The sequence below is a fragment of the Carassius auratus genome, chromosome 45 (genome assembly GCF_003368295.1).
Source record: "Carassius auratus strain Wakin chromosome 45, ASM336829v1, whole genome shotgun sequence".
In the NCBI taxonomy this organism is placed as follows: Eukaryota; Metazoa; Chordata; class Actinopteri; order Cypriniformes; family Cyprinidae; genus Carassius; species Carassius auratus.
The window spans coordinates 912,588-984,676 of record NC_039287.1 but is presented as its reverse complement, the minus strand read 5'-3'; the positions used below and the strand labels follow the sequence as shown (position 1 = coordinate 984,676).

Here is a 72,089-nt window from a genome sequence, read left to right as displayed (position 1 = left end):
GAGAGATGTTTGCCAAGAAGACCATTAGACAGTGTGCAATCATCTGTTCAAGTGGAAAGAGAACCTGCCAACACCATGTCTTGCATACTTATTGATGATAATGAGGGCTGGTTCACTGACTCCAAGCTGCAACAGACTACAGATCTTGATCTTTTAATGCCGACTCAAATTCAGGCCTTAGGATACAACCCTTAACATAACCCAACAAATCAATGTCAAAATATCTCTCCTCCTTTTTTCTTTTTTCTTTTTTCTTTTTCACAAAACATTTAGTTCGCCTATATCTACTTAACGCAATGATCAATGGCAGATACTGACAATAAATCACTAAATGACCATTTTTTACATCTGTTCTGTCAAACATGCTTTAATATAAAAAAAAATGTATATCAGAGATGCATTGACCGTGCTTTCTTCATGTGTTCTGTGATGAGCCCTGCAAGGTCGAGAACTCCTGGCATGTGGTAGTGAAATTAATCATTAAGCCGGTTGAAAATGGCCATGAAAGCATCTAACGGCACAACACACGGGTTCATACCCGAGACATTCTCCCCCCTGCAGTGATGTGCAAGAGCCTCTCACCTGCACTCCTCCATCTGCACTCTGTTTAGATGCTTAAATGACTTCAGATGTTTTTACACTTTAAGAATAGTAGGTAATATTTATTTATTTATCTACTAGGGGCAATTAACAAGGTCACATGGAGTAACAAACAATATACAAGAACATCACATTGCAATGTACATATTGAATATAATCTGCTTTAGGCAGGGAAAAAAAATCCATGTAAACTACTCTCATACTGTAATGTTTTGTTTTGCTTGCTGCAACGGGCATAATTTGCATATAACACAAGGAGTCAGACATCAACACAACAGAGCTAAACATAAACAGCTTACTGGGAAAATGTTACCTCAACAGCTTCAGCCACATACCGGCAGCTGGTAGCAGTATTGCAGGTTTATGCAAAAAGGCATGCAATGTGACTTCCTATACTTCCTGAAGCACCAAAACATTTAAAGATTAAAGCAAAGAAGCCTGAAGGCATGGCTACACTCGCTCATTAAAACCACTGAAACCTCAAAGCAGACTTGTCCACACTGGCAGTGATGTGATGATGATGATGATGACTAATGTATTCACATGGTTCTTTCTGACATGGCAAGTTATCCAATCACTGAGCAGAAACATTGACCTGTGTGATGTACCAGGGCACCAGTGAGTTTCTCTGCCTGATTTAAAGCCAAGTGAGAGCTGGTGGTCCTTCAAGGCCTGACTTATTGCTTAATTCTGGTGGACTCCACTAATTCAAAAAGGAAATAGTTGAAAGGCACAGATAAAATGCTCACGGTTAGGGGTCAGTGGTTCAAGTATTTGATGAGAAATTAACATTTAAAAGCAATGCAAGTCCAAGTTCAATGGGTTTCAATGGGTGAACAGTAGCCTTTTGATCTCCCTGGTTCCCCTTTGTTTTAATCCAGGATGGTGGTAAGCTAAAACATTTTGTTAAGAATATTGCTTTTCATACAGTTAATTCTAACTTTTATGCTGTCCTTGGTTATTTTCCTGATTATTTCTAACCTGATTATTATTTATTTGTAAATTTATTTTTATATGAAGACTCTGAAACAAGCATAACTGACATATTGACAGCATCAAAACTGTAAGCAAGGTTTACAAAAAACAGAAGTCATGGAATTTGATGACTATTTAATCAATTTGGTAACTAAATATGTTCAGTGCAATGAACGCTTTTTACCTAATTTTACATTATCACTGCTCTGTATGATTTCTGGTGTTAAAATAATTTATTTTTAGCACCAAATCAGCTTATTAGAACGATTTATGAAGGATCATGTGACCCTGAAGACTGGAGTGATACAGTAGTTTTCTGAAAATTCAGCTTTGTGATCACAAGAATAGATTACATTTTAAAATATATTACAAGAGAAAACTGTTATTTTATATTGTAATAATTTTGCCACAACAAAACAGTTTTCCCTGTGTTATTTTAATCAGCTTCAAGAGTTCTTTCAAAAAACACAGAAATTTTACTGGCATTAAACCTTTGAACAATAGTGTAAATCTATTGTACATGCCTCAGTGTACAAAAATGTAGGCGTTAAATACAAATACCATAGTATACTATTAAGATCAGCCTGATTTTTCTTTATCATTTTAACAGAACCGTGAAAACTGTCACATGTGCAGTATTAACAAAAAAGCCTTGGAATACTGGAGGCATGTGGTCAGTAGTACGCATGGTATCCAGATGAGAGCATTTCTGGTTTCATAGGTTTCATAACCATCACCCCACTCCACCTGACTTGTAATGTTCCCTTTCACTGATATTTCCAGCACACTCCCTGACCTCGGTCCAGAGCAGCTGGAAGTTGACTCACCTGCAGATACTGGGAAGACAGGTGGGAGGGAGGGGATTCCCAGCAACCTTACAGCGATACAAAACACTGATGACAAACAAAAGCCATTGTCTAGCTCACATTGTAAAAATCAGTTTTAGACAAGGACGAACGCAGACGGCAGACATTCCTGACATTCCTAGCCATGCCAGTAGATACTCTTTCAGTGTCCAAACCCCATATTATATTGCTTGTCTTGGCCTTTTCCCTCTAAACACTCTCATGTATCTTCTGGGATATCTATTTTGTGTTTGTTCACACAGCTGACTTTCATCTGCCCATTTGTATGCAAAGTGCACATAACAATAGAAGCTCTCATTTGCAAAGACACATGTGGACCACATGTGCAGCTTGTGCATCTCAGCCACTCTCCAGTCTCTAATCACTTCCTAAACAAGCTGTAACATAAATCTGGCTGTTAATGTTATCTAAATATTAGTCTTCTCCTAAACCGACTGTGCTCTCCAAAAAGAAGTTCACATCCGCTGTAAAATATGAAGCTTACTGTAATCACTGCTGAATTGGTTTTCGTAAAGGAGGCTAGAAAGTCAAGAATAGTTCACTCAGAAAAAAAGCATCATTACTCCCTGTTATGTTGTTCCAAACCTATATGCTCTGACTTTTGCCAGCCATTTTCTATTTATTTATTTATTGAAATATACAGACGAATGTATGCAACTCTTTTTTCCAGACAAAATAAATAAATAAAATAAAGAATAAAAAGTGCAAATTCACAGAAATACCTCTATTACCAGACAAAGTGCAGTGCAGTCGACTTTTCTTAAAACATTAGGATGGAAAAGAGATTAGAGCACTTCTTTGTAATAAAATCTGTAGCACTGACAACGTGTTTGTGAACTGCTTGTTCATTTGAATGTTTGTGAACTGCTTGTTCATTCAAATTAAAACGTTTTTCACATAAAATTTCACACCATGCTTTTGTCTTGTAAACAGGCATTCACCAAGAAGTGACACTGTATCTACATTCAACAAAAGACTGTACTGTCCATTCTATAAAATTTATCCTTTTGTGTTCCACGAGAAAAAAAAAACAGGATCATTACTTTGGAATTATGTGTGTTTAAATTTTTGGGTGAACTGTTCCTTTAAACATCACAGAAAATGTGTTAAGACGATAATATTTCCTGTGAGATTTCTGAAATCAGCTTTGAATGTCTTGACTGTGTAACATTTCCCACATAGCCAGTGTACTTATCTACTTTGGGTGTGAGTAGCAGGTTCAATGGTATTATGTGTACATGCCTGCCAAACAAACAATACTTAGTCACCAGGGCTTCTAAACTTCACAGCAGTTAGCACAATAGTAAAGCATGACATTTTCTAGGCTTAGTCCCTCAGTGAGCAAACCCAAGACATTAGTCTCAGATAACAGGTCTGAACTAACTCCTGTTACTCGTCTCTCTGTTGTCATGATACAATGATGAAGCTCTGTTTACATATTGATTTTGAACTTTATTAAAATGTGCAAAAACTTTTAAGATACACGCACATTTAATATTTTTGATTTGCTTAATGGCTTTCTTTCATCAAAGACCATGTGATTATGTTACGACTACCATGTCAAAACTACAGAGATATATAGTCTAAAATTACCTGATGGGTGCTTGAAATCAATTTGTGGAAATTAGTCGGACTTCCTATCTCACTTGCAAACCTGGGGTGTGCATTGACGATGTCATATCAGAAAAAAAATACAAATCAATAGAAAACACTCCTAAACATCTTCTTAATAAACTAATTAAATATACACCAGGGAAACTGAAGAAATTTAACTGAAAAGAAATGCATTTTATCCATGTAAAGTACTAAAGAGATTTGCATTATATCGTCTGACCAAGTTCTCACTAACAGAAAAAATAGGTTTCAGCCAAGGCCTTTCCTCTTTTTGCCTTCTTTAATTGAGAATTTAGGATATTTTACCACTAATAAGTACCAGAGCTGTTCTTCTGCAAAAAGTAGAGAGGCTAAAATAGGAAACTGTAGGTGATTTAGTGGATCTGTTTGACTGATCAATGAGATGACAAAGTGAGCAGATCTTGAAGGATGACCATGTTAAGTCAGCAGTGTTCAGGAAAATAACCAGGAACAAGACGGCTATTCCTCCCATTATATGCCCAGATGGTGCACATATGCATGTGTTGCGCTTCTTGATAAAGTGTCCAACCAACATAAGGCTCTGGAACTGTCCAGAGTATTTTATCGACAAAATCTCAGTGAAAATTACTGATGTCAGGTGCTTGCATAGAACAGGATACTCTGCAGGCTGCTTGAATTAAGTATAAATGATCACCTCTAGTGTTATTAAACAAATGCATTTTATAAGCCAGTGATTGCCACAGCAAATTTCCTAATAATCATATAAATTGAAAACATCCATTATGGTTACATCATAGTACTTCAAGTGCATTGTTATTTGTTTTTAGCTCTTAGTTGATACTGAAGAGAGTATTTTTCAAGGAACAGTTCCCTTGTTATGCTATACCACAGGCTTTTCAGAGAATTTATCCTATTTTATTGTTACACAGAAATAGATGTAAAATAAAAACAAATTTAGCATTTAAATAAGGTTGTTACGTAGTTTTTACGGAGCCCAGCACATGACATGCAATGAAAAATGCCGGTGCATCTCAATAAATTCGAATGCCGTGGAAAAGTTCATTTATTTCAGTAATTCAACTCAAATTGTGAAACTCGTTTATTAAAAAAATTAAATGCACACAGACTGAAGTAGTTAAATTTTTTGGTTCTTTTAATTGTGATGATTTTGGCTCATATTTAACAAAAACAATTCACTATCAATGAACTTTTCCATGACATTCTAATTTATTGAGATGCACCTGTATATAAATTGTGTGCACAATTTACTAATTCGTGCCCCTGAATTACTAAAACACGAACACGATTACTATTTTGTTCACTCGATTTGCTAAATTGTGTGCACAATTTACTTATTCGTTTCATGATTTATAAATCGTGTGCACGATTTAGCAAATGGATTATACAAATTAGTAAATCGCGTGCACAATTTATAAATCGAGGGAGCGAATTAGTAAATCATGCACACGATTTAGCCTACTATTTTTTTTCCTGTCCGTTTATTAATCCAGTAAGAGTCTTGGAGAATGTCCAGATATACATTTAAAGTGACAATTTGGCATTTTTCCCTTCGCCCTTTGCGCAAGAAAATTTAACTTATTTGTGGCTAAAAAGAAGTTTAATGGAATGGTCTCAATTTGTTAAAGCAGTGGCAATTCTGCAATTATAGCCCGGGTAGACAATGGGATTATGAAAACTAAAAATCCTGTGACCAATCAGGCTGACTGTTTCAAGGTTCTGGCTCAAGAAAATAAAAGATGAGAAGTACAAAAGCTTTCAAACAAGCATTAAATTTTAAGGGTTTTATAACAGACATCTTAAAGTAGTAAATATCCACAAAAACTTCATGTATAATGAACAACATGTCCAATGTGTCAGCTGTCTCCTGTGTTCTCCTTATATCAGGACAGCCTTTTTTAAATTTCCTGTTTGTTTTCCTTGGGAAGTGAGTCAGGAGAAGTCTTAGAGACAAGTCAGACAAAAAAGATCATATGCTGTTTTTTTATCGCTTGGCAACAAAACATTTACAATAGTTTGGCCACTACTAACAGCTGTTGAAAAAAAGGACCATATCTGGACCTCTCTCCTCCTTACGCAGTTTTCACAGCTAAACTAGGCTCTGTGAGGTTTTATCATGATGTTCTGTATTATGTCAAATCATGTTTACATAATAATCACTTAGCAATTTTGTAATATTTGCTTGCTGTATCTCAATGCACAGTGGGAGTTTCATATTTATACTTGCACCCACTACCGTTCTAATAGCAAAGCATCGGTATAAAGCATTTTTCATTGTACCAAAAATATCTAGACGGCTACATTACAAAATCCATAAATGAATCAATTTTAATCTCATAAATGAAGTGATAAAATGTGGTCTACATGTAATACTACAAATGCCCAAAAGTCACTGATGCACAACTGAAAATTAGATGAAATACAGCAAAGTGTATACAGACGTTTTATTTGCGATGAGCGTGATAATGGTTCCTTGGGTACACAGTATGACTGGAGGCATGAGGATTTGAAAAAAAAAATCCAAGATTATGTGCTTGGTAGGGTCAGATTACAGGCAACAGAAATAAAAGCCTCAGTCAAGAATGACTAAAGTCGTAAAAAAGACTAATTTATTACAGCTTTGTGTTTTAAACAAGATGCATTCCTCGGATGGGTATCCTAGCAAGGTCAAAGAAATGCTAAAGATGAACACTTCTGGGATGAGGGCCCACTTGATACAGACTAGTCTGGGCCACAGCATATTCACTAGAATAGGGTCGGTCAGTCTGTCTGTCTGTCTGTCTGTCTATCTATTGATATTTATGCAATTTATTGTTCATGTATTTACAGTCCTCATACACTGTATACACGTATTTGCATTGTTTTGATCATTCTCTGTAGATCCCACCTTCTCACATGCCACGACTGGTCAATTATGTATGATGCCTGCACGCTATTCGTCAAACTATTTTTCTTAGTCATTACCTTCAGCAATGAAAACTATAGGAAAACAAAGCCAACACCTGAACATTTTAGGCAATTTAGAAATGCTGGCTAGGACATGTCTGGGAATAAGAGGAAGTATGGTCACCCTACCACAAAATTCATGACTGGTTAGTTGTCTATGCTCAATAGAGAACATTGTGATACACATTGAACCTGCTTTTTTTCTTTTCTTTTTTTTTTTTTTTTGCTCATTATGCTCTGTACCGTGACTTGAAACAATAGGTTAAGAGTTATTTTCTGCAATTTCTGAGATATGTGGATGGTCATCTGCTTTATCCAAAGCATTTTGAAGTTTGTTTTCTTCACAATACACCAATTAAGTGAATGAAAACAAGATCCAGCTGAGTGCACCACTGATGAGAGACTAAACAAAGCCTGCCAATGACATCCACTGGGAATGGACTATTAGACCCAAAATGCGTGAATGCATTTCTGAGCCACAGTGTGATGTATTAGAAAAGGCTGCAAAAAGCTAGTTTAACTATGACACCAAAGCAAGTGGATTTTTGCATAATTCCTAGCACATTTAGTCTCTCCAAGGATGTCTTTGAAAATTCTGCACACAATTCTAAATTCTGTGGCGTATGGGTAATTTAGCATTTATGAGACAAACAACTTTCAAAATAACCACAAGAATTCAATTAAACACATACCAAAATCAGGTTTTTAATTGCTGAAAAGATCAGTCAAGAATCAAATGATTCATCTCTCTTATCATATTTTTAAAAAGTGCAATGTGGTGATAACCCATCTGTCGTTATAATATAAAAAGAACAACAACAACAAATCTGTATTAAAATAATAAAATGCACAAACACACACACAAAACATGGTTAAAAATCCCACATGGAGTCACCTTCCATCAAATGATATCCTAATTTAATTCAGAAAAAAAAATATTTAATTTCTTTGATGCCTATTAATATGACCTTGTTGGCACCACAGTCAACTAATGCAGTGAGGTGTGACTTGACCTGAAAATCAAGGAATGTGTGAATGGATGTATGGCTTCCTAAAAAATTCCAGTAGAGTAAATGATCTCAAGAGTCATAGGAGCGACATGACTTGCTGTCAGTGAAAACTTTTTGGTGGCACTCATTGAGAAATAGACTTTTCTAATGAACTTTAGTATTCTTACTTTTGCTGCAGACCAAACAATTGCATCCTTGTTTGCAACTGTATATACAAAAAAAAAAAAATACTTAAACATGCTGTCTTTCATATAATACAGATGGTAAGCACGAGAAGACAGTGTGTTGAGTTTATTCACTGAGACGAAGACCTAGGATTAAATCTACAGGAAGACCCCTCATGGACAGGCACAATGCTCCAGCTGTGCTCTCGCTCTCAAAGGGTGGAACCACTTTTTTCATCAAAATGTCTTTAATAAAGCTGATGAAAGCTTGGCTGCCCCAAGAATCAACATGTTGAAGGATGCATGCCTTTGGGGGAAAAAATGCTATATCCTTGGTGAAGACCTGAATATATTCACCGCAACTGTTGTTTTGTCTGTTGTTGTGTAGACAACGCTCATCGTCCAAAAAAAACAACAGTCTGATCTAAACCTGTCATGACAGCGCATTTGCTTTAAAAATGCTTTCTCACGCATTATTCATTACACCCCTTCCCAAAGCTCATCAGTTCCTCACAGACACAGCAGGAAGGATAAAAGAAAAAGATAGTTTGACAGGGGAATACCGCAAATGAGACAACACTACTCAGCTTGGGAGTGTTATTCTTCAGAATCTTTTATCTTATATAAGCTGGGCAGAAGTTCAAAAAGTTAGTTTTTGGGGTGAGTCACATTTATATGCTCATATTTAATGTTTAAGAACATTTCTGCTGAAGACTGCAGAAACATTCTGCTGGATTCACTGCATAAATTGTGTTGTTTACATATGATCATATTTCATTCATATTGCAATGGCAATTACTGTGACCAAACTGGGATAACAAAGGTATATCAAACTCCCAGCATATCTTTCCTTAGGGCATAGAAAAATAATTGATGTTATTTTTTTATTATAAAGTTATAAATGATCATATTATTTGCAAGAAAACAAAATATCTTTTTTTTTTTCTACATCAAATGTCCAATATCTATTAAAAGCTATATACCATTTCACTTAATTTTCCGAGTTGCCAGTGTTCTTTTTTCTCATGACCTTGCCATGGTCTCCAGGATGTCTCTGTAATGTCAGGAACCTTACAATATTAGATCTTAAAGTCACAGTAACGCTTAGCAATAGCATAAATACTCCCACGATTTGCCAAATGACTTAGGTCAACAAAGTCAGATAAATAAAACAAATTTCTTCCATTACATATAGTGTGCAGCCAGAAAACAATGGAAGTATTGACAGTGCAAGGATGTCACCAAACAAGGGTCATCCTAATCAAAAGCTGCAGTCTAAAAATGCTGTTGATATTATGATGGAGAGTAATGGCATATATATATATATATATATATATATATATATATATATACAGTATTGTTCAAAATAATAGCAGTACAATGTGACTAACCAGAATAATCAAGGTTTTTCGTATATTTTTTTATTGCTACGTGGCAAACAAGTTACCAGTAGGTTCAGTAGATTCTCAGAAAACAAATGAGACCCAGCATTCATGATATGCACGCTCTTAAGGCTGTGCAATTGGGCAATTAGTTGAATTAGTTGAAAAAGGGTGTGTTCAAAAAAATAGCAGTGTGGCATTCAATCACTGAGGTCATCAATTTTGTGAAGAAACAGGTGTGAATCAGGTGGCCCCTATTTAAGGATGAAGCCAACACTTGTTGAACATGCATTTGAAATCTGAGGAAAATGGGTCGTTCAAGACATTGTTCAGAAGAACAGCGTACTTTGATTAAAAAGTTGATTAGAGGGGGAAAACCTATAAAGAGGTGCAAAAAATGATAGGCTGTTCAGCTAAAATGATCTCCAATGCCTTAAAATGGAGAGCAAAACCAGAGAGACGTGGAAGAAAACGGAAGACAACCATCAAAATGGATAGAAGAATAACCAGAATGGCAAAGGCTCAGCCAATGATCACCTCCAGGATGATCAAAGACAGTCTGGAGTTACCTGTAAGTACTGTGACAGTTAGAAGACGTCTGTGTGAAGCTAATCTATTTTCAAGAATCCCCCGCAAAGTCCCTCTGTTAAAAAAAAGGCATGTGCAGAAGAGGTTACAATTTGCCAAAGAACACATCAACTGGCCTAAAGAGAAATGGAGGAACATTTTGTGGACTGATGAGAGTAAAATTGTTCTTTTTGGGTCCAAGGGCCACAGGCAGTTTGTGAGACGACCCCCAAACTCTGAATTCAAGCCACAGTACACAGTGAAGCATGGAGGTGCAAGCATCATGATATGGGCATGTTTCTCCTACTATGGTGTTGGGCCTATTTATCGCATACCAGGGATCATGGATCAGTTTGCCTATGTGAAAATACTTGAAGATGTCATGTTGCCCTATGCTGAAGAGGACATGCCCTTGAAATGGTTGTTTCAACAAGACAATGACCCAAAACACACTAGTAAACGGGCAAAGTCTTGGTTCCAAACCAACAAAATTAATGTTATGGAGTGGCCAGCCCAATCTCCAGACCTTAATCCAATTGAGAACTTGTGGGGTGATATCAAAAATGCTGTTTCTGAAGCAAAACCAAGAAATGTGAATGAATTGTGGAATGTTGTTAAAGAATCATGGAGTGGAATAACAGCTGAGAGGTGCCACAAGTTGGCTGACTCCATGCCACACAGATGTCAAGCAGTTTTAAAAACTGTGGTCATACAACTAAATATTAGTTTAGTGATTCACAGGATTGCTAAATCCCAGAAAAAAAAAATGTTTGTACAAAATAGTTTTGAGTTTGTACAGTCAAAGGTAGACACTGCTATTTTTTTGAACACACCCCTTTCAACTAATTGCCCAATTGCACAGCCTTAAGAGCGTGCATATCATGAATGCTGGGTCTTGTTTGTTTTCTGACAATCTACTGAACCTACTGGTAACTTGTTTGCCACGTAGCAATAAAAAATATACTAAAAACCTTGATTATTCTGGTTAGTCACATTGTACTGCTATTATTTTGAACAAAACTGTATATATATATATATACACTGTAAAAAATTCTTGTTGTTTTTACAAAAACTTTTTGGCAGCTGTGGTTGCCAGAATAATTTTGTAAAAATACAGAAAACTGTAAACACATTTACGTCAAAAACTGTTAATTTTACAATATAAAGCTGTAATTTACAAACAAGAAAATGTGAATATAAACCAGTCAATTCAACAACACACAAAATTAAATCTGTTTTGTACCTTGAAAATACTGACAACCACCATAATAATAAAGATGGTACTGTATAAGAGAAAGCCACATGAAGTATCAAAGCTCATCACAAGTAGCTTCACCACAAGCAGAAGTATATATTAACATATAGAAGGTGCACATTTATGGAAACACAAAACACCATCATGGTAACACACGTGATACTTAAATAATGCAAAAAACTTTCATTAAGCAACAGAAGATGTAACATAAAGCTCAAATGTACATAACTGATAACAAGAACTATTTAAAAACATGATTATTTAAACAAAATACTTTCAAACGTGGAGTGTCACGCAGGGAATTCTGGGAATATCAGTTTACAGTTTTAGACTGTAAATTATACATTGATTTGTTCTTTTTTTACTTCTAAAAGCTGTATAATTAACAGAATTTTACTGTAAATTTACATTAAATGCTTTGTTAGATCTTTTACAGTTTTTCCCTGTATATAGTACGGGAACTTACTGTTAACCTATTATCAGTTTTTTTCCGTAGCGTTTTTACAAAATTGTACAGTTAAAATACACAGTGTATATATATATATATATATATAGCAGCTCTTACTTAGCATATCTTGAAAACAGAAGAATAAAGTACAAGTGTGTACCTGAGTGAATTATATCCATGAGTAGTATTACTTAGAAGAAGGTTGACACCCCTTTACTTAGTCTGTGCAAGAAGTTTTCTGGCTAATTGCATGTTTGTTGATGCCCGACGGCTGAGCTTTGGGGTGTCAAGCACGTCTGGGCCAGTTATTTCAGAAAACACTTAGCAGGATAGTACAGTTCTGAGTAAGTATGAAGTCCAGGGAAATTACAAGAATGATGCTAAAGTACCATCCCATTGACACAACTAGCTTCCCATCCCATCTACCAATTTTGAAACATCCCATTGGCTAAGTGAATGTGAATGTGAACGTGTAGGTGGAATGTTTATTGGTATATAGAGAGGAAATTTCTTAATATTCGTTTTGATTCATGTCAAGAAATCATCATCACAAATGTAAATAACTCATTTTCACAAAAGTATGGTTAAAATAATAGACACTGGAGAGAACTAATAGTTAAGAATACCATAGTATATAGTAATTTATAAATATACTATATAAATAAATAATAAAAGGAAACACATGAGAGTTTATGATATTTATTTAAATAATAATAATAATAATAATAAACACACACACACACACACACACACACACACACACACATAATATATATATATATATATATATATATATATATATATATATATATATATATATATATATAGTTTGTGTGTGTGTGTGTGTGTGAGAGAGAGAGAGAGAGAGAGAGAGAGAGAGAGAGATCCTGTTGAATTACATTATTAAATTCATAAGAAAAATTATAAATAAAGATAAATAAATAAATGATTACCATTTTATCATAAAATACATTTCTGAATTATTAAATAAAGGACATTTTTGAAATGACTGTACTTATTTTAATAACTGAAGAATGCTAAGTTGATGCATTGACAGACAGATGTGGGTTAAAGGCTTTTAGAATGTACTTCATGCTTCTGTCTGGTGTCAGTCTCGTGTCAGTAAACGCATCACTGATGCCGTGTGTCTGCTTTAGTAGTGATAAGATCAATGACAACAGAAGCATAAAAGTGAACGCTCTCAGGAATAATGACAGCATGTGTACTCCTGCTGCCAGGGTCAACAAGGCCGTGCTCCTGTAGACAATGTGCAGATGTTTCCACTTCTGTGATAAGCAACTAACAGATGAGAATTAATCAGTTTTCCAGAGTACAATGATGTCAGGTTCATTTTAAGTTACACAAGGAAAAGAAAAAATGCTCTGAGCGAGACTGAATTTTAACTACATCCTGAGAGCAGACCACAACACCACTGAGGTTAATAAATTTCTGGTTATTAAATAATATAATTATTGTTATTATGCAATTTGTTTTCTTTAAAAACATTATTTTTCTCTACAAAAAATTTAATTAGAAGTAATGTAGAAGTTACAAGGCTGCACTTATTAATCAAAATAATATTGTGAAATATCACAACAGTTAGAAACAAATCTTTTTCTTTACTCAATTATTGATATGGTTCTTATTATTTTCAAAGTTGACTTCCATTTTTTTCTGCTCAATATTATTGGGGAAATTGCAATGCATTTTTTTTTTCAAGATTATTTGATGAATAGAAAGTTCAAAAGAACAACATAAAAAAAAAAAGAAATCTATTGTAAAAATATAAATGTCTGTGCTGTCACTTTTGATCAAGGCCACATTAATGTTGTATTGTGATATCAGTGATATTCAATTTTATTCTTTAAAATAATGATGCTAATTCAAGTTTATGTTTGTAAAGTGACTCCTTGCATTTTCTTAGAATTTGAATTAATGCCTAACAATAATTGTCAGTAAATAGCTTCATACTATTCTTTTTGAGCTTATGCAAATCAGAGGTACCTATCAGGCTACTGTGTAATTAACAATGAAGACAATTATGTCACACAATGTTCATTGCATGAATCAAAGAACCAAATGTTCAGCCTGGCCAAATATGGTGTGAATCTTCAGGAGTGGAATGAAGTTGCTTGCTCTCGGGCAACCACCGCAAAATAATTCAGAACACTGTGTGTTTCTTTTCTACCGCTAACTAGACTCAGGAATGCAAATTACATTGTGCATGGAAACACATTAAAAGGAAGCTTGCACACCATGACCTTCTGCTAGAAAGATGATAGAATGGACTCAGAAAATATTCTCTGACATTAAAAGATATTTAGCAACTTGCACAATACAGGAAACTGTGGAAAGAAGTCTGCTGGCCATCATCCTGGCACGCTCACTCAGTGTCTTGGGTCTGATGGCTCTGATATTACAGGTAAAGAGTGGATTACTGAAACAGCTGCACAGGTGGTTACAGGCTGTTGTAATCCTACATCTGAAGTGGTCCAGCTGTTTTGTTCAAATTCAAGGCCAGCTTAAGGATGAATTACTACATTCAGGTTCAAAATAGTACAAAATATGCAGAACAAATCTGCCTGTTTGGTTACTTAATGATCCTGTGTGGCCTGTGACCTCAGTTTAGAGATGAATTCAGACAAACATGACATTCTGCGGATTTAATGCCATATAATTCTTGCACAACTTGCAGAGAGATATAAATGAGATACTTACAGTTAGTGTGTCTGAATCAACACTCCATTGCTTGGCTGGTCAAGAGAGATTGTTTTGACTGAGTATGGAAAGATATTCCTGTCTATTAGGGTTCTTCGGGACCGTTTAAAGCAGTGGGGCTTAATATACACATCATGAAAATATATATATATTCATGTTTGGTACTCTGAATGATTTGCCACCGACTTCTGATATCTGAGATTTCAAGAAGCCTATACTAAAAGTATGAGACACACTCTTTGGTTACATTAATAATAATAATTATTATTATAATTATTATTAATTTAATGGCACATCTTTTCTAAATATTTAAGAATGTATATATATAGTGAGAGAGAATAATTAAAAGATTAAGATTAGATTATACAAAACAAATATAAAATAATACCATTCATATATTAATTAATATATCTTATTGAAAATGGAAGTATCATAAATATTTACTGGATTCTAAAATATACTGGATGGATTGTTTTAATTATGTCTCTCCCTCTTTTCATAATTGGTTTATGGGTTTATCTACTTCTGAATTTTTTAGGTTATTTTTAGAAAAAAAAACATGCTTTATTTGTACACATAAAACTCAGTTTTTTCTGTCTGAAATAAAAACCTTCTATAGCATTTCTACACCACTTCACAGAAACTAAGAGTCCGAGCAATCTTACAAATAACCCCCATTTTGTTATGTAAATGGTGGGTTGTGCAAGGTTGTTTTTAAATGTGGAGAACCTGATGCGTAATAAAAATAGTTAAATGGCCTGCCTCTCCTATGTTTATAGTGCAGTGAGTAGATATTTGCTCAGGGAGATGGATCATATCTTACTCACTTACGTCCTGGACTTGTGCATGCCCTGACAGCTCAGACATCAGCTATTCGATGGTTATTGCTTACAAGAAAGTTTAAAAAGAATCCAGAAAATATGCATAAACTTTGAAAATGTGAAAGATTTTTCAAATCATCTCTTTATTTATGATGTTTTACACCAAATGTAAGCAGCTGTCCCATAGCTGGAATATTTTCTTTTTCACCTTTGCAACCAGTCAACTCAAGTTCCACAGAAGCTCTTAGTTTCAAGAAGCTTGTGTGCGTCATTGAGCGAAAGCATGGTTTCGATGACAGAGTTTTGGAAGTTATTTAGCAGAGTTCCAGACACTCAGAACTGACAGTATCTATTGAGACCGGGTGCCATATTTGTGTGCATAATAGGCCTGCATGGCCATGGGGCACAGAGAGTAAACACAAAACAATGATGGCTGACCTATACGTATATAACCTCTTGTATCATCAGTACATCTGTCCAGAGAGGTCTCTGAGGTGAGCTTTAACACTCTGACCCTCCAAACAATACAGTTACCACCCCCTTCTGACATCTCCGGATCAGTCAGATTAAACTTCAGCTGACTCCCTCTCTGCTTACAAATGAGACATTCATCACTGTGAAAAGCAAAAATGCACGTTCACTTGAAGTAGTGTCTTCATTCCCAATGTCTCATTGAAAAATCAACAACGTCCAAGGTGGGCGTCAGGTTTAAGCAGTAAAAGTCTGCAAACGTCCTATCGTAAATCTTTGGAAAGTGCAAATAGACTGTTTTGGTTGTCTTCCCCTTCATTAATCATCCTATAATTTGGCTGGTTAAAGATGCAACCCTTAAAGGGATAAATCACCCAAAAATGAAAATACTGTCATCATTTACTCACCCAGCACTCTGTTCTTCTGTTGAACATAGAAGATATTTTAAAGAAAGTTGGTAACCGAACAGTTGACAGTAGCCATTGACTGAAACAGTAAGGAAAAATATACTATAATTTGTTTGACCAAACCTTCATTTTCTTTAATATTTTAAGGGAAAACAAGTGAATATGATAAAACTTTTCATTCAGACAAGAGTCAACTACAGATGGGGATTTGAACTGAAATGATGACTTTATTTGTCATAAATGTCAGGCTGAGGCAAGTTGTAAGATGTGTGTTTTAAATGTTATACCTTTTTTATAACACTTATTATTTGCAATATTAGTTTTACAAACCAGTCTTTACATATTTTCAATGTAATTTTTTATTATTCTTATTTTGTGAATTTTTATCAGTGTTTTTGCTTTTAAAAGTCTCAAATGGTTAATAGCAACCCACCACTTATAAGAAATAATAATAACCATATTATAACAAATGTTATAAATGTAACCTACTTTAAAGTATAAGGAACTTTAATAGAAATCTAAATTTAAAATGACCCAGGTGCTCAAACAACCACAGAACGGCCTCTAGAGGAGAGACATGTTACAGCTGCACTTTCTTCACGAGCATCCTGTAAGATGCTGTGCATGGCACCGAGCACTGCTTTTAAACTTACTTAGTCGTTATAGAACACTTGTTCTAAACTAAAGTAGCACTTTGAACGTGAAAACGTTTAAGTTGTTCATTATGGATGAACTGAAATAAAATATGTACACAACGAACGGTAGGGTAGAGACTTCGGTGAAAATAAATGACTGGGATTATTGAATAACAAAACAAGAAAGCAGTAGCTACGTCTTGGATACACAAATAATCAGGGGCAAATTAATAAGCCTTAAACGGAAGCAGCGGTCAAAAAAAAACATTTTATGTTTATGGAATGTGTTCGTTGGAATGTGGTGCGTTTTCTCCCTCGTGTGTGTAACTTATACAAACACTCTGTGAGGTAACGCAAGCTCGTCCCTTTTTCCTTCCAGCATCTGATTGGAGGAGACGCGAGCTCAGGAATGTCATGAAACTATTTAAATAGCACTTTGTTCTCTTTGGTAAAAGTTAGATTGGCCACTTTAACTACAGCAAAGAAACACCGAATGTTGTAGACCGCTGTTAAAGAGGAAAATAATCTCTTTATTTTAAAACGACCTTTTATTGACGCATCTTAGGAATTATATCAAGTTTCCTGGATTTGTTGCCTTTTGAAACGCGTGGAAGGTGCGGTTTATTTATTTATTTTAATAACTGATTGAACTGATAAGGTTCAGATTTGGTGAATTTTCAATAACTTACACATTTATGTATGACTTCTGATAGGTAAAAGAATAAGTGAGAAAATGAAGTCAGCTGCAATCTTTTTGCTTCTGATGCTGTGGAGCTGCGAGAGCGCGAGAGTCGCAGGTGAGCGATGATACATCTGTTACTGATCACGTTTAGCGTTTGTGAGTGAACGCTTTTGTGGTTTAAAGTGTAACTCGTTTTTAAATAGTATAGGAATAACTGACAAACATTTAGTAGGCTAATTATCGCAAAATAAACTCCAACAAGGGTGAAGGGGTTTATGAATGGGGTTGTTTTGCAATAAAGACAGGCTTTTTCTATGCATTATCCTACTCATTACACGGCTACCTAAATACATGCATTAAAATAAATGAATAATTCAGGTTTCGTTCATTTTATTATTAAGACAAGAGCACCTATGAAGAAAACAGTGTATGAGCAAAAAAACTGACCAAACCGAATATCAATTACAAAGAGATCCATGTAATAAATTAAAAAATATTCGTTAATATTAAGTATATTATAATGAGATTGCATTAACTTCCTGACTCCTGGTAGAAATTCGAGACGACAACAGTGTTTTCGATCTGTTTGAGCTCGTCCAAGTGCCGAGGAAAAACCACGGGGTGACTCTGGTGAAAGGCGACGACCCATACAGCCCCGCCTACAAGATCCTGAACCCCGACCTGATCCCCCCGGTCCCCGAGAGCGCCTTCAGGGACCTAATCGATTCCATTCACGCGGAGAGAGGATTTCTGTTCCTGGTCAATTTCAAGCAGTTCAAACACACCAGGGGAAGCCTTTTGACCGTGGAGAAGAAAGATGGCTCCGGACCCGTATTCGAAATCGTTTCCAACGGGAAAGCCAACACTCTGGACATCGTTTTTTCCACTGAAAACAAGCAACAGGTCGTGTCCATCGAGGAAGCGGATTTGGCGGTGGGACATTGGAAAAACATCACGCTTTTCGTGCAGGACGACAGGGTTCAGTTCTATGTGGGATGTGAGGAGGTGAATACAGCGGAGCTCGATGCTTCTATCCAGACTATCCTCACTCAGGAGACCCCAGGCGTGGCGAGCCTGAGGATTGGCAAGGGCGCAGTGAAGGACAGGTTCATGGTGAGTGGACGTTTCGCTGTCTATGAATCGTGTTGCATGCCAAATACAGTGAGAAGCATGAATTCATTGTGTGTGTTTTTTAGGGGGTGCTTCAAAACGTGCGCTTTGTGTTCGGAACTACACTTGAAGCAATTCTGAGGAATAAAGGATGCCATAACTGTGAGTGTAATGCAGAACACGTGTATGAATCCATAAGAAAAGATGATGACAAAACTGCTTCTTGCATCGTGATTATGCCACACTGACTTTAATTTGGTGGTTAAATATTAATAACGAATTTAATAATATACATACATATTTTTTTTATTCTGTTTAATTTTGTATTGTATTTTAAATAACATTAGAGCACCACTTCTGTGACAGTGAATGAACAATAGCCATATAAGATAAAGACTTTTCATTCTACATTCACTGCAATCAGCCTCTTTTCATAATTTTTTCACTCAACATTTACATCTGCTTAAGTTTTTTTATAATGGAGTTTAATCCGTCTGAATTCCCTTTCCTCTTGCAGCAATTATGACTGATATCATCACCCTTGACAATCCCATAAATGGAACCAGACCTGCAATCAGGACTGATTACACTGGCCACAAAACAAAAGGTAATCCTTCCTTTTAAATAATCCATACAAATAAAATATACGCAAGTTGAGAATCCAAATGCATTTTTAACCACTGCAATCTGTATATTTCTCCATGAAGATCTGCAGATGATTTGTGGCTTTTCATGCGAGGACCTAGCTGCCATGTTCAAGGAACTAAAAGGTCTTGGTGTGGTGGTGAAAGAGCTGTCCAATGAACTCCGCAAAGTGGTGAGCAGAAAGTTGTTCCACATAAAAATAATGAACTTGTGTAGTGGACACATGCAGTAGTTTAACACTCCATCCACATTATCAAACCTGAATTTTTGTTCTGTTTTCTAGACAGAAGAGAAAAACATGCTCATGAATCGCATTGACTTTTATGATGGTGTCTGTCTTCACAATGGAATTGTGCACAAAAACAAGGAAGAATGGACAGTGGATGATTGCACAGAGTGCACTTGCCAGGTGAGAACCTAATAACCTGCAGACATGTACTTGTTAGACTCTTTGGGCTGCTTGCTCTGTCATTAAGCCACTAATTTGTGTAAGCGAGACGGGGGCCATGTTATATAGGTGCTGCGATACACAATACTGGTCTTAGTCTAATCCATTGTGGCAGACTTAAGCTGGGTGTATCCATTTCCCTGAACTACATAGCCTCTAATTAAAACTGTGAAATTGTGGTAGCTAAAGAGAATACAGTCAAATAACTAAACCTTATAAACTATGGTATTTATGGGATACTGTATACATACCTCCAGCCTATTCTCTATGAAATGCCACATTATATTAATACTGAGGAACACATACATTTCTAATTACACAGACTTAAAATATGTCTGATAGGTTATCCACTCTCAAGCTTCAGTTTAAGATGAATTGAATGAAAATAGTAACGTTGAATGTGGTTTTGCACTACAGTAAGGTTTCACACTATGGTTTTTCATTCAAATGCACCAGTCGTGACATGTCTTTTAACAGATGAGAGTCTAATGAGTCTAATGAGAGTCATTGTGTTAACCACAGAACTCTGCAACAGTGTGCCGCAAGATTTCATGTCCCCTAATACCATGCGCAAATGCCACAGTGCCTGATGGGGAGTGCTGCCCTCGATGTGGAACCCGTAAGTGCAACTGAACTACTGTATAACAAAGTTTAGACACTAAACACACACACACACACATATATATATATAATACTTTTACTCAGCAAAAACATTAAATTGATCAAAATTGACAGAGAAATATATAATGTTACAAAAGATTTATATTTCAAATAACTACGGTGCTTTGTATTTATCAAAGAATTTGTGAAGTTGTGTAGAAAACACTTAAAAAAAACTGTAACAGTATTTTACAATATTAATGATTTTACTGTATTTCTGATAAAACAAAATGCAGCCTTGGTAAGCTTGGTAAGAGACTCACCCACAGATTAAAAGTAAATGTGCAAGCAAAAAAAATATCTATATATATTTCCGTGTCAACTTGAATGTGCTGTATCGTTAACCAGGCAACATTTTAACTTTTATAAACTTTTTAATTGAATGTGCTGTTCCTACCCAAACATTCACAGTCATTCCTGCATCATACAATAGACTTCAACTGAAGTTTAACTAATGAAAGGAACACTAGAGCTTTGTGCATCACTGAATCACTAAATGGCCATAATTGTCTAAATTGTTTAAAGAGAGGTGGAAAATTGGTGCTGTTTGGCAGAGTCTCAAAAAAGAAACGGCAGACTCCTCACGTCTTGAGGGCTCGTCGTGCATAACAAGGATTTCAGTTAATATCAGCCTCATGTGTTAGAACTTATGGCATAATCAAGGGTGTTTTCAAATACCATTTCCACATTTGGAGAAAGGTATCCCTCTGCATTAAATACACTGACATTTCCCCAGCATTCCAGCTGCTTGGTTCATGCCAGGGTTCCCTGGAGTGCTCTCTCTCGAGCTGCCCAGGCTAAATTGAGTCCATTAAGGCCCAGTATTAAAAGCCTTTCTCTATTTTGCTGCTTTAGAAAGAAGGAATAGCTCTGCTATTGTCTCATTTTGCTCTCTCGACAGCGAGCGACTCTGCTGAGGATGGCTGGTCCCCCTGGTCTGAATGGACCCATTGTTCTGTGTCCTGTGGAAGGGGCATTCAGCAGCGTGGCCGCTCCTGTGACCGCATCAATAACAACTGTGAGGGCACGTCAGTGCAGACGAGAGACTGCTACCTTCAGGAGTGTGACAAGCGCTGTAAGTGATGCCCACTGGCCAGTAGTGTCTATGGTTTTTCCTCACAGTAAAGGAGAAAAGTAACCTTTTTCTATCATTTTTAGTTAAGCAAGATGGCAGCTGGAGTCACTGGTCACCTTGGTCTTCCTGCTCAGTGACGTGTGGTGCTGGCGTTATCACACGCATCCGTCTCTGCAACTCCCCAACACCTCAAATGGAAGGCAAAGATTGCCAGGGTGAAGGTCGGCAAACTGAGAGGTGTGAGAAATCAGCATGTCCGAGTAAGTGAACACCCTATGAAGTGTTTTTTTGTTTTGTGTGTTTGTGTCTTAAAAAGTGCAGTTGTCCAATTTTTGTTGTGTATTTTTTCATAGTCAATGGTGGCTGGGGACCATGGTCACCCTGGGATACTTGCTCTGCCACCTGTGGTGGTGGCGTCCAAAACCGTAAACGTCTTTGCAATAATCCCGTACCCATGTATGGCGGCAAAGACTGTGTGGGAGAAGCAAAGGCCAGCCAGCGTTGCAACAAACAAGCCTGTCCAATTGGTGAGTTATAATGTCACTCAACCATTTAGATGACACTAGTCTGTGTTTCAGAGATAAATCATTTACTTATGTTCATTTGTCACAGATGGATGCCTTTCAAATCCATGCTTTGAAGGAGCCCAGTGTACAAGCTTCCCAGATGGCTCTTGGAAATGTGGAAAATGCCCCACAGGATATTCTGGCAATGGAATCAACTGCAAGGATATCGATGAGGTGCAGTACACTGCTCTTTGGGATGAACCTATATTAAAATCCTGGCTGATACTTAATTATTATTTTAGTAATGAAATGCAGTGGGCAGAAAAAATCTTATTCAGACTGCGTTTTTCTCTCTTTTACAGTGTAAGGAGGTCCCTGATGCCTGCTTTGAATTTAATGGAGTCCATAGATGTGAGAACACCGTGCCAGGCTACAACTGCCTGCCGTGCCCCTCTCGCTACACCGGCCCACAGCCGTTTGGTCGAGGAGTGGAGGACGCTGCTTCCAAGAAACAGGTAAATGAGAGAACACCAAAAGATTACAGTTTGCACCTGCATTGCAACATTGCACCTGCTTATGAACTAATATGCGTTGACTGATTTCTCTTTTCCTGCAGGTGTGCACGCCTCGCAATCCCTGCCTCGATGGAAGCCACGACTGCAATAAGAATGCTCGCTGCAACTACCTGGGCCATTTCTCAGACCCCATGTACCGCTGTGAGTGCAAACCTGGCTTTGCTGGAAATGGACACATCTGTGGAGAGGACACTGATCTTGATGGCTGGCCTAATGCTGATCTTGTGTGTGTCGAGAACGCAACCTATCAATGCAAGAAGGTTGGCATAGATTGGGTTTATTTGTTATAAAAACACAAATAACATAATTGTAGCTAGTGTTCATATTCATACTCTTCTTTTTTAAGGACAACTGCCCCGATCTTCCCAATTCTGGGCAAGAGGACTATGACAAAGATGGAATTGGTGATGCTTGTGATAATGATGACGACGACGATGGCGTTCCTGATGACAGGGTAAAATATCATTATCTAAAGTCTATACAGTATGTTCCAAAGGCCCTCATTCCAATCAAGTGACTTTCTGTACATTTTGCACTGTGTATGAATGAAGAAAGTAAATCCACACAGATTTTACATAGCATACAGTCTGAGGTGTGGAAGGTAAACATAGTTTACCTTTCTAAAAGACGTGCAGTGTATCCTGCTAATCCAATATTATCCTTGGTCCTATTCCTAAAATGAGGCTCACTTTTATCATTGCGCTCCGCGAAATAGCCCTACTGTACACAGCTGCAGCCAAATGACAAGCCTAACATCTAAAAGTAATAACCTTCGTGTGAGCAGGCCCTATGGAGAATTGCATGACTGTTATTTGACATATGTTTCTATATCTGAACTGTGGTCTCTTTTAAAATAGGACAACTGCCCACTCATCTTCAACCCAAGACAGTATGACTATGATCGCGATGACGTGGGAGACCGCTGCGATAACTGTCCATACAACAGCAACCCAGACCAGACTGACACTGACAACAATGGTGAAGGTGACGCCTGCGCTGTGGACATTGATGGAGATGGTACGAAGCCGTGCTCTATTTGTTTATCCATACACGGGCACCTTGATAAACCTGCCAAGAATACATTCATATTTCACTCAATAATCAAAAGAAATAAGAGAATTTGTATTTTGTATAAAGAAAATGAAGCTTTTTTGTTTGGCATTATCACATTTTTAGTACATATTTTACACGACCAATTCTCAGTACTGTAATACTATTAATACTCTCAATATTTTACCTTTTGAATCATTTTCACAGCTTTTTTTATTATTTAAAACTATTAATGCACAATTTGTAGGAGGGAAAAAACTTTTAACAAAAATCCTAGCATTTGAAATAATATACAGTTTTCTTCACATAACAGTAATGAGAAAATAATGCATGTCTTATGATAATGAGAATATGAGAACAAAAATATTTTTGTATTAACATGTTGAATACAAATATTAATATAAAACATAAACTAAAACCTGCCAAATATAATCATTTCTTTCTCTTTTAATTTATTTTGTTTGTTCTCTCTTTCATTATAACCTGGATATGTTCTTGACGGGTTTCGTGAGAATCACCCTGACTCTTTCCAGTGGGTTTTTAATCAATCTTCACCATTATGTCATTCTTTTTGACAGGTATTTTGAATGAGAACGACAACTGCCCATATCTGTACAACGTCGACCAGAAAGACACCGATCTCGATGGAGTTGGTGACCAGTGTGACAACTGCCCTCTGGAACACAACCCAGACCAGGTATGTATATGTGAGACCTAACCGAGTGAGTGGACTCCGTAGGTGTTTTCAAACCATTATATATTTCACAGAGATCTATGAGCTGTTCAGTTCAGCTTAAGAGCCTTTGCTAAAAAAAAATACCCAGAGGCAGTGTTGAGTACTCGAGACTCGGACTCGGTCTCGGACTCGGTCTCGAGACCGTATTTTAATGGTCTCGGTCTTGTCATGGACTCGTGTGCATTTTGACTCGGTATTGACTCGGACTCGAACATATTAGGAATCGGACTTATGCCCGAGTCCACTCGAGTCCCAATCAAAATATTTCATGATTATTACTGTATGTTAATGTTTAATTAAATTGATGTATGATTGATACATCCAATGACTGGTGATTTTCTTGTGACATGAGACGTTAGGCCAGCGACACACTGGATGCATGGCGCGAGCGTCTCAGCTGCGTGGCGTGTCTGTTTTTAATTCGGCTCCCATGTTAACAGGTTAGAGCTTGCAGACTGCCTGCGTGAGACGTGCGGAAAACCCGTGCATGCTAGAAATAGAACCGACGCCTATTTTCAGGCGAACACGCGCGTGTTGGAAGCGTTTCCAGGCAAAATAAACTAGGAAAATATGTTTATATGTCACTTGTGTCATTATGTACACAAATATACATATTAATTAATGACATTTTGATATTTGAAAGTCTATAGGTTGGCATAAATTCAGATATAAATGTAATAAAAAAAATAAAATAAATAATTATCGATTTTCAAATATTGCACCTGTCAAACATACTCTATTTTGCAAGAGCCTGGTTTTTCGGCGGCCTCTCTCTATGTCACCTATAGCAGAAGCAGCGCGCTAGCGCCGCGTCAGACACGCTTCTGGTGTGTAAAGACACAGAAAACGCGAAGCAGCCACCACGTTTCTGGCACGCAGCAGAGACGCCACGCAGCCAGTGTGTCACCGGCCTTATTTACCCTCCTGCCATCCGCCTGTAGTGATCCCGCTTTCTAGAAAGCCACATTATTTCTCTCAACTGTGTTATTTTTACAAAGTAGGACAAAATGGTCACAGAAAAAAACAAATATTGTTTAATTAAATTATATAATGAATACAGACACAGACTGACTGTCTCAACACTAAACATCTCCCCCCGAAAAAATGTCTGATAGAAGGCATTGAACTTATATGGCATTTCAACCAGCTTTCTTCCCCTTGCACATACACACTTTTGCATGAAATTTTCCTGGACAGTCAGTCGGCTCTTGTGTGTATGCCCTCCGTAACTAAAAAAAACTTCGACTAGTGTGTATTTTACCCTGCATTAAAACCCACCATCCAGTGAAATTAGCATTAGATTATCCGTTGCTGTTACAGAAAGTGATGAAATGGTAACTTTTGTCAGTCCCTGCTTCCTCTGCACCAATAGAGAGAGTTTTTAGTCTGGGTGGATTGATCATGAGACCACATCGTGCTTGGTTGGGTAGCAGGATGGTCTCCTCACTTATTTTTTTGAAAAGTAATTATGCCCATCTGTAATCTTCACAACATCTAAAGTGCACATAATCCAATACATTTTCAGGATATTAGCAGTCATTAGTTAAGCTTCAATGTTAAAAGTTATGTAAAAGCTGTTACAGTTGAACATTTACAGGTATAGTGGTACAGTAATGTTACTTGTACTAGAAGTGTTATGTGGAATTACAATATAGAGTCGTACAGTAATCTTATGTGTACTAGAAAGGTTATATGGATGTGTATAGTGGTACAACGATGTTATGTGAAAATGAGCACTTAATATTGACAAGTAGTAATTCATAATTCTAATAAAATTACCTTTACACCACATACTATGTGGCCCTTTTACCCTTTATTGTTTCCATCATACATTTTACATACTCTTGAAGATTTCTTTAGGTCTTGTCTCAGACCCAATCTCTCTGGTCTCGGTCTTGACTCGGACTCGAGCCTTTCTGAACTCGGTCTTGACTCGGACTCGACCCTTTCTGGACTCGGTCTTGACTCGGACTCGACCCTTTCTGGACTCGGTCTTGACTCGGACTCGACCATCTCTGGACTCGATCTGGACTCGGACTCGAATGAGCCGGTCTCGACTACAACACTGCCCAGAGGGTAGTCGCAGTCTTTACTAAGCTATGTATGGGAGGAGAAAATCCTCTTCTCCTTGAATCCAAAGCCACACAATAAAGCACTTGGAGGCATTTCAGTGACACTCACAAGTGTTCAGTTAACCCGAAGGATATGCGGAGGGAAAACATGGTTATTTATGCATGCACTCAATCCCTGCGGATCACACCTGTGCCATGGTAAACTGAAGAGAAGGAATGCACCCCCACTTTCCTCATTAGATCCTGAAATGTGACTATGGTATTGCCAAGCTACAGGAACATGAGATTGCTTTCTGAAAAAAACCTACACAGATGAGCCAACTAGGACAGAAGTTTGTGCCTTTCAGAAAAAGGGAATAATTGAATTAAGATAGAACTTTACATTATAGACACTCTGAGACATCGGTATTTACCGATTCTACACTTTCACCCCAACAGCTTGACTCCGATTCTGACCGTGTCGGAGACAAATGTGACAGCAACCAGGATATCGATGAGGACGGTCACCAAAACAACATGGACAACTGCCCATACATCCCTAATTCTAACCAGGCTGATCACGACAAGGATGGGAAAGGAGATGCTTGCGACTATGATGATGATAATGATGGCATCCCTGATGACAAAGACAACTGCAGATTGGTTCCCAATTCAGATCAACTGGATTCTGATGGTCAGTTTTACAACTGTATATTCATAACTATTGCACTCATTAATGTGAAGATTTATACTTATTGCTTTAACTTCTCCATTTGTAGGCGATGGACGTGGTGATGCCTGTAAAGATGACTTTGACCAAGACAATGTCCTAGATATCTATGATGTCTGTCCAGAGAACTTTGACATCAGTGAAACCGACTTCCGTAAATTCCAGATGGTTCCTCTTGATCCCAAGGGCACTTCTCAGATCGACCCCAACTGGGTGGTTCGGCACCAAGGAAAAGAACTGGTTCAGACAGTCAACTGCGACCCCGGCATTGCTGTTGGTAGGTTCAGTCTATAAAAAAACAAAAAATTAATTAAACATAAAATTTCACCTAAACAAGAATAAATATATTACCTTGCACATGTAAATATAATAGGTGGTGTTTAAAAAATTAAATAATAGAATTAAGTAGAAAATCCTGCACAGGACCTTAGCTTGCAGAAACAGACAATATTTAGAACAAGTTTTTGTTCATTATTCGTGAACAAAAAATTACAAATTAATATAACTAGGAAAAACTGAAACATTTTCTTTAACATGTGTCATTTTCTAAATAAAAAAAAAATCTAATTAAAATACAAATGGCCACAAATCAAAAACAAATCAAGTATAGCTAGTAAATTTAAATATGTATAAATTACTGACTTATTTTCCAAATTTCTTTAAAGGTTTTGATGAGTTTAATTCAGTCGACTTCAGCGGGACATTCTTCATCAACACGGAGAGGGATGATGACTACGCCGGCTTCGTTTTCGGATACCAGTCCAGCTCTCGCTTCTACGTGGTCATGTGGAAGCAGATCACACAGACCTACTGGTCCAGCACACCTACGAAGGCCCAGGGTTACTCAGGGCTGTCAATCAAAGTGGTTAACTCCACCACAGGGCCGGGCGAGCATCTGAGGAATGCCCTCTGGCACACCGGAGACACTCCAGGACAGGTAGGTTTCAACAGGGTCACTGTGATGAAATCAGGTTCGAAACATGCTTCATGTGAATGCCAACATTCATGTATGTTACAGGTGCGCACACTGTGGCACGACCCAAAGAATGTGGGATGGAAAGACTTCACTGCTTACAGATGGCACTTGACTCATAGACCAAGAACTGGGCACATAAGGTATTCCTAAAAAGATCATGGAAGCTTAAAAAAACTGCTATTTATATGTATTTTAATAATTATTTTTTATATATATTTCAGAGTGGTCATGTATGAAGGCAAAAAGATCATGGCAGATTCTGGAAGAATTTATGACAAAACATACGCAGGTGGAAGACTGGGTCTCTTTGTCTTCTCACAAGAGATGGTGTACTTCTCAGACCTCAAATATGAATGCAGAGGTGAGCGTCAACACATCCAAATAAGATCATCCAAATAAAAGTTTGCTTGCTTTTATTCATATTCATCATTAACATTTCCTGTCTTTCTGTTGCTTTTCAGATGTGTAATTGCACAGACAGGAAGTTGATCAAAGAATGCACCTTTCCGTATAAATATGTATTCCAGGCAAAGTCCAGGGACCGATTTGATGCTACTTTTTCTGCTGCCGCTCACACACTGATGGAGTAAGAAAGCAGGGAGTTAATTTCAAATGTAATTGTCACTGGTTGAGATAGAAACCAAGTGGCTTCTGATGCAGAATCTGGACTCCTCCACCATTAACAGGCAGAGCAGAAGAAGGTCTCCATTGCTTTGCTTAATTGGCAAGACTGAGATCTCTTTCTGAAAAACCTCATTCGGCTCTGTGTGGGAAGAGCTCCCAACAGACAGCTATGCACTTCAAAACCTTAACTCTTTCTCTCTCTCTCTCTCTCTCTCTCTCTCTCTCTCTCTGTCTTGCGCGCGCATGAGTTTTCATGCTCTCTTCCTGAACTGGTGTCCAAATTATGGCTACCTTAGAGAAAGCACAACCTTTAAAAAAAAGATTACTCTTATATATAGTCAGTATTTTATCAAAACTTTAAACCATTTTCTTGACAACAGCAACAACAAAAAAAAGAGTTGTGAATGTTTAATGTATTTAAGCAACAAAAAATGGATTAAAAACATTGTATAAGTAAAATAATACTATTTTTGTTTTTGCTGACAGTCTAAGCAGGTGATTTTACAAGGACAAATATGTCATTTATTGATTTTGATCAAAATTTCATCTATTTAAAGTTTCGCTTAACAGTCACATCTTAATTATCTTGAACACCCATTGAGGTCTGGTGGGAGATAACTTATGGTTTAGCGGGGATAGTTTTCTCAGGGCTAGATGGTTGAACCATTTTAACATATTCATTAGAAATGGCATAATGAAAGGTTGTATGAAGAGGAATTGGACAGACTAAGGTTTAAAGACTCATCACATATGGATACTAGATTACCAAGTACTCTAGTGCGAGATTTTATTTTTGAGATGCTAATATCTAAGTTGAGTTTAAGTCGTTTAAACTTTTTCTATATATATATATGTAGCACTTATTAAACACTTTAAGTGCTGTGATTTTGCTTCAAGAAGCACAAGCAAGGGTATTTCTAAAGAGTGTCCTCACTAAAAACAACTATTTCAACATTTAAAAGAAACCGAGGTTCTGTCTAAAACTACTCATCCAGACCTTTCCGGTCAAGAACCATTCATCCGTCTTCCAAAGGAGATGATCTTCTGACCTGTTTGCCTTTTCTGTAGAGAGAGAGATAAAGGACAACTTTAATGTACAAATATTACCTCATTGCTGTTTGTATTTTGATCAAGCAAAAGCTTAAAAGTACTTTTTCCTTTGCTTCGAGAAAACAAATTGGTTTCTTTATTGCTACTGTAGCACAAGTTGTAAATAGTATATAGAACAAACAGCCAGCCCCACATCCCAATGGAAAATAGAGAACAGTTTTTTAAGGAATGCATTTGCCAGTGCTTCAGATGTCCAGTACTTTTTTTTTAAGTTGATAAATTATTGCTTTATTTGTTGTCTCTGTTTGTAAGACTGTTTCATATGTGTGTGTGTGTGTGTGTAGATAAATGCTATTTAAATAATTTATCATGGAGTGCCACCTGAGAAAGAGGCATTTCCATCTGTATAAACCGTTTGCACACTGACATGAGGATGTTCTGTTCTTCATTGTTTGTCTCTTTTTTGTGTTGTTATTTTTGTACAATTAGCGATGCTTGACTGTAAACATTTTTACTTAGTTAAACAATGCAGAATGCTATTTTTATGCATAGCGATTATTTTGGTACATACTTCGGAATAATAAAAAGATAATAGATGAAAAAAACACGTTTATTGCCTTTGGCTGTTTTTTATTACGGCATGTTTGTGTCTTGTGAGATTTTTTGTTGCGCAGCTGTGAGTCTAAAAATATCTGTGCATGGCACGAAAGGTCAAAGTAATTATAAAACTAAAGTTCTTAAAGGGCATCTTGGGCCCAAACATGTGTTTGAAAACAAACTGCTTCAAAGAGCAAATGCCTTAAAAAGACACGTCATGATATCCTAGACCAAGGTCAATGTCAGTTCCAAGTTAAAGGCCGAGACAAGTCTGCCTTCTTCTTCTAAAGACAGACATGCATGTCTTCAGTAGAAGTGTGGAATGTTGCAGCAGTGCCTCTCCTCAGGGTTGATCTTCTAATTCCTCACTCGCCTGAGGGGAACGCGTGAACCTCCCTGACCCGCAGTGTGGCATTCTGGGTTTACTCAACCCAAATCGGGGTGATTTAGTGCTCGGTCTGACAGGTGTGGGTCTGTAAACACATTCATATCATGTTGGCCAGGGATCAGAGAAGATTTCAGGGTTACTGTGGAGATCCAGAGACAATCTGGGAGCAAAACTGGAAAGTTGGCCTTTGTATTAGTTGTCTAAGATTCCAACAGACAAAACCTTTAAGAAGTACCTCAACACGATATGTTCCATGGAGCTGACCTGCTTCCATGGTGTTCATGGTGGTCAGGCCTCCTATTCATATTTACGGCTTTGATATATATATGCAATAAAAATGACATTGTTGCTATATGAATAGAAGCTGTAAATTCAAATTATCTGAGGTACTGTCTGGTTATATATAAATCTTGAGGTTGTTTTTCAAGGCAGTAAAAACAGTAATACTGCTTCGTTTCAACAGGCTGAGGTTTTAGTTCCTTCTTTTGAATTGTTTTTACATTTAGCAAGTGCGCTTTTATTTTTTTTATAAAATGATTGCGACTTGGGGAGTAATTTAGCTGTGCGAATACAACAGTTTGACACCAAAATTATTAATTTAGTTTAATGCGCTGCCATATAAATTCCCAGGTTATATTTTAAAATCTTACCTAATTCATATAATGGCAAAGCTGAAGTTTTAGACATTTCTCTCCTTTAGAAATCGTTCCAATATAAAGATTTTGATGCTCAAGAAACAATTCTTATCTATGTTTGAAAAGATTCTCTGATGAATAGAAAGTTCAAACACTGCATTTATTTGAAATATAAATATACTGTCACATTAGAAATGTCTTTAATGTAAAAAAAAATATATGAAAACATGAAAATAATATAATGGATGATTTATTAGTAAATGATTGCAAAGCAGAATTAGCTTTGACAGGCTATGTGACACAATTCGGATGAATTTGTGTGAATGACCTACACTTAACCCCGCCCCTAAACCTAACCGACACTGGGGTCTATACAAATCGTATAAAATTGAGGTTGTACAAATTTGTACGAATTAGCCACCTCATTAAATACGTAGATTAAAAATTGGTTGTGAGATAGCGTTGGAAAGCTAGAGCTATTTTGGCTTTATTGTGGTCAGTTTGACCAGTTAGTTGCTGTCTTACATTCTTACATCTGTAATGTCAGTCTTTGTTTTGCATATGAACAATATGAAACCACTGGGTATACAGACTACGCTTATGTTTATTTAGCGCGTATAATAGCATAAAATGTTGTTTTCAAAAAGAATCAAGGTGAATCTCTGTAAACTGTCTGTGGCAAAAAAAAAAGGAAGCCAGAGACTAATAATTTACTATTCATTAAGGCACTGGCACGAGATGAGAGGCTATGCGGGAAGTTGAAAGGAAGTTGCTCTAGCTTTTAATTTCCTGCAGTGAGCTCCTGCTAACTCATGGTTAAAACGGATCCTGTAATTCATTCAGCTCCCACCACTGTACTGCATCAGACAGCAACAAACAGATCAAATCACCAGGCAACCTGCTATACATCTGGAAATAAAACAGTACATATGATGTATGATGACTTCAGGTTATTTTTAAAAGTGAAAGTTGTAGGAAAAAGAATATGAACCATTGGATTTACATTGAATTTATGTATAAACTGGTCATAAAATTTCATCCAATCTTCAAGTCATAAAGACAAATACTGTCTGTTAAACAATATACACACAATGATACACTTCCATGTCTTTATTGAAAAAAAGGATGTATCATTGATATGGCTGATAACCCACAAATAGGCTTTTTTTTGTAAATCAGCATTATGTTAAATTAAAACTAAAACACTAAAGATTTTTTTATAGTAAGACATTCATTTCTTGGATATTTTTATAAATACGAACAGTATTTGAGTGTTAAGTGGTAGCAAATGTCATCTAAATCTAAAAGCAGAAGAAATGAACATACAGAATTATCAAAATTATCCAAATATCTTCTGTCTGATGTCATAAAATGGAGAATCTCTTAATATCAGCTGATAAGCATGCGATACCGATACATCCTAGTAAATTTTAGTATAAGTTTAGTACTCCAATTTAGACTTATTTATTTTTGTTGCAGTCACCATTTTTAATTTTTGTTTAGTTTTCATCTAATAATTATATTTGATTTGATTTCATCTTCATTTATATTATAGAATAGGATTTTAATAGTTTCAGTTTTAGCAAACGATAACACTGGTTCAGATGTTGTCTTACAATTGAATTGTGGCATCCATTCCACAGAAATCAGATATTACCACCAATCATATCTATATGCAACAGTAACTTGAATACCTAGTTTAAGTTCTCTCATATTTTGCCACAGATGATTTGACTTTGACAAACAGAGCATCTAAAAAATATACATAAAACGAGATGATGAATTTTTAGATCTAAATAGTTGCTGAGCAGTGAAAGGAAGACTTAGGCTTTAGCAAGGCAATGTTGTTACCGTTTACAGCCACACACTGCCCTCACAGATGTGTGAAATACCAGGCTCAACTGCCACATGCATACATCCCAGTCATCTTTTGTTTCAGGCCCAGGAAAAGCTGGGCAAAGCTGACAGGGTTGTGACATCATATGCTCGCTGTGTGACAGACAGCTGAGAAGTTATTACACGTGTGTAGAGATCGCCACTTTCAGTCACCTTGAGAAGAAATGCAAGTCATAAATGGACACATTCATTCTGGTCTGACAGAACAGATAAGCTCTCTGTATAACCGCTTTCCATAGCATAACACACTTTGGGGACTATATTATGACACACGTGTCCATATTAAAGTAAACTGCAACTCTTTAAACAATATCAGGTTTCACAGCTTGTATAAGCACACAGTACTCACTACTCACTAAGTATGGGGAGATATTGTACAACACTGGCCATCAGATGCTCTGTACAAACGCTACTAAACAGTAATACTGAGTAACTCACATGTTAGATAAAAAATATGGTTAGGTATTTTTGTTGATTTTGTTTCAGGCAGCAAAAATGGTAGAAAAAGATACCACAGAGATCAGCCGTCATGTCTCCGACAGACACATCATAGTGAATGAATCACTGTTCTTGAATGAATCGGTTGAGTGACAGATTCAATGACTCACTTCGTTCCTGAATAATCAGTGTTATTGACAAATTGGTTTAAGGACTGATTCAAAAACTCATTTGTATGTTTTGAATCAGTTGAAAGAATGATTCAACCCACTCATAAAGACAGTCATCTACTGGTGTACTGACATAACCTGCATGAAAAAAAAAATCTCTTACCACAACAGGCTTCAACTTTTAAAGTATAGATAATACCAATGAGTGTGGAACAAGATAGCAAATATATATCTGAGACATCACCCTAATATGACCCAGAAATGAACCCCTTACTAATCAACCCCAGTCTCCTCAGTTTTAACAATGAGTTTCTTTAAAGTCAAACAATTTAACTTGTCTAAAACTGTTTCTGATGATCTAAATCACCTCAGATTCCTTTCTGTTAACTAAGCCCTGAAGCCAGATCCTCTAGTGTTTGAACAGTGGGCAGAGCAGACTGTCCGGAGAAGATGGATGAACTGAGGTGCTTTGTTACATGAGGTCTGGCTAACTTACAGTGTGCACTTATCAGGGATCTGACAGCAGCTCATCTATTAGTGACCACCACAGACAGCTGAGAGATGCCTCTGTACCACAGTATTTACCATCCAAATGTTTCAGTTTCCATGTTTGCAACTGATAAAGAATTGCACTGCATACTGGTTTAAAGCTTTATTTCAAAACATGTTAATTAAAAGAGCTAAATTTGTGCCCTTGTTTTTCCTGATTTTATATTTTTATTTCATTATTAAAATTATTATTATTGTCATTATTATTTTAACTTTTATTATATATAAGTATTGCTTTATATGTTTTTCCTATATTATGTTTCAGTCCTTTTTAAATGTTTACTTTTTCAAAGCTTTAATGCAAAAAGTTAAATAAAAAATATATTTATTTTAATTATTATGTATGTATACCATGTGTATAGCATATTTAAAATAATAAAAAGTACTGTAATTCCAATTAAACTATATATAAATGAACAGATATTGATTTATCTTTTTATATCAATATATAAATCTAAAAAACTAATAATAATAAAAATAAAAAAGAATGGGCAAAAGTGCCCTGGAAATAGAGCTAGCATTAGGATGTATATTCCTATTAATTAAACATGTTTATATATAAACCTGTTTAATTAATAGGAATATACATCCTAATGCTTGATCTATTTCCAGGGCACTTTTGCCCATTCTGGCAGAGATGATTTCAAAGAACAGAGGAGCAAGTGAACAAACATGGGGGCTAATATTGGGTTGCGCACATCCCTATTTCCCCAGCAGTCTCTGTGGGGCAGGACAAAAGGCCCACAGAAATGTGAGCCTGTTGAGTGCTGGTCTCTTTGCCTCAGATGCATGAATGAGCTCCTTTTGAGTGTGAGGATGGAGTGAACACCTCACAGCAACACATAGTGCTGAGGGAGATAAAAAACACTCACTCTCACACACATAATCCTCCTTAGGCTTGCACTTGAACAATGAACATTAGACCTACAACACTGCCAACATTTGCTGCTCTGCAGCTGTGCCCATCTCATTCAGTCGCTCAAAGAAGAACGCTGCATATCCTACTTTAATATGAAACCAGAGCTTTGTCTGTACAGTTACTTTCCTGAAACAAATACTTGTTGCTGTTGTAGCCACTGTTCAGATCAACACCACCTATTGATCCAGTTTCTCAAATACACTTAGCAGGAACAGGCACTGAAAGAGAATAGCATAGTCTTTGTCCACGCTGTGGGAAATTTCTGCTAATTTCACTAAACCCCAGAATGGTGCCAACCAGGTGAGAGCTCTATAAAAAATATGTCAGCAAACTCTTTGTTCGTGAACACCTGGTTTGAGCATGTTTAGACATTAAAATTCAGTGTTCATTTTACTATAATGTACTGACCTGAAGAACAGAGTATGACAGTTTTTCTTGACAGTGGAATTATTATTATTATTATTTTGTCTATTAATCTATACAAAAATAAATAATTTATACATAAAATGAATTGAATACACTTGTTCTATCACAAGCATTTTCTTTTCAAAGGCATTTGGTCATAAAAGTCCTAACGAAGAAATAAATGAAAAACTATTTTAAACTATATACAAACGGGGCAGTTCTAGGGTGAGTGGATATCTGGGGATTAGCCCAGAAACATCTATATATGTGTACACAGAAAAATTCTCTTTATAAAAAAATATGGCAGTTTTTCAAACTATAGGGTGTTGCACAATATACTTATAAAACCCCAAAGAAAGAGGATACAATTTTGAGCCACACATTACCCCTTGTGGACTGAATTCAAACAATCGTTCGTGACACTCCAATAATTCACCTTTTGAAATTAAACCAACATTTTTGCAAAGTCTCCATCAAACCTGTCTGAGCTCAATTTACAGTCCCACATGAGCAATATCACACCTGGATCTGAAACATCTGCGCACATTCCTGCAGCTTTCTCCCAAATGGAAGTGTTTGAAAGGAACGAACTGATCGAAACAAGAGGCCCATATGGGCTTAAACATTAGCATAACATGAGAATTTGAATGCTGGGAATGTTATCACCAGCATTTCAAGTCCACTGCTGATCACCTGTACCTTCACCTGCAGAGCTTTGCTTATCGTCACCCCCCATTCATCCAACCATCTTTCCAAACACAGCCAATCTCTACAGTAGATCTCATCCGCTCTCATCTCATCATATCTCACACCTGTGGAAGATAACACAATGTGGGATGACATAAAAAGGAGCAGAAAATTTGGATGTTTTCATTTAAACTGGATCAATTTACTAAAATCTATTTATTATCACCTGGCTTTAAAATATCAGATGCAACACAGATATTGCATGCTCTGCATATTTTGTTAATTGCTAACCTGCTTTCAGTATCTAACCTTTTGTTTTGTTCATTTGGATTTACTGCCCAATATGGTCCTAATTTGTGGTCTATGCTATGATATTTACCACTGAGAACTAAAAAGAAGACAGCTGCTGATCACACGTTAGAAAACCAACACAAACCACAAATAAAACCCTTTCACACAGAGATCAGCTGTGTATTTTTGCAGATTTTCCAAAGCCTGTGATTACAGAGCTAATTACCAGCATTCCTTGCGGGCTACTGCTTAGAGAGCAGCACAAACACTAGACACCCTTTTATGAGCCTTGAACTCATGCACTTTTGAATGCTTTATCTGCTGTGTAACAAACAAGGACAATTTTTTTAATTATTGTTATATATTATATTATTGCTTGCTATTTATTTATTATTTGCTATACTAGAAGAAGCTATATACTTCTATACTAAAGAAGCATCAAATAACATAGAACCTATACATATAACCATTGATACTTAGAAGGCAATAATGTAGTCCCATGGCCTCCATGAGTGGTTCTCCAGTCACTGAAGCGTGTTTTGATGGCCTGTAATTTAACAGGTCACTAGCACAGTAGATACTAAAAACTAAAGATTACCTCATATAATAACAGTTTTCTTTCCATTTAGAAAGTTATTAGGGTCAAATATGACAAAAACTTCAAACTTCACTTCATTTTGAGGCCCAGATTATTTGTAGTTGCAATGCTGAGATTAATGAGAGAGGTGAATCACAAAAGCCTTTTCACAAAATACATCCGAAAACCCTGAATGGCCATAAAAACTCTCTATGACTGTTATGTTGTTGAGGTGATGAAGTCAAGGCTGGTGTTAACTGGTTAGTCAGTGGAAAAGGTTCTGCTTGACAAAACCAACAGTCCCTGTAAAAGGGTCAGTATAGAATCACTGGCATCACAGCTGCATGCTAACAGTAACAACAGCAATTTACTTGAGTCTGCTTGATCCGTGAGCCAGACAGCACAAATACAAACTTGCATGCTTTCTATTTTTAAGTCTGGCGTTATAAATGGCATAAAAGCCCTCTAATTACACTGTTTATAATATTTCAAGTGTTCCACTTTAGTAGTGCAGCTTTTGTAGAATTATCTGCACATGCATTTTAAAATTAAAGAGGGTTTTTTTTATCTTGCCAACCACAACACAGCATTTTTTTCTCTTTCTCTTTAAAACTGTGCTGAACACTCTTGCCATACAGCTTTAGTCAGACAAACACGCAGACAAAAAAAAAGTTTATGATTTTGTCTTTAGTTGCATCTCTAAGCAGTCAACAAAAGTTCAGATTAAGGCTAACACAAACATCTGTTAACCTTGTTAAAAACATAAATGCATTGATAACAAATCATATGATTTAGTTCCATTGAAATTTCCTGCTCACTTTCATTAGAAAGATCATCTTGTGGGTGAGCAGATGATTTTCATTTTAAACAAAATATAGCCCAGCAGATCTATCTAATTCTAGACTCTTTTCTTGACTTTGCTGTTTATATGCTGTGAAGCATGTTCAAAACATGAGTTTATTCAAATTATAGTCATCTGAAAACCTCTGCGGCTTCTTCTGAGGTTGAATTTTGGTTCTTTACAGATCCCAAATTAAAATCATGGTTAGGTTTAGAGTAGGCTTAGGCTTAAGAAAAATGCAATGCTGGAACATAAAGAAAAAATTGTGTTAAATGTGTTGGTTTGTGTTGGTTAAATTATTTGTTGCATTGGGAATAACTTATAAAAGTCCACTATTAACTAAATTTTCCAACAATTTCAAGGATTTGTAAATCTAGTCATTTTAAATAAATTTGGCTTTCTCACCTACAGTTTCACAAGGGCTTAGTTTTTTTATTTTAATAAAATATGATAATTTAAGCTACAGCTGTATGTCAGAGGAGCTTAACTTTTATTTAATGCCCATTAGTAAGGACAGTGTACACAACACAGTCATTTTTCTATTCATATCTTTGGTTGGAAAGTCGGGAAAGTTTACATTTTAAAAGAACTAACCATTGCCTTCCCCAAGTATGCCTAATGGCTGATGTTAAAATTGTCTTTAGACAATGGCATTAAATGTTCTGTCATCAACAAAGCAGGATATGACATTTAAAATCAAATAATTCACAAAAACACACTCACAAAATGACATGTGCAACTAATACACAGTCTGAGAGCTCATTTGGAATGGAATTATTATTACTGGTTCCCAAAGGGAGCAGTTGATATTAGTGACAAAACATGAAGGAGGTTCCCAATTAAAGGGGAAAGGAAATTAAATAAACAGGCAGAGTGCTTAAATGCTCCAGTGCAGCTAAACCTAGTGTGGCCTATGTCAGTGTTTTTTTCCTCTAGCCTTCACACTTATTTATGCTTAAATGCACATGCAAGCCTTTGAGGGAAGCCCTTAATGCCCTGGACGATTGGTGTAATGACAGTCTGGTTAGAAAGCGAGCCAACACCAATGAACCATTTCAACAGTAAAGCCAGAGAGGCACATTTTGCTGTTCAAAACACAATAACATAGTTAAAAAGTACATTTAACATTTAAATAAATTAAAAGATAGTTATTACATTAATCTATGACAAGATAATAAGTCCAGGCCAGAGAGTGACATCATGCTATGGGCCTGACAAAGTGGCTTATATATTTTTCACAGGGATTAATGTGGAGGTGATTGAGAGGTGACTTAACCGGTTAACTTACGTCTCAGCAAATGGTTCAGCCGTTCGTTATGTCAAAACTGAGCAATTACAAAAATCTATAAATCTTGGGTTTTTAACCACCACAACGTGTTCTGTGTGAATAGCCTGGACCTATACGTGGGATTTTTGCATCACGAAGACTATGTAAAGCCTAATTCTAGAAATTTCTAGATAGACATTTCAAGAAATATCCATGCATTACAGGATAGGAAAGCTGCTTCTTTGTTTTGCTCTTGAAAGTTTTTGAACTGGCCAACAGAATCTCTTTAGCTCTCTTTACCATCCACCTTGGCATGCAATGGGATCATCACAATTGAAATTCAGCTTCTATATGTTCAGTGTTCTAAAAACATTCCTCATTTTGAATCTTGGCAACCAAGCCTTTTGGGAGCCACATCAATTGTGTCCAATCTCAATGTCACAGGGAGCAGCTTGGAGTAAGGCGGGGCTCGGCTCTTCCCAGGGGACCCCAGTCGGATGAATATTGTGTGAATACAAAAATAACTGATTTGACGGCTGATGAATGAGACTAATGAACCTGTGGATCATCCAATTAAAGGAATTTTAGGCCACAAAGGCAATGAAATGTAGAGGAAATGTGAATGCTACTTGAGAATTCAATTCAAAGATATGTATATATATACTATATTTACTATACTATACTCTTAGATATCTTCTAAGAGTTTATTTATAAACATAGAAAAGAAAAAAGCCTTTTTGCTTTCATATTTTTTTATTAGTTTTATTTGTAAAAAAAAAAATATATATATATATATATATATATATATATATATATATATGTGTGTGTGTGTGTGTGTGTGTATTTTTACAATTTTATATGTATTTTATAAATATTTTATATTTACACTTTACAATTATAAATATAGATTTACAATTATCATTTTACTCTTTTCAGATATGTTTAATTTAAAATCTAAGGAGAGGGAAACTGAGCAAAAAAGTGTATTTTCTTTTGGTTAACATAGCGTGTTACCGTGCAAGTTTCAAAAAGGCATGTTCATCCAAAACATCACATATGTTTGAGGCATTACAGTTTTTCACTGGTTTATTTTAGAAATAATAGCATATTCTAAATTGAAATGGTTGGATTTCTCAACCAGTGATTAGCACCACTGTTGTAACTATAGAAAAGGAATACTTGGGTTGATTACAGCCAGACATTATTTCATCTTGTTCTCCAGCATGCTATTTTTTACTCTCTTTGCCATGGAGCAAGGTTAAACCATTCCATTCAATCTAAGGGTCATATTTAGGTGACCACGATTATAGCCCTTATGATTTCATATAACTAGCTGATTTAAGCAAGAGGGCCTCACATCAGCCACAAATTTCCCCTTTATTTAGTGAAGCTTCCGTCTTGCATCTTGCTGACCCTCAATACAACCTTGCTGAATGGGCAGTTTTGGTTGCACTCTCTGGTAGTAACCACACTGCAAGAGGGTGTGTAGTTTGGCAAAACCTAGTTCCAACATATAAGACCACAAACACTCTCCTGCAAAAATATTATCGAACACCAGAAAAGAAGATTGTGATACGTTTCTACTTGGTCAACCACACTAAACCAGTACCTTTTCTTGCACATTGTGTACTACTCAAAATGTTACATTTGATAGCTTAAAGTGGAAAAATAAGTGGTACATCAGACATGTTTCATGTGGTTTCACTTTCCTGGAGCCTGTGGCCTCCCTGCTGATTTATACCATCCAGGTTTCTCACTCTGCCAACTGGCTAATTGTTTCAGGCTTCCGATTATCATCTGTCAAAGAGAAAACAGAATAATGGAGAATGTAAGTCTCCTTCTAGGTAGTATTTATATAGACAGTATGTAACACTAGTAAGGAAATACTTAGATCCTCATGTAAATAAATAATCTGCACTCATATTACAGGTTCATGCCAAGCTGTCCTTTAATCAGTAAACGCAGCCCAATGTTTTACTAAAACCAGGACAACCAGGACAACACTCCAAGCCACATTAATACTGTTTATTAATATAAAGCAGAGAGCGAAAAACATACTGTAGTCCATTAACCAACACAGTAATATATTAATGCAAACCTATTCTGCTCAGCCACTTCCTGTGGAGAAATTACTGCAGCATACATAAATGGCAAAGCAAAGAAATATAAACTTAAATGTCGCAAATATCTTCAGGACAGCATAGAATATGCTGAAAGCATATTTACTAGATCCATACTTCTGCCTCAGTCTTATTGAACATAATTGCTTGGACAAAAAGAGTTTGGACCAGTGCAACTTTGCATCAGTAAGACAAATGGTTTTGCTGTTTGCTGTAAATTATAGAAATCTACCTTAACCTTTAATAGTGTGTAAAAAAAATCTTTAAAAAACTGTAATCAAAATCAAAACTTTGGAGCAATTTTTTGCTTTAGTTTAAAAAAAAAAAATCTTTATTTTTCTTCATTTATTATTATCCTCAAGATTCCAAGCATATCATCAAAGCGTCACTTTTGGCTGCTATCGTGAAACAGTCATTCAGAAGGCATGTTTGCTGGAAAATGGCTCAGATACTATTCTAGAGTCTTAATATTTCTGAATGGTGGCAAAGAGAGGACTTCTCTGGGTGGGTTTTATCTGATCCCTGGGAGAATGTGGCCAGTCTGCAATCTGCTTTATTCCAGAATGGAGGAAAGCTATAGCTTATCTGGGAACGCCTGGCATTTCCTCTGGTCTGGGCTCCATCAGAAACATTGCTACAGACAGGGATGACTTCCACAAATAGTTTTCACTGGCAGAAATAAAAAAAAGAGTGAGAAAGCTGTGAAAGCAATTTTCCTAATAAGAATTTAAGGAACAACGAGTAAAGACTTCCTGGTCAGGAACATTGCGAATCCAAAGTGTGTGAATTCAAAGGAGTTTGAAGTAATGATGACTGTGAAAGAAAGACAGGACCCACTTTATATTGTTTCCTTAATACCGGCGTCCTTACATAGTAACTAAATGTGTACGTATGCATTCGTAAATAGGATCTACAGCTGTAATAGTTCTAGAACTACACACATGTAACAACCCTCAGGATGGTTTGTGTAAGTACAAAAGTGTAACAGGACATTGGTAGCAACACTGTAGTTGGAGTTGGAGTTGGTGCACATGGTTACTCCTCAGCAACTCTCCATTAAATATAACATTCTGGACACTAACCACAATTTAAATGTAAAGCCTATGCAAATCTATGGAAACTAGTTAAATGAATGAGGTTATAAATGTAACTGCACAAAGGAACTTGCTTGAGTACTTTCATAAACCTAAGTTAAACTAACTCCAAATCCTGCAAAAGAAAAGAAACAAACAACTAAAGCCACTGCAGACGCTATCATTCAACAAAAATGTGCTTTATTACTTTGGGGGGAAACTCCTCAGATAAGCATCAAGGCCTTCAGATATTAATTCAAACCATGATGCAAAACAGCAGCATAAGTGAAGGGTTATATACAGAAATGGTGACTGGTTATAAACTAGACACTCATCCTGATCGTCTTTGGAAGCCAGTTTATGTGTCAGCTCAAAATTTCAGAGAGGAATCCTGTGCTGTGGAGGGAGAATCTCAGTCCCTTAGAGGGAAACAGTAAATCTCAGGGCCTATAAAAATGTAAAGAGGCATGGTAAACCTTCTCCATGACCTGCATTTCCACCCATTGAAAGTATTTCACATTTTGTTTGCACCTGGTCTGTATTCTCTCCTTACAATCTGATACCTGGGTCTGGTCAGGAGGGACTGTGGGAGGGTGTGTGAACCCTGAATGACTGACAATGGCATGAATGCACGAGCAACAGCTTTTTATACTAAAAGACTCACGCGCCCTTTCTAAGAGCTTAACACATTCAACAGGTCAAAAAAATAAAATAAAGAAATAAAGAAACAATATGTTTTTTTAAATGTCAAGGAGAACTGGGGTGTCATGCCTTAAAGTGTAAAAAAAATAAGTATTATGAAAGTGATTTATACTTGATTCATATACTTGAAACATACTAATTCTTTTTTCATATCATCACATTTTAATAACTTTTTTTTTTTTTCTTGTTATTTTGGAACTTGACAGTCTCTTATTCACTTTCATTGTATGGAAAAGGGCAGCATGGACATTCTCCAAAAATTCTCTTAGGTGTTTCACATAAGAAATATATTTAGGTTTTGAATAACATTAGGGTGAGTAAATAGCATTTTCACTTTTAGGGTGAACTATCCATTTAACCCTCAATATCTCAGATAAATTATAGTTCTAAGTGCTGCATGAGCATGTTATTGTGTGATTTGCCCCAGACAGTGTAATGCTCAGGGGTGGTCTTCCAGGGTTCGCTGCATGGTGTACTTGTGCACTGAGGTTCAGCCTGGAGTCTGGCACAGGGGAAAGATGAGCATGAGGCGAATCTCAACACTATATACTTCAAACTAAAAGAAATCTGCTCTTAATGGCACTTGCCACGTGGCAGAAGAGCGGCTGCCATGTATTAAGAATTGAGCAAGTTCTTGAGCAAATGCAGGATCTCAGAGCAAGCCAGATTGCACTGCTCATGCTTGACAAGTGTTCGGCCAATCCTGTGGTTTGTGCACCTCTGCGTCAGTTTAGAACCAGTTGAAGCACAAAAGAACTTGGAACAAACACTGCTTAAGACTGTCCAAATAACACTGAGTAAAATTATAGCGCCGGCACTCCTGATTAACTTGATGGATAGGGTTTTTTCAGGAACTGTTTAAATCAAGCCAGTAATAAAATAATGAATAATATGCCACCCAAAGTAAAATTCTTCTCAGAAACAATGTTGTTTTAATGACAAACTCACAGCATATGAGAGCCATAATTTCTCCACTCCAGAAATCCACTCAAAGTAATGCCTGGCACCAGATAAAATATCATGAGCTTTCGAAAAGACATTAATGTGACATAACAATGATTTACCTAAGAGGCTTTTCATACAACCTAAAACAGATTTAGTGTCAGAAGAAAGAGGAATGTCACATTCAGTAAAGCACAAAAAAATAAATCAGTAGACAAAAACAAGTTATTCGAAGATTCATCTTAAACAGCTGATAACAGAGCTGCCAGAATTGACAAGCACAATTCAGTTCAGAAATATAACCCCAAAATATTATTATGTGTATTTTTCCAAACCATTTTGATCAAACTCATATGTGCATAATTTTCAAGACATGTCAATCTGTATTATATTTGCAGACACACATTGTTGAAGCTTTACAGCATCTTTTCATTGATGAGCCATTACCTTTAACGGAGGAAATGAGATGACTTCACTCCCACAGAAGCCATTAAAGCAACAGTAATAAAGATATGGTAGATGCAGAGCCAGGTCTGCCTTATAATGACATTTAAGCCTTTTGGAAGTGATCTGGGGAACGCTTCAAACTAAATGACTGCATGCTTTTATGAGCAAGGGCAAGTGTCCCGATGTAACACAATTCTCCAAGAACTGTGAGAGAGACAAACGAAACGGCTCACGTGGACTCAAGAGAAACAAGCACTAACCTGTGACAGAGGCCTTTGGATCAAGTGAATGAATATTATTGTGACTTTCTAATGTTGGGCTGGAAATTAATGGTTTTAGACATCTTTCTGACTCAAATTTGTCACAGACTAGGCAATTAATTAAGAGAAAAAAACATGGTTGACATGCCAAGTAAAGACTGGAGCAAAGAGCTGCTTACACTTTAAAATGACTTTGCTGGAATCATTTGAAATGTCACAGGACTTAATGTGAGAGTTCAGTTTAAACCAGTACCCATCTGTGAAAACAGACAATTAAAAAAAGCTTACTGTAAAATTATTAGATCTGTCAATCAGGTAAAATAGTGACATCAAATTGAACTTTTTTGTACTAGTTTGTACTTAATGTGTGTAAACTGACTGTGGTGTTGTGGAAATGACAGTAATGACAATATATGCGAATACTTGTTCTCTACATTTGCAGTTCCTGCTTCATTAAATTGGTCTAAACCAGAGTTTTACATGTAACTAGTAAATTAGCAAATAATGACCAAAATTCATACTAATGGTGGTCATCCGAGCACACTTTGGACAACTGATCAAAGCCACGGAGTCTAATCCATATTAACGTAAGACATTTAGAAACCATTAATACTTCTCTTGACCACTGAACCACTGGGTGATTCAAAATACTAAAGTGGTCACATGGCATGATGTTCTCCTTCTTTGAGATTTTACAAAGCAGTATTTGTGCATTTACATTCTACCACTGAAACGTAATCCAAAGTTTCTTGGCCTGTCTCCATGTTTTGCTTTAGCAAGCATGCCAGCTGTGGCAAAAATGGTTCAACGGGATGACACATGCGCCTTGGGCTTTCCACATTGCTGGATGGATTATTTTTTAACCACAAAAGAAAACATACAAACAGACAAGTTAATTCTGTTGTGAACACTAATTGGTTACTGCATAAGGTGCAGTCAGGTTCTGGTAGTAAAAATCCCCCTTCTTTTATCCATATGGGAACTAATTTTTAAATGTAAACCTTTTGAACACAGACAGAATGTGAGCTACGAGGATGTTAATCAATTTCATATGCTTTTGTTGAAGCCATTAGCTTGCAATATTTACATTTTTTATATATATAATTTGAAAAGGGTAATTGGACAGTGTAATTTTTGGTGCAAAACGACATAACAATGTCCACCAAACCGAGAGCAGAGTCTAGCAACTCACGACAAAATATATTTTTTTATAATTTATCATTGACCCGCTGTTATGAAGCACTGCAAATGATGTAATAAAGTTTCCCTAATAACTTAAATATTTATTTATATTTGCATATCTCACAATAAGATATTGTGTAAATTAATAGTCTATTTTCTGTGAAAGATGACATATTGTCACAAATAATCACATGTATGCTGTTACAAGTTCAGAAAATCTGTCTGGAGGTGTGACATCACAGTCATCAGAACGTAATGGTTGGGTCCTCAGTGGGTTCTTCAGCTGAGGGCCCCAGGAGACAGATGCCACTGTGGATTTCCCCACACTTCTCTCTGCCAGGTTGACCCTAAGCAGCAGCACCCAATCCAAAATAACACAACAAACCACCCAAATACTGGGTGAGTGAGTGAGAGAGAGACCACACTGACAGATGTTCCCCAACACAGCTTCTAAAGGCCTGATCCTAGCTCAGTGTGTGTGGTTAATAAGCTCAGTAGGGCCTCTGCCTGTTTACTAAAGACCTACGATGGATAATTCAACATTTAAGCGATTTCTTTTGTGTCTCATTGATGCTTTCGACTAAGACAGATTTAAGCTCAGCTTGCCCCATATCTCATAAAGTATTCTCTTTAAAATACTTCAATTTTTTTTTCTTAACTATTAAAACAATTCAAACAAAGCAGCTTTTAACTTGTTCGTCAACTGTCAGTGACACAGCACGGTCACAAGTCAATAGGGTTTTGATAAAAGCGGCAGATGTTCTTTCAATCAAGTAAGTAAAACCAAAGGTCCATATAGTGAGTCCAGATGATCATGAATATACTTTACTGCAACATGATCACAGCCTGGAATTTCAAGAAGGTGCGGGTTTTTTTGCTTAGACTTGAAATGAGTTAGTGATGTCAAAGACTTGATCTTGGGGGGCACTTCAAAGAAGAGCAGTATTACTTTTCTGAACTTCTTTATGGTGCTGGAATGCATGGGCTAAGAGCAAGAGCTTCTCTAGCTTAAATCAAAACCACAGAATATCTTCTAACAGGTTAAGCTGTTTTTGAATAGTGAGACTCTGATAGGCTTAAGACAGAATACAAATAACCCTTGACATGTTGTGTATGAGTCCATTTTACAGTAGATCTTTTTAACAGTCATTATTTATACGACTTTATAAATTACTTAAAAAATTATTAAATTAAACTGAGATAATGTCTACATATTCTCTCATCACCATCAAAACACACACAAAAAATCATGCATCTTTCCTGTGATAGAGCTCCAGAAGCTCCAGGCAAAAATAACTAGAGGAAAGTGTAACAATGCTTTAAAATCCACTCAGGAAAACATGTGCCTCCATGTGAGGTTAGCAGTTTAAATCGGACTTACCCAGCCACTGAATTGTTCAGGCCTACCGTTTCTCAAAAACATTGCAAGCTAGAAACCACAGATGCAAATGCTTTCAGGACACTGCTTTTGGGAAACAAAGCCCAGGGTCTCTAAACGCAAGCCTTTTTTCAGGTGTGTTTGATTCAAAATAAACTGGGAACGTTTACTGCAATGCATGAAGAGAGCCAGGTGCTTCTATTGGTACATCTTGTCCATTTCAACAAGGAAGGAAATGCTTTGAAAAATAGTCATAGTCAAAGTACTCTTCCTGCTGTTAAGTGCAGGTCGGAATGTGTCATTACTTCAGCTGAACACAATTTTTTCCTTTTCACTCAATATAAAGCTATGGTAGCACTTACATTAGTTTAAAAATCCTGTCCGATCTTCCAAGGACCACTGGAAATAGTGAGTTAATCATTTAAGGGAAAAAGAGGCTGAAGCCTAGTCATATTGAAACTAATGTACAAAATCTGTGTATAGGAGAACAACAATAATACGAGTCAAGAAGCTGGATGGAAGAACAACATCACCTATTAGCAAGTGCATGGATTCCTGGCCCGTGATTTAATACAATATATTCTTGTTCACCAATAAGCTTCTCATCATTGCTCTAAATCAATATACAGTGTTGGTACAGATAAAAAGGCTTATAATCGTTCTCAACATGAACATTAGGCTGAAATGTCATCCTTTGTGGCTCTTGAAGAAAACATTTTCACTAGTTCTGAACTTGTAGCAGCAGAAATAACACAGAAATGGAGAAGATAATAATGATGATAAATGCTTTCCCTTATGTATGAACTCTATGAGATGACAGATGGGCGTATTTCTGTGTACTGTATATTGATGGCTTTTTAGGTACCTGTTTTATGTTGCATTTAGATCCTCTGACTCACTTCTGCGACTGGTTATTGTCTGAACACCCATTGTCTCTTATTTAGCTCTGTTTGACTTTTACATCAATACATTCAACACAGCTTAACTAAAAAAAATGAATTTCTATAAAAAGCATGACCAGATTTTCAGAAATATGCTCCGGTCAAGTTCAAGCACTTAAACTAAAACCACAACATCACAGAATTAATCAAATGATTATGCTAATACTCACTGATGTCTGTGCTGATGTCGTTTTCCCATCAAACATAATGCCACTTCCCCGAGGATGGCGTCATCAAACTAAAACATAATCAAACTGTAAAAATTTAAAGTGAAAAAAAAAAATGATAATATTTATAGCTATCACTCTTTAAAGAGTGAGACATCTAAGACATTAGATGGGGCCTATATATATCCCTTTAATCTTATAGCATGTAAAAACAGGGACAGATGCATGTTTTTCAGGATTCATTGAGGCATTGATTGCATGATACCTAAACATCAGACTTTAAGTTAAGCCTTAAATTTTATATTGGGATTGCCAACGTTGTTGATCCACTGTAAACCTAGCATTCATACGGTAACTCTGCACTTAGCATATGCACCTGATAATACCCTTGAAGCTTAGAAACCTATTCCTGTTTTTGTGTTAAAGAGGGTCATTTCCAATCAAGAAAAAGGTTTGCTATCAGGTCAATGGCCTGACTGTACCCTACAACCTCAATCTGTTGCTCCATCTCTCCCCCTTCATTATTTGAGCTCATTCTTTCCGTAAATCAATCCTGTTAATTAAAAGAAAGCTGTTACCACCTATGAAATAATCATCTGTGGAACGAAAGCTGTTTCTTTGGGCTGTACAATGCTCAAAGTTGAGATGTGTGAACCCAAGTATGAACTCTGAGTAAACAGGATAACTCTTAGTTCTATAAGTTGCTTCCCTTCATAGAAACATAACCATTTGTATATCTTTAAATTAAAATTTTGAATCAGACTTTCACATATAGGCTCTATAGTTCCACTATGCTCATGTCACTGAACTGGAAAATGCTCAAAATGAACCCATACAAGAGGTTGTGGTGCAAAATACAGCGTATGTGTCGACAGCTATGAACAATAATGTGTGTTTATTAAAATATGGACGCTGTAGGAACATCAGCTGTCCCTTGGCTGTGGCCCAGTACCTGAGTTTAAACAGACTCAGCAGAGCTGATCCCAAGCCAGACACCCAAAACAGATAGGCTACTACAAAAGAAATATGAGGAGAGATTAAAGAAAGGTCTAAGCTTGTCTTCAAAATAAAAATATGAAAAAACCTTATGGTGGTTTATTCTGACAACTCCATAGAAGAATGTTGTCAAAAGAAAATCAAACGGAAATAGTACATTCAATGTAACTGAATTTTGCTTCTGCAGTGTACAAAGACTATGAAAGTGCATCTTAAGTTTGCTGTGGTCAGTACATGCTTTGTTTGACCTAAAAAATAAACTTGCTGATGCCCAGTTGTCAGCTTTACAGGGGAATAAAATGGATGGTATGATGGCTGTTCTTGAAGCAGCTAAAGAAAAATCAGATGCTAGGTAACAGCACATCTTAAAAATTTAGGAAAAAAAGGTCTCTTTTGTTTTTCCAAGCAAGCCATAGTCAGGTGCTAAACCTTTCTCTTTTATTCCTTAAATGATCACTAGTACATAAAACAAACTAGCAATATACTACAACTAAATATAGCCTATTAGGTTTTATTGCACTGTAAATTTTGAATAAGCTGAATAAGGATATTTTATGCAACTTCACCTGAGTTTATCCAGTCAAGCTTGTCTGGGTTTGGGGGTTACTACTACTGTTGTTCAGTTGTTAAGGGTCTTTTGTGTAACATTTTATGTGTGAAACAGTAAATATAAAGTAAATGCAAATGATGCCTGACAGCATTTTAAAAGGAATTCACTTGGAGAGAGTGGCTGTGCGATTGGACCAGCAGGTTGGCTGAATGGAAGGTGTGACTCATCTTTTGTAGACCAAGTAATAATGTGGGAATGTTGGAGCTCTTTTGGAAAATGGGCTTTGTTTTATGAGAGGCTCAAGTACAGACAGTGAAAGAGCTCTTTAGGACAGCTTCTTCAGAGACAACACACGCTGCTACCTGCTAACTGTCTGCGTGACATGCACCACTGACTGCAGTGAACTTAAGCACTCTTCATTTGACTCAAACGGTAAGTAACAGACCAACTATACAATAAAACAGAAGATTAAAAAATAATAATAATAAAACTTTTTATGGTTACGTTTTTTTTGTATCAATGTATCAATTACAATGAGGTCACACATTTTGTGTTATGACTCTTATTAGATGATTCCCATCTGTCAATAACAGCCACATACTGATTGGCTGATGACTGTGGACTGCTTAACAAAACTTGGCAAAAGAGATACACTTGGCAGTCTAATACACCATGACTTTTCACTTAGCCTTTTTTGTTGTTGTTGTCTTTCCCTAATCCGGAGCTCATTACATCTTATTGATACCGTTGTAACTTTTCTTTTAACCTACTTTTGGATTTTGAGTTTTATTCGTAACTAGTGGACAGCATTTTGTATTGAAAAATAGAGTCATCCTTAGTTTGCTCTGCTCAAAACCTGCCAGGTCTTGTAGTGTGGATTGCAACACAACTGTGGTTCATATTCGGTAAATGACAGCTCTTGCCCTTGGTATGTTAAGATGAAAGGGTTATGTTATCTCAGTAGGCTAATCTTCAAGTGCTTAATGTCCATCTTTAGTATACGTTTAATTTTGTTTAAGCCCTTTAAATGAATTTGCAAGACTTTCGATGGTAATCATAATTTGACAGTGTAATATATGATCTTCAGTTCAAGCCAAAGGCCTGCTATTGATTTCCAGCTGAATGACAACCTGAAAGAAAGTGGACAACCTTCAGTTTGACAACAAAATCCATCATTTTGTATATATATTTGTGGCTAATTGTGATAATAATAATGTGAATTTATTCAATTAAGCTAAACTCAAAAACAGTTTTTTTTTGTACTTCAGCACTAAAATGGTAAAATGTATGGTAATACCTTAATTATTTTGATTAGAAACTGATATGCTGTTTATTGGTGTGAGTCATGTGACAAGTTCGAGTTGTTTTATTTGAGGTCTATTAAGGATTTTGTGGGTTGACAGAGCCTTAAGCATGTAAATTATATATGAATCATTTTAAAATGCAGAGAAGTGGATACCTTAGGGCATACTTGGCCTGAAATAGGAAATATTATAATCCTAATTCATTTCACAACATGTCAGCCTAAACAAATCTACTTTTTCATATGACCAAATTTTCTTAGGTTGCACTGCCCTCTAATGCAAATAAATGGAAGTACTGGCTGACAGCAGCAGCATTTTATTATATTTTTCCCAAGTTTTGTCCTGTGTTCATGAATGAGACAAATTCTTAATTATTCTTGATTAAATCAGATGTATTTATCCAAATTCTATTTTACAAAGCCACTCAAGTCACTCAGAATAATTATTATTATTATTTTCATCAAATACGTGCCGAGCGACATAGAAACTTTATCTCATTCATGCAACCCAGACATCTAAGCACTTGTAAAATAATTGTCACTGTAAAGAGAGGGGGTCATAAACAAATACATGAAATTAGCTTATGTCATTCAAACTGATTTATTTCAACAATATAGTGTTATGAAAGACCCCGAACCAACAGATATAGAAAAGGAACTATACTTCCTCACAGAAAGAGCAAAAGATGCTGAATGCGTCATAAAACGGTCCAATATCCCCAGATATATGTTTCTGATTCCTGCAGCCATAGATATTCGAAGGTTTTTTCCCCTAAACTGTGTATGATATAAATAAAAACCACTTACATCATATATCCCCACATAAAGCAAAATGTTTATGTTGCTTCTGGTAATTGGTGTTGTTTTATGCCTGCTGTATGTGGTCCAGGTCTCTCAAGCCCTCATTGATTTATGACTCAAAGGGAGGCTGCCTCGGCAAATGTAATCTACAGAGTGGCCCTGGGTCAGCCATTTACACTGGATAATAGTGTTTACTTAACAGTCATGACTGGCTGAGGAGCCTTTTTAGGAGGACAGTCATTTTTCAAAACACCATAATCACAAGAAGAATATTGCCTATATTTTCGGATACGAACACACTGCTCTGTAGGCTTTATTCTTCCCCTCTACCAATTTCAAAAGGGACATCCAGTGCATTTTTATTTTATTGAAATCTACTTGCAGTGGGTATAATTCGTATAATTCATCTGGCTCTTTTTTGAGGAGGCAGGCTTAGGGTGTCATTGAGATCGTTTCCATTCACTGAAGTGAATTATGAGGATATGGCATCACATTCTCTTGTGTTTTTCCCAGACAAGATTAAAGTGAACCAATAAAACAAGTGTTTTAAGTTCCTGTCTAGCCATATTGGTCACAGCATTGCGTTTTAGAGATTATGCTAGACCCTGTAGATATTGCTGATGCAATATCTTCAATATGTTGTTCAAAAGAAAAAATGACGGTTACTTCAGAAAGCCCAAATGCACATATTGGATCTTCTTTTTGTGTGCTAGTTTCGATGAGAGCCCTTTTGTCACCTTGTCCATGGATCCAGATACTTGAGATGTAATTATGATACTCCCTGCAATTGCCTTCAAGGATCATGCCGGTGGGTAGGCTGAATTGAGATGGGCTGTATTTACTCTGACAATACACTTGTCTAGGAGTCTAGCCGTGAGCCTCCATCAGATGAGGCCAATTCTGCTGCTGAGTTCTCATGTAAAGAGCTGACATCCTCAGGCCTAGCTCGTCAATGTGCGATTGATAACTGCAGAATGCTGCCAAGACCACTCATGCTGCCAAGACCATATTTTGATTTTGATATGCTATTAATCTCCTCTTTTTCCCAGATATGTCCTGGCTGATATTTCTTATTTGCCTAAAATCTCAAGGTTTTGGCTTTGTTTTCCTATTGACGTGCTCGCTACAGTCCTCATACATTATATTTATGCATATTTGTATTGCTTTGAGCATTCTCTGTAAATCCAACCTTCTTGAATGCCACTATTTGTCGATCATGTACACTGTAAAGAATTGCCAGGAATTTACAGAATTAAAGAGTATTATTTTACGATATATTATGGTAGTCAGAAATTTGCTGTGAAATCAATGCATCCTGGATCATTTTCTTACAAATGACTGTGAATGAATAGCAGAATGATGCTAACATCACAGGAATGTGACCTAAAAGTTGGAATTTAGAAATCCCAGCCAGGACAAGTCCATGAATGAGAGGACATATTGTCACCCTAATTAATATAAATATGTCTCCATCCTTATATAGAAGGGAGTTTCCTAAGCAATTTGCCTAAACTGATTTACTGTATTTTCGACTTCAGCTTTAAGTATTCACTTAGAAACAATAAAGTCCATAAAATAAAAACTTGTAGACTAAGTGTTATTTGTCATTATGTTATTTTTTTTTTAAGAATCAGAAAGAGCTTTATCAACAGGTATTTTTACACATACAAGGAATTTGTTTTTGGAGACAGAAACTTCTAAAGCACAAAAAGACTAAAGTGGCAAGAAATAGATAACAAAATAGAATAAGCAAGGAAATAGAGGAATAGGAAATAATAATATACAACAAATATTTTTTTTAAAAATACACAATATACAAATAGACAATAGATGGCATTTGTGTGTAGAGGTATAATATACAAATGAAGTATGGTGTTTTAAATAAATAAATGTAAAAATTGTGTTGCACATTACATTTAATGCCAAGTTAACTGTTCATAAGGTGGACTGCCTGAGGTAAGAAACTGTTCTTGTGCCTGTCTGTTCTGGTGCTCAGTGCTCTGTAGTGCAGACCAGATGGCAATAGTTCAAAGAGGAAGTGGCCTGGGTGTGAAGGACCCAGAATGATTTTGCCAACCCTTTTACACACTCTACAGGGTTTCCCACACATTGATTTATTTGTGGCGGGCCGCCACAATATCAAAACTGACTGCCACAAATAGATTTTCCAAAAGGCTTTGACTTCAATGAATAAACATGAGCACTGCACATTTCAAAATCAAAAACCAGTGTGGGTGTTTTCATATCACTGTACTTCAGAAGGAAACCGACTGTATTTAGAATTTTCTTTATTTCATTTTCATTTTATCTTGCATGAAATGCTTGATAAAGCAGCGTTTGTGAACATGTTCAGCACCAGGGTGTTGTAACTGCACCAGACAGCCAGCTCTTTAACCTCCTGTCTGTAAGCAGACTCGTCACCATCCTGGATGAGGCCAATAAATGTGTTGTTGTCTGCAAAGTTCAGGAGCTTGACAGAGGGATCCTTTGCTGTACAGTCGTCAGGAAGCTGGTAATCAAGTGGAGGCGGGCACAGAGAACTGGGTTAATTTGGATAGGAGGAGGTTTGGGATGATCGTGTTGAAGGCCAAGCTGAAGTCCACAAATAGTCTGGTCTGTCCAGATGTTGCAGGATGTAGTACAGTCCCATGTTGATCCACAGATCTGTTTGCTCGGTATGCAAACTGCAAGGGGTCCAGCAAGGGTCCAGTGATGTTCCTCAGATGGTCCAGCACTATTCTTTCAAATGACTTCATGACCACAGATGTTAGGGTTTTTTATACCTGCAATAGAACTCATACAAACCGTCGGCCAGCTGTTGATTCAACACAGTGCTGGGGGATGGGGTCCTGTAAATGGTGATGTCTTTCAGTCCTTTCCACACTGAGGCAGAATCATTGGCTGAAAACTGATTTCTCAACTTTTCGGAGTAGTTTCTCATAGCCTCTCTGATCTCCTTTGTCAATGTGACTTTGGCCTGTTTTTACAAGACTCTGTCCCCATTCCTGCAAGCATCTTCTTTAGTTCTTTTGGGTGTCTTGAGTTTTGCAGTGACCCATGGTTTGTCATTGTTATAAATTAAATGAGTTCTGGCAGGAATGCACAAATCCTCACAGAAACTAATGTCTGTTATTACAGTCTCTGTGAATTCATCCAGATCGGTGGCTACAACTTCAAAAAAAATCCAATTGGTGCAGTCGAACAAGCTTGTAAATTCTGCTATGCTTCACTGGTCCATCTTTTTACAGTCCTTGTTAAAGGTTTAGCTGACTTCAGTTTCTGTTTGCAGGTGCTATAACAGTGATCAGAGAGCCTCAAAGCTGCTTGTTGGACAAAGTGATTGTAAGAATTCACAATTACGCCGGGGGGTACCCACGAGACTTGCGCTCTACTTCCCCTCCAGGGGATGCCTTCAAGGATGGCAGCAGGCTCCGGCTCCCTGGTTAACGGCCCGACTCCTCCGATTCCCTCATGGATGGCAGCTGCCCCTCCACACCACGGGCGGCCAGCACCGCGTTCATCTGTCCCCGGCAACTCACTCTAGCCCACCACCTCGAATGTCCATGGCGGCACACTCCCTCGTCCTGCTCGATGGCACCGCGGGTTCAGCACAGTGGTGAGGGATCTTCGGCAGCGCGTCCCTCCTTATACAAATAAAAACACACCCAAAATAAACCCAGGCCTGGTCCTCTCTCGTCCTTCACTGTTGTCGCTCCTCTTTTGTATCCTTCCGATCTCCACCGTGGGACGCGAGACCGGCGAGTGGAGCAGGTGTCGCTCATTTCCCAATCGCTCTGTTTCCACTGTTCTATTGGGTGGTGTGTACTGCCGAATGTCCAGCAGTTGAGTTAGTCTGCCTGTGCCAAGGTAATCCTACCCTCAAGGAGCACATTCTGATTTTCTGAGGATCGAGAGCAGAGTGTTTGTAGTGTCTTCCATTCCAGAGCCTCATCCTGTCATGGCTGTCACTCCAGAGCATCTACCCGTCATGGCTGCCAGCCCAGAATCTCTCCATAATATGGCAGCCAGCCCCGAGTCTATCCTCAAGATGGCAGTCACACCAGGGTCTCCAACTGCCATAGACATCATACCAGATTCTTCAGCCATCATGGACACCATACAAGTATTCCCAGCTATCATGAACTGATTTATAGTGTCTCATGGTCAAGAAAGTTGTCTCTGAATCCCTTGTCTGCCCTGTCATGGTCAAGAAGGCCGTATCTGAGCTCTTCACCTGCCATTTCATGGCCAAAGTTACTGTTTCTGAACTGTCTGCCTGTCCTATTATGGCCTCAGAAGCCATTGTTATGCCCTTTGTGCTCTCTTTTGCTTTCCTGCCTGATCCGCCTTGGTGGTCTCCTGCTTCAACTGCTCCACTATGGTGGACATTTGCTGAGCCTGAGCAATCTTGGTGGTCCCCTACACCATCAGCTCAGTTGAAATGGTCCTCAGCTCCATCAGCCCTTTTTTTTTTTGCTCTGCCCTTCTGGTGTTCCTGCTCTGCCGGCCCTGCCTTGGTCACCTGCTCCTTCAGCCCCACTCATGCTCCCTAATTCGCCTAATAGCTCTACTTCCTGTCCATGGGCCTGGCTCTCCATCCCTCCCCCTGTTCTGCTCACTCCACCCACTTTCTGGAAGCTGCTCCTTAAGGGGAGGCTTTGTCACAATCGCCATCTGGAGTGCCCTTGATAACCACCGGAGGGCACTCCATCCCATATCTCTGTCACGCTTAAAAAAAATGAAAACTTAAAAAATACTTACATTTTATATTTAATAAATAAATGTACATTTACATCTTTGCTTGTGTGTAATGTTACATCAGAGTCCCTTTAAGAATATTCTAAAGTCTTTGGTTATATCTGCCTGCCCACCATTTTTTTTTTTAAATAAACAACCGTTGTTGTTACCGATGCAAAGAATTGTGGGTTATCTGTAGTAGCGATGGATATGCCTCATGCATCCTCAGAATTTCTGTGAAAGAAGGTCAAATTTCAAGGTCGCATTCGGGGTGTACTACTTTGAGACAGCCTTGATGACATATGCAGCCTTCAAAATGAAACACAGCTAGTGATTGTGAAGTCCTGTATGTGTTTAGTACTGCATTTCTGAGCTGTTATTTCCTGTTTTCCTTTGTATTGGTTGTTTCTGCCCCTTGTTCTGGATTACTCTTCGTCTGTGTTTCTTGTTATTGTTTGGATCACGACTGTGGTTTATCCTCTGAATAATCACCGCATTTGGATCCTCAGCCTTCGTGTCTTAGAGCTATTTGTGACACTATGCAACTCTAATTTAATGAACCCTTGACTTCAATTGTGAGGTATTTAGTTTAACTGAATTTGAGAGACACATACTGCTTCTTTAAAAGTCCTGCTTACTTGAAAGTGCCATGTAAATGGATGACAATCAGTTTACTTCCAAAGAACACTTTTGCTTGACATTTTTACATTAAACCATTGTGGAAAAGATCACAAGTATTATGTTAATTCCACATACCAGTAGTGGTGTAGCTCAAGCAGGAATCCAAGCTAGTGGTTTCTGGATTTGGAAAACACATTAAACAACTTTAAAATCCATCAAAACTTTTAATTAATAGCACTAAAACTGGCATATGGAGAAAAACACGCAGCCTTCTTGAATACATTTTATTTCCCTTTCAGTCACATGCAAGTGCTTAATCTTTAGCTTTGCTTTTGCCATGAAAGGTGATTAACTGAGTGAAAATGTGTTTAATGAAGATAGATATTTGTATATACTGAATATTGGTCAAGAAGAGATTTAATGAACCAATGACATGAAATAGATGTGTCCCTTTATCGTCAGCATTTAAGAACCTTTTTAAATACCTAATATTTATTTTACAATTGGACAGATAAGATTGAAAGAGAAGGTTTTTTTTTCTTCAAATAACTGTCATGTAAGAAATCTTTGCACACGCTTTGCATACATGTGAGATGCATTAGGACATTTTCAAAAACATAAAAAAAACTTTCTAATGGTAGTGTACATGAAAGTTCATTTATAATTAATAATATTTTAATTTTGAGTGCAATACATTCGTTTTTTAACTAGCTGTTCAAGCTATGTGAGATAGATTATGGTAAATAAAAGTAAAGCAGGGCACATTAGTCAAATTCAACACAGCAAACGTATCTACAAAAAATTGATTGTGATTGTAATTTTATTGACCATTCCAACAAAACAAATGTCATACAGTCCATGCCTACCTTATGTTTTTTCTTGAATTTCCTCTGAAAGATCAATTTCTTGTTGTCAGTAGATGAAGGGATATCTATTAAATTGTCCAAATAGACAGCATGAGAGCATGTAAACCCCTCCTACTTTCTACTGTAAACAAATACTCTCCATGTCCTTCATTGTTCTGCACTCACATAGAAGATCATGTCAAAATAACTTTAGATATAAAACACAACCAATCTTCATTTTTGGCTTTTTACGATTTGGTCTACTGCACTCTTTTTCATGGATCTACATTGGGGAAGGTACTAACTTTATTGTTTCTACTGATGCGTCTCTCGGGCCGAACTTTGGGCTGCTTGGTCTGGATCAGCTCCTCTGGTGTGTTACCCAGGGGAGGAAGGAGTCTTTTCTTACTGTTCCTGGTTTCAGGTAGCCACTGTGGAGGCAACTCAAATGGCCCAAAACCAAACTGTGTTGTATCCTCGGGGTCTGTGGGAGTCACCGGGGCGACCTGTGAAGAGGAATAGGCACATGACTGAATAGGAGAATGTTTTGGTAACACTAAGCCCTCTTCTTTTTTCACGTCCCCTGACTGCGGCTGACGCAGCTCTCTTGCCACCCCTCCATTTCCACCCTGTCCTTCATCTTTGGGTTGAATGTTGGCAGAGGCCACAGAGGAAATGTCATTCTCATCTTCTTCGTCCTCGTTTGGTCTGAAGATCTGTTGTTGGCCGATATTGAACATCTCCAGGAGTTGACTACCAGAGCGAACCCCAGTATCGCCCTCTAGTGGCCCTCCTTCAGCCAGACCCCCAATGCTGACCATGTTTCTTCGGCTATAGCGTCGATGCAAGCGTACTAGCATATCAAGAAGGCAACGCCGCACAGAGCGGTTTACTGTGAGAAGAAACAGTGGGTTGGTGAGAAGAGAGACCTTTGGCAGCCACACGGCGGTCAGTTGTAACCAAGACGAGGCTTTAGCAGCTCCAAGCACTGAACGGTATATGACCAGAGCAGCATAGGGAATGCTGCACAGTGCAAAGACTAGAACAATGGATAACAGAGTGGCATGAAGTTCAGCCTCGCGCTGAGACACATACGGGATGGAAATGCCGTTCTGTGGGGTGCGCAGTGCTGCAATGATCACTTTCTTCTTCTGGCTGGTGCTTAGTGCGCGGCGGATTAGTGCCATGGCTAGAAACACCACTGCTAGTGGCAAAATGAGTGTGGTGATACTGTATGTGATCATGTAAACCAGATGTCCAAGTGATTGGCCATCAGAACAGGAAGAGGTGGCGTAGACATCCGTCACATTGCTTATGGCAAAAACAGGGGCACTGGCCACCACCGCATGTACCCAGATGTAGATAACCAGGTCTCTGGATTTGGCATCTGATATCTTTCTCTCCAGAGGATACAACACTGAGTAGTACCTGGAAGTGAAACAGGGAAGGCACCACTGTTAAGGTGCAGTCACATAAGCAAAATATGTATGAAATTTCAAAGGCAAAAAAGGTCCATTAACTATTGTTAAAATAGACAAACAACGCACAGCTCACACTGAAGTAATTTGCAAACCAAGCAGCTTTCTTTTGGCTAATGTTCAGGGACTGGACTGTACTAGTTGAGCTTAATGGCTTTGATTCACTATAAAGAGTCATTTATTTGGGAATCAGTTGGAATACACTGGTCATGCTAATAAGTCTGATTCATTTAAAAGAACTAGTTCATAAGTCATTTATAGATCAGACTATACAAGTTGCACTGAATGATACTGACTAAAAGGAAGCGACTCATAAAAGTAATTTGTTTGTGAATCAGTAAGACTACACTGTTTTGCTTAGAGATCGGACTTATACTAGTTGAATGGTTTAGATTCACAAAAATCTATCTAAACAAATTGTGCTAAATGTTTTTTGTTTAAACATTTGCCAGCCCTATTTAAATCAGTTACATAACAATTACACTTTTTAGTGGACTAACTTGTTTATAGCACAATTAAACGCAAAAGAAAATGTTGTCAAATAAGAAAATCAGTACGTTTTATTATGTGCTCTGTGCCTGAAAGGTGCATTTTTTTTCTGAAGTGAAACAAACGTCTCAAGAAAGGCTTCTGTGTTAAGCAAAATAAATTATTCAATGAACTGAAAAAGGTTCTGGCGGAGTAGGCTGCTATGGAAGCACTAATCTGTGAAACAGCTGGTGCCCATGTGTTGACTACAACTGTAAGAGTTTTCAGATTTTCTAAAGAGATCATTCACCATATTATTATCTTACCAATTGTTTTAATTACTGTTTGGCTGAGACCCTTAGTGACCTCAAATCTGAAACAATTACACTTTCATTGTTAGCAAAAGATGGGTGAATTAGCATGCATAGCCTCTCACCTATCCAGGGCGATGACAGCAAAGCTGAGCACAGTGGCAGAGCAGAAAAGCCTGTGTAGGAACTTGATGGCTTTGCACAGCAGGAGTGTATGGACCCATAGGCAGCATAGTGGACTGGCGCTCAAGGCTATGTCAAAGGGCACACACACCAACCCAGCACAAATCCCAGAACATGCCAGGTTCTTGATGAAGAGATTTGTGACAGATTTGAAGACATTGGTGTAACAAGTACACCACAGCACTGCAGCATTGCCTGGGGACGAAGAGATGGAAAGGAGAAAAGGTTGAGGAGTGTTACAAGCCTATGTCAGTGTTTAAGGAGACAACTGAATGTGAGTGGGACATGAGCAGCCCTCATCTTATTGTCTACAGCAGTTCCCATGGCAATGAGGTACCTGAAGATTGCACGCTAATTTGAAGGGGGAAACAAACATTTTTCCCTTTGTGGTTCCTGTAAGCAAGAGTATGGCATTCTTATGCTGCTGTTGAGGACAAATGAGGCTCACAGCACAGGGTATAAGATTTGAGAAGGAACCAAAGGCTTAGCATGCACAGACACATAGAAACCAAGCGCTTCTACTACTGAGATGTTCACATGAGGGGTAACACTTTTGGGGTAATTCTTTTTTTTTTTTTAAAGGATTTTCTGGGTTCAGTACAAGCTCAATTGAGAACAACTGTAGCATAATGTTGATTACCACAAAATTCAGTTTCCTCTTTTCTAAAAAAAAAAAACACAAAAAAAATCACAAAAAGAGGGATACTGTAAAGCACTTACAGTTAAAGTATCACTGTTTTTTATTTTTAACCAAATACAATTTATCATCTGAAACCCTAAAATTCCTATAAAAATTATGATTTACCTTTACAGGTCTAATAACTCTTAACAGGAAAGTGTTCTAATATAGTCATGAACATACATTTCTGCTTCTACTCCAAACCTGGTCCTATTTACTTCCACAGTCCATGAGGGACAATTTGAAAGTCAAAGGCTGTCCATTGACCTTAACTTATACCAGGGATCCTCAAATCTGGCACACGAGATCCACTTTCTGTGGTGTATTTGGGATAATGTGTATATATGCATGATGAGCAGTCATTGGTTCCTATGCCTGGGAAGAGGGTATTTAAATCACGTGATGTGATTTGCACGTGTGAAATGTGATGTAATCAATATGTGATCTGAACACCAGTAAAGTATGTTTTGATAGCATTTGGTGGCTGGCCTCATGAATATATAACATAAATTGGCGACGAGGATAAAGTGTGAGAAGACATGGCGCAAATCGGAAGATTGGATGAGTATAAACCGGAAAATGAGTCCTGGTCTGCATATATTGAACGAGCGGAATTGTTCATGATTGCAAATGATGTGGATGATACGAAGCAAGTAGCGACTTTGCTTAGTGCTGTGGGAGCGTCCACATATGGATTACTACGGAATCTGGTTCAGCCTGCGAAGCCAAAGGATAAAACGTTTGAAGAAATTGTGAACATTTTGAAGGCCCATTTTGAACCAAAGCCGTTAATAATAGCTGAGCGTTTCCGATTTCAGCGCTGTGTTCAAAAGCCCCATGAAACTGTGTCCCAGTATGTTGCTGAACTGAAACAGTGTGCATCTAAATGTGACTTTGGTGCAAGTTTGGATGAGTCTCTACGTGATCGTTTTGTCAGCGGAATCCGAAGTGAAGCATGTCAACGAAGATTGCTTTCGGAAGACACACTCACTTTTGCACGGGCACTTGAAGTTGCTCATAGTATGGAAACCGCAGATCGAGATACGCAACAGCTGAGGAAAACAGAGGATTCAGCGACAACAGTGCATAAGGTAAATGCAAAGACTGTTTATAACCAGAGACAATGCTATCGTTGTAAAGGGAAAAACCATAATACACAGGAGTGTTATTTTAAAAACTCTAAATGTCACAATTGTGGAGTGATTGGGCATATAAAGAGAGCTTGCAAAGTTAAAATGAAGTCACATCCTAACAGTAAATATGCTGAACAACAGAACAAGCACAAAGTAACAGCTTATATGCATGCTGAAGAGCCGGAGCTGGAAATGTTTTCCATGTTAAGTGATACTGAGAAACAGTCTTTCCGAGTAAATTTTACTGTGAATCAGCAGGATTTATTGATGGAGATTGATACAGGAGCGGCTGTAAGCATCATTTCACAACAAGAGTATAGACGATCGTTTGCCCATTTGCCACTGGAGGGAGCTAGAGTCAAGTTAAAGACCTACACCGGTGAATGCATTCCAGTGTTGGGTCAATTCACAGCTACTGTACAATATGAGGATCAAGTGAATGAGTTACCACTGATCGTAGTCAAAGGGAATGGTCCAAACCTGTGTGGGAGAAACTGGCTTCAGAAAGTAAAACTGAATTGGAAGATAATTCGACATGTGAGTAAGCAGCCTGGGTCCATTCAAGAAGTGCTGGACAAATATAGTGAAGTCTTTAAGGATGAGCTGGGCACTTTAAAGGACATTAAAGCCACTATTTCAGTGAAACCAGATGTGCCACCCAAGTTTTTTAAAAGTCGTCCTCTTCCTTTTGCTATGAAAGAGCGTGTGGAGAAGGAAATTGATAGACTGGAAAAAGCTAATGTTATATCCCCAGTAAAATACAGCGAGTGGGCTGCTCCAGTTGTTCCTGTTATAAAAAAAGATTCCACAATTCGCTTATGCGGAGACTACAAAGTCACTGTTAATCAAGCTGCCAACACTGAAGTGTATCCCTTGCCACGGATCGAGGAAGTATTAGCCACTTTGAGTGGAGGGAAGTTGTTTTCCAAGATTGACTTGGCACAAGCATATCAACAAGTCGTGCTGGATAATGATTCTAAGAAGTATACGACAATCAACACTCACAAGGGATTATATGTGTATAATCGTCTTGCTTTTGGCATCAGTTCAGCCCCTTCCATTTTTCAACGAATAATGGAAAATTTGATGAAAGATCTGAAAGTGATTGTGTATTTGGACGATTTGTTGATCACAGGTAAAGATGAGCAAGAACATCTAATAAACATTTGCAAAGTCTTACAGCGTCTTCAAGAATCAGGCTTAAGAGTAAAGAAATGTAAATGTGAGTGGGGACAAACACGGATTGAATACCTGGGTCATGTGATCGATGAAAAAGGGGTGTATCCGACAAAAGACAAGGTAAAAGCTATTCAAGATGCGCCAGCACCATCAAATGTGAAGGAACTACGAGTTTTTTTTAGGTTTGGTAAATTATTATGGACGCTTTGTACCACAGCAGAGCACAGTGTTGGCACCACTGTATAGACTGTTGAAAGAACAAACTGCTTGGTGCTGGGGGAAAAAGGAACAAGGTGCTTTTAGTAGATGTAAAGAATTGCTCACCAGTGACAAAGTGCTAGTATACTATGATCCACAACTGCCTTTGACTTTAGCATGTGATGCTTCCGCTTATGGAATTGGTGCGGTGCTTCAGCACATCATGCCAAATGGTGACGAGCATCCCATTGCATATGCTTCACGTACTTTGTCCCCTGCTGAAAAGAAATATTCACAGATTGAGAAGGAAGCTTTGAGTGTGATCTATGGAGTTAAAAAATTCCATCAGTATCTTTGGGGAAGATCTTTTAATTTGATAACTGATCATAGACCATTAGTGACTCTGTTTGGTGAACATAAGCATTTCCCAATGATGGCTGCCGCTCGCATTCAGCGGTGGGTGATAATTTTGTCGGCATATGATTATCATATCATGTATCGCAAGGCAGAAGATCATGGAAATGCAGATGGCTTGTCACGAATTCCATTACCTGAAATTACCGATGTAGGAACAGAAGCCATTTCAGCAAATATCAACACACTTTTGACAAACCATCTTCAAGAAGCTCCTCTAAATGCAGCACAGATTGCCAGAATGACAAGAACAGATCAAGAACTTTCTAAAGTGTTTCGTTATGTCATGGAAGGTTGGCCAATTGAAGTGTCAGATGATTTGAAAGTATTCTACGCGAAAAGAGATGAACTGTCAGTAGAACAGGGATGTCTGCTATGGGGCACACGAGTGATTGTACCATTCAAATTTCGAAAATCAGTGTTACAGGAAATTCACTCAGGACACCCTGGCATTGTTAAAATGAAAGCTCTGACTCGTAAATATGTGTGGTGGCCTAAAATTGATACGGATATAGAAAGAGTTTGCAAGGAGTGTCAAATCTGTCAACAAGAACAAAGAATGCCAAGTCACGTCCCTCTTCATCCTTGGGAATTCCCGGGTGAGTGTTGGAAAAGGTTGCATGTGGATTTTGCTGGTCCGTTCTTGAACAACATGTTTTGATAGCATTTGGTGGCTGGCCTCATGAATATATAACATAAATTGTCATGTTTATGATCATTGTTGATGCTCATTCTAAATGGTTGGAAGTTTTTCGTATGTCACAGATTACTTCTCAAGCTACTATTACCAGATTGAAGAGATTGTTTTCTGCATATGGATTACCTGAACAAATCGTGACTGATAATGCAACTACTTTTACTTCTGATGAATTCCAAAGATTTGTGAAGCAGAATGGTATTATGCATACCAGAAGTGCACCAAAACACCCAGCAACAAATGGATTGGCAGAAAGATATGTCCAGACGTTCAAGAGGGGTATGAAGAAATTGACTAATGAGCAAATGTGCATTGAGGATAGACTATCTTTATTTTTATTGCGCTATCGCACAACTCCTAATTGTACCACAGGTCAGTCACCATCTGATTTATTTTTAAAGAGACACATCCGCACCAGGCTGGACTTCCTGAAACCAAACATTCATGAGACGGTTCGCAGAAAACAGTATTTGCAGAAAAATCAACATGACTATCGGGCAAGAGAGAGATCCTTTGCTGTGGATGATTCTGTTTTCCTGCGAAGTACAGTGGGAGGAGATCCGAAGTGGTTATCTGGAGTGATTACACAACAGACAGGACCTGTTTCGTACAAGGTACATGATCCAGCATCGGATACTGTGTATAGACGGCATGGTGATCAATTGAGACCACGCATTACATTTGCGCATTACAGGTACATTTGACTCTGAGGTACCTCTTGAACTAACAGAACCCCTGATTCCAAGTCCAGGGGGTCTACGTCGCTCTAAACGAACTATTAAATTACCACAGCGTTTTAGAAATTGAGAATTTGAACACATGTGGTGCTTTTGAACTGATAATGTGGTGTATGATTTTTAATGGGGGAGGAAATGTGGTGTATTTGGGATAATGTGTATATATGCATGATGAGCAGTCATTGGTTCCTATGCCTGGGAAGAGGGTATTTAAATCACGTGATGTGATTTGCACGTGTGAAATGTGATGTAATCAATATGTGATCTGAACACCAGTAAAGTATGTTTTGATAGCATTTGGTGGCTGGCCTCATGAATATATAACACTTTCCTACAGAGTTTAGCTCTAACCATAATCACAGCCCAATGTCTTAAGCATCATTAGAAAGTCACAAGTAGGTGAGTTTGATTAGGGTTGGACCTAAACTCTGCAGCACATTGGCCCTCCAGGGCAAGATTTTAGGAACCCTGATTTATACTTAACCAAGAATATTCTTTAATATGACATGACAACACAGCTGTAACTGATAAGCATTTCCATAGTTTGCTTCATTTCTTCACACCATAGTTAATCATTTAAATAAGAGAAAGCATGTAGAAAAAGTATTAGTAAATGGAAATGCAGCATGTCACTTTAAGTGGAAATCTATGCCAGGTTCATTTACTTTGCAGAAATTATGCATGGACATGATGGAATTCACATGGCTTGAATTGAAATGGAGCCTGAGGTGTATCTTTCCTTGGATGTTGATGTGAGCGGAGCACTTAGGTGACAGGTGCTCTCTACCCAGACCCATTATTACGCTTGACACACTTTTTCAAGGTGCATCTTTTCCACAATGACTGTGACTTTCATCTTTTCCCATTACCATGCAGGTGTAACGGGCAAAGCACAGTGGAATCTATCTGCAGCTGCCTCTGTGTTATTACTCTGGTGACATTTTGAGTGCACACTGACAGTGCTGGACAATTGTCAATTTGTTCCTAGAATTCTCCAGTATGCCCATGGCTAATAGTGTTATTTCACTCAGGCTGAAACCTGAGTGAAATAATGATTAACCAATTGCCACAATGACTTCCGTCACTAGTAATCACAATGAATGTCTGAAACACAAAATTCCCAACTTTTCTGAAATTTGAGCCCTAATCCAGTGCAGAAACAGATAATCAGATTACGGTCAAACTAAGCGTCTGTATGCTAATTAGTCATGTGATGGCTCGTTTGTTTGAGTCTTGACAAAACTGCCACCCTTTGACGTAGTTCAGAAAAAAAGAAAAAGAAAGAACAAAAGGACATTATACTATAAACAATGCTAAAATCTTATTTATTGTGAGGAGGCTCTGCATACCTCTCTTTCTCTAAATATTGTATAATTTCTATAAGATTATCAGTCATGTTCTACAGCATATATATGTAATCGGTGTAAACAAAATTCTGTCTTTTTTGTCGCAGGTATTATTGTCAGAGTAAGCAGTTGTCGTGAAAAAGCCTTCTTAGAAACATGGCATGTGACTGACTGGGGAAACATTTCATTTCTCTGTTTGTATCAGTTGAAGCATGAATGAACCAAGTTAAAACAACATCTCAACCTTTTGTTTGTTTCTGATTTGTGGCATGATCACTGGCTTCTAGATGTGATAGTTTTTTTGCTGCAATGTGTAAGAATTCACACAATCATCTTAACACATTTTCTTGGAAATATCTCTGGCATGGCAAATAATTAAAATAGCACTGCTCTCTAATATAGTGTCTGTTTTGATTTTAGAAAAAAAAAAAACAAGCTGTTTGTACAAAGTGTCAACGACAAGTTGTGATGTACTGTAAAAATCTAAAGTATGGACAGGGGTCCGCTAACTCTAAACATATAGTTGCAAGCAACTTGTGATTAAAATGCTGTTTCTACTAATTTAGAAAGATATCATCATATAGAAAGGAAATGAACACTGAGTTAAGGTCAATACTTGAATAAACATTTACAAAAGAAGTGAACATAAAGCTGCACTTATGCTCCCTAGAGAAAACTAATAACACAAAACAGCTATTCAACATCACTTCCTCCCATAAGTTTCCACGCTTTGACCAAGCTTACATTTTTTATACTAAGACCTACAGTATGTATACAAACCTTATTTATTTATTTATTTTAGATTTTAAGTAAAACAGAATCAAGTGTGAACTTGGCACATAATGTTTAAATATAACAACTTTTTTTGTTTGTTAATTGCCTTCATTGTACAGTTTGGGAAACCAAAATATTTGCTGTAGAATGTCTAATTATAACACCTTTGCGTCATGCTCAATAACTCTGTTAACAATTTCTCATCCCTCATTTGGTATGAACATAAAATGTAACATCTGCTAAAAATGTGATTCATAACGGAAAATATGTAGCTTGTGATCATGATTGTAAAATTTTCACATTCCAAATAAAATTTGTGCCCCAACTATAACCTTTAGCGTGGTTATCCATTCACAAGCACATTGCGATTCTCCATTAATTCATAATAGGATCAAAATGTAAGCCGTTTATCGCATCAATTAACCAGTTATATGTGATTGTTCGTTTAATTAAAATAGATTTAGAGATGAAGCCCGTACACATTTGATGGTGAATAGCCAAACATTTAGAATCCTCTTTTTTGTCTACTTACTCAAAAGGGAGCCGATGAGGATGAAAACTTGAATGGTGGTAGTGAAATCTTTGTAGGCTCTTTCCTGCGCGTGCAGGATCTCCTCCAGTTGTGTCACCTCTTTATCCTGAGCATCACCCCACAGACCCACCGGAGACGACGCGTTTAGGAACCCCAGGTTAGATGCGTTTAAACTTGTGCTTCCGTTTTCTGACAGAGGAAACCAGCTCTCCGCGTTATCCGCCTCCATCATCATTCATATCTGAGGCGCCACGCGAATCCTTCGGCTCTGGTCTCGCCGCGCGCACGTTATTGGTGAACAATGCTCGAGCGTTATGATGTTGTGACCAACATGATTAACTCGCGAGTTTTCTCCAGTCCCTCAAAATGATCGAAAACGCAAAACATATTTTAAAAAACGCTGGACGGAGATCGTTCGCAATAATAAAATACCCCATACAGGACTGCACATGGCAGATTTGGCATAATTTCGATTACACCGTACAGATCTCATATACGGTGTCATTGATGGAGCGATACGACAGTGACGGCGACTCATCTCGCGTCTCACAACTCAACTTCATTTCACTAGCCGTGTGAATAGACGAACATAAAATAATACGGGTTTTATACAATATTTCGCGAGCATTGGGTTATAAAATATGCAACTGAATTCTAATAATAATGTCTAAACAGTGTAGCTACGATAAGCCGTAGAGAGAGAAATTACCAACATACCCGTATGAGATCGTTATGAATGATCATAGCCATATCCAAGAGTCAAAAACGATTTTTGGTAAACGCATATCTCGCTAAATATCGAGTCAGTGTGCGATCTGACAACTGGGCTTCAGCACGAGTGACAATAGCGCTTTATTTCTTCAAATGAACGGTGGGCGCTTACAATAAAACGTCACCGTGTCCGTCCGTCACGGCGTCTTCGAGATGCGCGTGAGATTTTGAAGCAGAGGTTTGGATTGAGTGTATTCAGACACTCACTGCAACGAATCCACGGGAGGAAAAAAACGTTGTTTGAGCACTTTTCATTATTGTGAAGTAAACAATTCATCCAGTGAGCAAAACGCCAGCATGTAGGCCTATATCACGTTAAACTAGTTCCTTGCAGTACGCTATATCTACTGAATGTGCAAACCTCACACTGTATTTGTCTACGTGTTGCATTTGTTTTCTTGTTCTGTAATAGTAAAGCTAGTGGTCATTGGTCAGAGGAGATTTTAGACAACACATGAGGAATCTCTAATGCCTGCATGAAATGAGACTGGGGCAAGTTGTCACACAAGGACACAGTACCTAACTAGAAGGTATAGAGTCAAAAGTCCAGTTAAAAAAGTGTGTGTTGTTTTCTAGGGCCGTTTTGGTTTCACCTAATTCCAAACTATACCAGCCTAAATAATCACAGCACAGATCACAGTTAATATTTAAATTATTCTGTGATTCCCCACTCAAGAACACAATCATCAGTTCATGGAAATGTCATGCACTGCAGATTATAGTAACAGCTCTTCTGCAAATATAAAAATAATCTTTTCCACTGAATCCACATGCAAGAACTCTTAAGAGCTTCATCTTAAGTAGTCCGGGTTAAACAGCACAGACCGCTGGAGGGTGTCCTTATCACAGTGCTCTCTAAAAGGTTAGCAATAAGTACCACTGGAGGTTTGCAAAGAGAGGATCTCAATGTTTAAACACACACACACACACACTGATGCATCAGAAAGAAAACAATCATCAGCACTATAAGATTCACTTTCATGTACTGGTTCATGTGAATTAATGGCAGCTATATACTGCAACGAACTTAAAGGGACAGTTCACTCAACAACAAAAAAATGTATTCTATGTATTCTGTCATACTCACCTTCATGATATTCCAAACCCATTCAACTATTTAATTTTTGGAATACAAAAACAGATATTTTGTAAAACCTTTTGACTCTCATTGTATGGACAGTTGAAAAATGGTGAAACTTTTTTTATTTATTTATTTATGGGTCAACTAAACCTTAAATCGTATAATATTGTTAAACACAATGGTAATGTTTAGTGTTGTTGTGGCACAGAAAGATTTATTTGGATTACTGTCTTCCTAATGTCTGGTATTCCACTGACACATCTACTAACAATTAAACATACAATTAAACATACAAAACCATAATCTCAAGATATCAGTCATTTTATTGGAAGCTCCGGGTAATACATAAAAGTGTATGCTGCATACAGTATAACCAATCCCCATAGATGCAGATCTCAATCACAAGTCTGTTTATCAAGTCAGTTTTTTTATCTAGACATAAACATTCTTCAGGAAAGAAAAGATTGAGGAAAACAAACCGGTATTTGCCCACCTCTAAGGCTGAAGGTGTCATCAAGGCTTCTTTAAAATAAAGGCACCTGGGGCTGTACAAAATAAATTAATAAAAACAAACTTAATGTAGAGATACAGACAGAGAGAATGCTACAGAAATCCAGATAAACAAGTATTATCACCAATATAAGAATTTCAATCCATTTGATTTGATTTGACTTAAATTGAGTTTTAATGCAAAAATGCACAGCAATGTGTGATTAAGAAACACACAAATAGGAGTTTGATTTTCAAACAATTATTTCACACTCTGCATGAATTCTATGATTTTTAAGCAAATAATACATGTGCTTCATTCAGTTTGATCTTTTTTTTACATTCTTGATTACTTAAAGGCACAATATGTAAGATTTTTTATTAAAATCACTAGAACAGTGTAATATATATAACATATTTTTCTGACTTGTGTACTTACATTACCCCAAATGTTTTGGAGAATTTTTTTAATCCAGAGAAATAAGCAATTTGTTATGCATTTCATTAGACAGGTGACGAATGTAGAGAATAGCATTATAACAGAACTTTCAAATGTATCTAGTATAAAACAGTGCTGTTTACATGACCGGTGGAAGTGGAAGAGGTCGACAGTGCCATAATAAAAGCTCTTCTATCGAGCCGTGTATCGTGCTCGTCCTTCATTAGCAATCACTCCAGCAACCTTGTTTCACTTCCACGGCTTTTAGCCCCACCTTGCTTCATACTACATTGACCTTAATAAGTCTTTAATACGTTAGCTCATAAGTGTACATGATTTCTGCCCGAGTCCCATCAGACTGTGGGGATGAAGACGACAACTCCCATGATTCCACACACAATCAACGACATCATCAAACTATGCCTTTGTTTCTTGTTTGTTTTGAATATGCGCCCTCTAGCTGCGAAAACGTACATACTGTGCCTATAACTAAATTAGAAATTAAAGTAATTCAAGTCAACACTAGTTGGATATTATGACTATGATATTGACTTAATTTTTCCCTTTTTCCTTATAGTTTAGATATGCTGCTGTCATCATCAGAAGCTAAGTGTTTTTTGAAAAAATTCACGATCCTCTTCCATGCATCGAGCTGAGC

The 72,089-nt window shown here is 37.4% G+C and overlaps 3 protein-coding genes and 1 long non-coding RNA gene across 4 annotated transcripts in view; 2 read left to right on the top strand and 2 right to left on the bottom strand.

Moving 5' to 3' along the window:
* The first annotated feature begins 17,322 nt into the window (after positions 1–17,322).
* Positions 17,323–30,404, top strand: LOC113062811 (thrombospondin-1-like). Its single transcript, XM_026232800.1, has 23 exons — positions 17,323–17,493; positions 17,593–17,676; positions 18,115–18,674; positions 18,758–18,833; positions 19,189–19,278; positions 19,379–19,488; positions 19,600–19,725; positions 20,287–20,383; positions 21,326–21,499; positions 21,583–21,759; positions 21,853–22,026; positions 22,112–22,239; positions 22,368–22,520; positions 22,622–22,840; positions 22,927–23,034; positions 23,438–23,597; positions 24,209–24,327; positions 26,877–27,111; positions 27,197–27,424; positions 27,813–28,084; positions 28,166–28,263; positions 28,345–28,484; positions 28,585–30,404. Exons 2-23 carry the CDS (start codon positions 17,613–17,615, stop codon positions 28,590–28,592), a joined length of 3,516 nt encoding a protein of 1,171 aa, XP_026088585.1. The 5' UTR covers positions 17,323–17,493; positions 17,593–17,612; the 3' UTR covers positions 28,593–30,404.
* Positions 30,405–57,947: 27,543 nt separating this feature from the next.
* On the bottom strand, positions 57,948–70,325 carry LOC113062809 (G-protein coupled receptor 176-like). The gene is made up of 3 exons (XM_026232799.1): positions 68,652–70,325; positions 60,905–61,157; positions 57,948–59,950 (listed from the first exon to the last, which is right to left on the bottom strand). Exons 1-3 carry the CDS (start codon positions 68,884–68,886, stop codon positions 58,798–58,800), a joined length of 1,641 nt encoding a protein of 546 aa, XP_026088584.1. The 5' UTR covers positions 68,887–70,325; the 3' UTR covers positions 57,948–58,797.
* LOC113062810 (uncharacterized) lies at positions 64,032–66,292 on the top strand. The gene is made up of 2 exons (XR_003278594.1): positions 64,032–65,164; positions 65,357–66,292. It is a non-coding gene; the product is annotated as an uncharacterized LOC113062810 (long non-coding RNA).
* A 481-nt stretch (positions 70,326–70,806) lies between the features above and the next one.
* Positions 70,807–72,089, bottom strand: part of LOC113062807 (acyl-coenzyme A thioesterase 5-like) — a 5,788-nt gene continuing 4,505 nt past the window's right edge. The window contains exon 3 of the mRNA XM_026232798.1: positions 70,807–72,089. This exon is cut by the window's right edge and continues 519 nt beyond it. Coding sequence (XP_026088583.1) covers positions 72,003–72,089 — 87 coding nt within the window. The 3' untranslated portion in view covers positions 70,807–72,002.

Excerpts from the sequence above, each read along its gene's own strand:
- LOC113062809 (XM_026232799.1), bottom strand. The coding sequence starts at position 68,886 with ATGATGATGGAGGCGGATAACGCGGAGAGCTGGTTTCCTCTGTCAGAA. Across the intron at positions 61,158-68,651 it reads CCTCATCGGCTCCCTTTTGA|GCAATGCTGCAGTGCTGTGG; the intron begins GTAAGTAGACAA and ends CTTCGTCCCCAG. Across the intron at positions 59,951-60,904 it reads GCTGTCATCGCCCTGGATAG|GTACTACTCAGTGTTGTATC; the intron begins GTGAGAGGCTAT and ends TTTCACTTCCAG.
- LOC113062811 (XM_026232800.1), top strand. The coding sequence starts at position 17,613 with ATGAAGTCAGCTGCAATCTTTTTGCTTCTGATGCTGTGGAGCTGCGAG. Across the intron at positions 27,112-27,196 it reads AGATCAACTGGATTCTGATG|GCGATGGACGTGGTGATGCC; the intron begins GTCAGTTTTACA and ends CTCCATTTGTAG. Across the intron at positions 28,264-28,344 it reads CCAAGAACTGGGCACATAAG|AGTGGTCATGTATGAAGGCA; the intron begins GTATTCCTAAAA and ends TATATATTTCAG.